This window comes from Miniopterus schreibersii, assembly GCF_964146895.1.
Source record: "Miniopterus schreibersii genome assembly, chromosome: 16".
Taxonomy (NCBI): Eukaryota; Metazoa; Chordata; class Mammalia; order Chiroptera; family Miniopteridae; genus Miniopterus; species Miniopterus schreibersii.
Window position 1 is genome coordinate 12,304,473 of NC_138116.1, and position 68,433 is coordinate 12,372,905.

At 39.5% G+C, this 68,433-nt stretch overlaps 2 protein-coding genes across 11 annotated transcripts in view; both read right to left on the reverse strand.

Annotated features, from left to right (window-relative positions):
- The window catches only part of BCAS3 (BCAS3 microtubule associated cell migration factor), a 421,342-nt gene extending 416,983 nt beyond the window's left edge, over nt 1-4,359 (reverse strand). For 7 of the 10 annotated variants that reach the window (XM_081160916.1, XM_081160912.1, XM_081160914.1 and 4 more), the window contains exons 1-2: nt 3,920-4,010; nt 2,420-2,507 (exon numbers count right to left, since the gene is read on the reverse strand). In XM_081160916.1, coding sequence (XP_081017042.1) covers nt 2,420-2,490 — 71 coding nt within the window. In that variant the 5' untranslated portion in view covers nt 2,491-2,507; nt 3,920-4,010. Of the gene's footprint in view, nt 1-2,419; nt 2,508-3,919; nt 4,011-4,318 lie in introns of those variants that run through there. The other 3 variants (XM_081160910.1, XM_081160913.1, XM_081160909.1) reach the window with 1 other exon arrangement.
- Nucleotides 4,360-8,687: 4,328 nt separating this feature from the next.
- PPM1D (protein phosphatase, Mg2+/Mn2+ dependent 1D) lies at nt 8,688-40,084 on the reverse strand. Its single transcript, XM_081162738.1, has 6 exons — nt 39,413-40,084; nt 32,273-32,501; nt 26,475-26,599; nt 18,810-19,000; nt 15,680-15,925; nt 8,688-11,381 (listed from the first exon to the last, which is right to left on the reverse strand). The coding sequence occupies exons 1-6, from the start codon at nt 39,882-39,884 to the stop codon at nt 10,824-10,826; spliced, it is 1,821 nt and encodes a 606-aa protein (XP_081018864.1). The 5' UTR covers nt 39,885-40,084; the 3' UTR covers nt 8,688-10,823.
- Between the last annotated feature and the right edge of the window lie 28,349 nt (nt 40,085-68,433).

The window sequence follows — 68,433 nt, forward strand, 5'->3', positions numbered from 1 at the left end:
AGGTAACTTCTAACTCATACTTGAAGGAGTGAAGACAGAAGACTTGGCTAAGGCAAGCTCTTCCTCTTGAGTCAGAGCAGAATGCCCTAGTTAGAGCAAGAAAAACTGTGGCTGATGACTCGGTATTTAGTGGCCTTCTCTTTAAAGTGGTTATGAACCTAGTCCCTTACATGTATAGAGAAAATTGAATCTGTATTTTTCTACAGGTAACTTTTGCCATAGGCAAGACATGGGAAAGTATTAAAATGCACAAGGACACTAAGATATTTAAAAGAGGAAGTATATAGATATCGGCAAGTAGAGAAATAAAATTCTTCAAAATGTCAAATCAAATTCATTCCAGAGAGATGTGGAAAATTACACTTAATAATGAGTTATCCTAAATTCTCTTTTAAAATATACCTTACATACCTATAAAACTAAGCCTAAAAAAAAATTTTTTTTTATTAGACCTGTCTCCCCAAACTAATTTTTCCACCACTCCCTTAATTTACTCTGCTTCAGTCAGATGCAACTTCAATTCCTAGATTACACCAAGCTCTTGTTTAATCAAGACCTTTAAACCAGCTTTCTGCCTAAATTCCTTCCCATACTCTGCCCTCCCTTTCATATCTCCAGCTAAAGTGTTGCCTCCTCAGAGCAGCCTTCCCTGATAGCCTTATCTTACTCCCATTGTCATTCTCTACCATGGCGCGCTGCACTGATCAGAGCCCTAAGGACTTTACCTATGTGCAGTTTCCCCCACTAGAATGTAAACTCCACTAAAGAAAGGAATCCATCTCTCATATTTACCTTGTACCTCCAGAATCTATAAGCCTGTACTTAGGCCTGGGTAGATGCTCAGGCACTGTTAAAAGAATGCTGAATGAACTGAAGCGTTTTTTTAAACCACAAAAAGTATGTATTGCGTAACAAAAAGCAATAAATGTTGAACATGGTGAGGCCACATAGACAAACTGCCTGGATATGATCCAGGTTCCCCTTCTTGGCTGTTACTAAGAACGATTTACTTAATTTCTCTCTGCTCTGGTCTCCTCACCTGTAAGATGAAGAGTGAAACAGGACCTACCTCACAGCTAACAACATGCTTAACTTATTGCCATGGTCCATAGTTAGCAAAGACATATAGCCTTGGAAAATGCAGGAGGAGAAAAAAAGGAAGTTTTGCGGTAAAAATATCATATTCCACATGTACTTTTGTTACTCTGAGAAGACAATCTTTATGTAACATGCTAAACTTCCCACGGGAAATAATCTAAGATGCTACAATTTCCTTATGAACATTTTAAAAAGCAGAAAACAAATTTCACCTCCTTAGCCAGGTACTGTAGGGTCTTAGTTGCCCACCTCGACCTACTTCATATAAGTCAAATTTCCTATATTTCATTCATGGAAACAGTTTGCCTTTCCCACATCTGCTCACTCTATTCCATTTGCCTAAAATACACCCTTGATTCTAACTGCCCAAATACTATTCAATCTTTGAAGTACGCTATAAATGTTAGCTTCTTAATGAAAACTTTTCAGGTCTAAAATACTAAAATACTCCCACTAAATACAAAAAAATACTCTCTCTAAATTCGCATTTTGTTTGACTAGCATCTTTTTTACTGATTATAGGGATTTCAAGCATACATATCTTAAAAGCATATTAGATTATATGCTCCTAGAAAGTATACACATGCCTTGGCTGGGTGGCTCAGTTGGTTGGAGCACTGTCCCATACACTAAAAGGTTTCGGGTTCAATTCCTGATCAAGGCACATACCTAGGTAGTGGGTTCAATCCCTGGTCAGGGTGCATACGGGAGGCAACCGATTGATGTTTCTCTCTCACATCGATGTTTCTTTCTTTCTCTCCAACCCCCCTTCCTCAACACATCCTCGGGTAAGGATTAAAAAAAAATAAAATACATATGCTTGGTCAAGGAAGGCTTAAAATATAGAAATGTACCCTTTATGACGCTGACTTTGAAATTTTCTACCTGTGACCGCAGTGTAAGAAATATTTACATCACGTTCTAGTAAACATACATGAATATATCTACGTGTGACACAAAACAATGCTAACTCTCAACTATATTTTCTATTACATTCGTTTTCGTTTTTGAATAATGGTCCTGATCCAATAAATTGATTTAATAACCCACTAATTGTTAAACCTGGAGTATGAAAAAGACATCCCTCTTTAGGATTTAGCTTGGTGCTTTTCCTGTACTCTGTAAAAGTGCTGAATACATCAACTTGACCTTCCAATTATTCCTTTTATTTGAGCTTGGCAATGATATTTATCATCCTGTAAAGCCAAAATTAAATAGGTTCTACAAAAGTAATCACTGTTCAGAAAAGAAACCTGAATGTTAAGTCACTATTCTGAGTAATTTTGTCTTCAGTTATTAGGCTTATCTGAAATTTGCTTACGTGACAGCCTGGGGGCGAACCACAACTCCACCAGTACAACGACTGGGTCTTCTGGGGGAATCTGTAGCCATGGCTTCATGCACAAAACCTGTTTCCAAAGCAAAATTAGAAAAAATGGATCATTATTGTTGGGAGTAGGGAGTGAGGTTTACGGTTGCTCACTAGAGATCCCCTGTCAAAAGTGCCAAAATGTAGGAAACTTTCCCAGCAATTTCTATTACACCAGAAAAGAGGGAGGACAGGAGGTTTTAAAATTTTTAAATTACCAAGATTTTTTATTTGAACCAAACCTCAGAAACCACAAAACCAGTTAAGACTCTTGCTGGACCCTTTGATCTGTTAACATAAATTAGAAAGGTAAGGAGAACCAGATCATGGATGGGAAGTCTAGCACAGGATCACTTTATAAAAACAAATGTGCTGCCTTACTAGCCAAAATTTTAAAACCTACTGAAATCTTATGTTGAGACACTGAAAATACACACACTGTACAATATTTCAAGACCAAATAGGACAGTAGGGTAACACCATCCAACTAAGGCTGTTGGTAATCCGTGAGTAAGAAAGCATATTGTAACTGTGTGGTGATGGATCTTAACTAGACTTACTGTGGTGATCATTTCACAATATACACAAATATCAAAGCTTTATGTTGTACACTTGAAACTAATATAATGCTATGTGCCAATTATATCTTTTAAAAAAAAAGACAGCATGGTCATAATGTAGCAAGACTTTTTTCAATTAATTTTGTTAACCCCCTGCTATCGGAACTTAATCACCAGAGTCTAAATCAGTAATAAAAACTTATATTGCATTAGAAGCCCCTTATCCTTTCCTGTCACATCACTGAGTCCTGGCCCCTGAATGTCTAATAAGCATCTGAATCATTGGGGAGGTTTTAAGAGCATGGGGTATACTTGGTTCGGGTTTAGAGGAGGACTGACAGCAATATTAAATGTCTCTTACAAGGCTCGGGAGAGCCCACAGCCTGGCACGAATCTTGAAAGCCCCTAAACCCCTCACTTCTAAGCAGAGAGCATTCTATCACCTTATTTGACACCTGTGAAACTGAGGAGTCCCATCTGCTACAACCAAACACCCTCTGCCCCAGCTAGCCCAGGGACCCCTTCCTCAATGGGTACCTTCCCCTCCAGCCCCTCAGCCCTCTCATTTCCATACCACCCTTTATTTCCAAAACACAGCCTCCCAAGAACTGTCCTGTGAGGGCCCTGTCTCCTGAGGATGACCCTGGCCAGTCCCTCAGGCCCCACTCCCCTGAGACACACCAGCCCCGCGCTACCCACTTAACCTCCAACGCGGAGGCACCGCTGCCCCCGGCCGCCCTCTGGCCCCTTGCCCTTCCTTCCTCCCCTCCCCCTCCGATCTCCACAGCTCTCCCACGCCCAATTCCTGCCCGCCGAGCCCTCTCCCCTCACGCTGCTCGCCCCTCGTCCTCGCCAAGCCTCCCCAAAGCCACAGCCCCAGCAGCCCTCTCACCGGCCGCCCCGCCGGTAAACGCTGTTCTCCAGATCAAGCCTCACTGTTTGGAGTCTCCCCCTCGTGATTGACGGCTACCACTTCCTACCACGCCTCAGCGGAACTACCTTCCCAGCCAATCCCAGGAGCAAACTGGCTACGGCCGGGCACCGCCCCAAGAGGTCAGTTTGGCCAACCCGCAAGTAGAAAAGAGGCGGACCCGCCTCCTGAAATTAGCCAATCCGCTGGGGCTCGAGGAAAAACAAAACAGTATGTAAATTCGGGGAAAAGAGAGGTGTCAGGTTCGGTTGCAAAGGCTGGCCGGCGGGGAGGAATCCCGGACATGTCGAGCGCCCATGGCAGACAGCACCCTCGTGGCTCTGTCCCAAAGCATCGTGCCCCAGACTCCGTGCACCTCACCTGAGCGTCTGAGGCTGGGAATCCGAGGACCCGGGACGGGTGTGTTTACATGGAATTCTCGCGACATCTGGGTAGACGCTCAGAGCACGTGGACATGGCAGCTGCCAATCACTCTTAGCTGGCCACTCATCCATTCGGAACCCGCCTTCTGCCCCGCCCTGGTAGATGTGTTTACCTTCCGGGAACCTAGGCTGCCTGAGGGTGGTGGGCAGCCCGGGAGCCAAATTGGTTTTGGTCTGAATGGGGGGCGCGGCAAGTAATCTTGTCCATTTAATCTAGGTTTGTGGACCTCGCCTGACTCCTTCCTTCCCCGCTTCTACCTCTCCTAAGGAAGAGATCAAAATCTCGCCGTTGTTGTTTCGTCATTTACATTTCTGTAGAGTAGTGATAACGTTTATCGATTTCTTGAACAAACGCTCAGTAAGTACAAAGGCTCTAAGAAGGCAGGAAGAATGAGAAAAATACTATGGTTTAAGCAGAGTTAATTAAATATAGCAAACTAGTTAGGAAAGGTGAGCAGTAGCCAGATGGACTATGGTCTTGTACAGAATTATAAGGAGTTTCAATTTTATTCTAGGGTGAGAATCTATTGGAGGACTTTCAGCTAGCAAGTCTCATGATCGTATTTACATTTCTAAAAGATCATTCTATCTACGAAACAGAAAATAAGGAGGTGTGGTCTAGAACTGAGCCTAGAAGTGAAGCAGTAAAGGTGAAAAGTCGTGAATTTCAGCATATTTTGGAAGAGAGAATTGAAAGAACTTGCTAATGCTTTGGATGGGGGATAAAAGGAAAAGAGAAAATCAAGGAAGATGCCCCTGTTTTGAGCTTGAGCAGCTGTGCGATGACATTTACAGAAAGGATGAACACTGGTAAAGTTCCACATTTTGTTTTATATTTCAGATATTTTTTATTTCTTCAAATTTATTTATTAGGAGTGACTGAAATAAAAAATATAATGGAGTCCCATCATCATCATGAAAATGGCTTTAAGAGAAAATTAGTCAGATGAATATTATTGCTTCCCATTTTCAACCAGTAAATAGTGGCCATTGATATAGGGATGAATTTCTCTGCCTTGGTTTCATCCTTTGTAAATTGTAGAAAGAATATTATGAGCCTCATAGGATTTTTATAGGAGTAAATTTAAAATTCTTGGAACCAATTAGTAATTTCTCCAAATTAACTAATTACTAATTAACCAATGAACTAGTTCTAAGCCCTCCATTTTTTTCTCTACAGAGATGGTCTGTGATTCTCTCATGAGCCTTCAAACGGAGAGAAAATAAAATTTATGGTAATCATTTTTTTAATGGAAGTAACTTATGAGTGCTTTAGCACACATTGCCAGTTCATGAGTCATTTCAACAATCTGTTCTTGTGACGGAGCAATGCCAGCTAGCAAACGCATTTTCAATGTAATAGAGTGAGTTCAAGCCAGAGTTCTGTGTTATTCCAGTTGCTACAATGTCCATTATATTAAGTCACTAATGACTAAAATTGCGTCTTCTAAAGTCCCCAGGGAATTGTCAGGGCACTATCTGTATGCAAGCCAAATTTTAAGGTCACTTTATATTTTATTGTGTTTGTTTTGATAGGATTCAGATTCTTTTTTTAGCCTCAAGCAAACTATTAGCCTCACTTACCCTGACCACCAGAAACACGGATAATACACAATTTAAGCAGTGGTGAAATAATCTGATTTCACATACAACTATGGTGAACATTAATATTTTAACTTTCAATGACGTAAAAGGAAAAACAAAGAGGTTAAAAAGTCGCCATATGATTTATCATTCTACCCAGGAAACCTCCTTGAAACGAGCCTCAATAAATAATTAAACCAAAATTTTTTTAAAAGGTAAAGGTTTGTAAAGTAGGACTGTAACAGGCAAGTTATGAAGTGTGGTTGCCCTTTATCTCTCACATTAATACTACTTTGTAGCTGTTCTCTAGTTGATTAATGTGTAATCCTATTGTATATTTAGCTAAAATGTAAGCTCTTTAACAGAAGGGATTGTTTCATTTCTAGTCTCCATAATGCTCTATTCACTAACGGGAAAAATTACATGTCAGAACCCCAACAGCTTATCCTGAAATCTGGAGCTGGTATTTATGATTAAATATACCAGAAAGGAAAACTATTGGCAAAGACCAAAAATTAGTTACAACTCTTTTAATGACTCTCAGGACATAATTTACCTTCCCCATATGTTACCTTCCCCAGTTAACCCTGGATAAAACCTGCTTTAAAATCTGAAAAAAATTATGATGACAGAGGAGAGTTGGCTTCACAGTTGTGAGTACACAAAACACAGTTTATTCTTTATTATTATTTGTTAATTATTGTATTATTTCCCATATGAATAACTGTAAACATACTTTTGCCCACCCCTGCATTTAGAGGGAAAATACACTTAAAACACTTCACTCCATTAGGGCAATCTTCCGAATATCTGGAAGATGATGAAAATAACATTATTATTTGTTATTTTCAAACCTAAAAACCCTATATTCTTTATAGATGGTGATGGACTGCCTCCAAGATGATCAAAAATCACACCCACCCTTTAGTAGTATTCACGGCGTGTGGCTGCCCCATGCATTTATCAGATTCAGCAGGTGTGATTAATAAAATGCAGCCTAATTAACATGGCACTTCTGAGGTTACGCTACAAAAGACATTGTGGTTTATGCCTTGTTCTTCCTGATGTCGCCTGCTCTGGGGGGAAGCTAATGGATGTGTTGTGAGCAGCCCTGTGAAGGGGCACATAGAGCAAGGAACTGAGGCCTCCTACCAACAGGTACGTGTTGTGGGAAGCAGATCCTCCAGCCCTGGTGAAGCCTTCAGACGACTGCAGCCCCGTACGACTGATTCCGAACACCCAGAAACTGTGAGATGTTTATTGTTTTAAGCTGCTAAATTTTGAGGTATTTTTAAGCAGCAATATGTAACTAATATATTTTAATCTTGGAGGAGTAAGATAAATAGGTCAAGAACCTGTTCTACAAAATCTTGAAAAGAACCAGTATGTGAATGTGACATTTTGATATGAAATACGTATTTTGGTTTTTGTTCCAGGCTGCTGGCTAGAGCTCCTAAACCATTTGCCGTTTCCTAGGTATTTAAAGATGTTAGGAACATCTTTTGCCTTTGGTCATTGAACCTCTTCTGACACTGAGCTCCTAAACCCCTTGGAATTTTCTGATAGGAGCATCTTTTGTTCTTATGAGGTCACTCTCAGTGGACTCCTAGATAGCTTCAGGATGGGGGCTGGTCAGCAGAAAGAACAAGCCATGATTAAAAGTTGAATTTTCAGCCTCACCAGACCACTTCCTCCGAGGAGGGGAAGAGGCTGGAAAAATAGTAATTATGGCTACATGGTGAAGCCTCCATAAAAACCCCTCAACCATGGGATTCAGAGAGCTTTCAGGTTAGTGAACACTTACATGCCAGGTGGGTGGTACACCTCAAACCCATGGGGACAGAACCTCCTGCACTTGGGACCCTTCTGGACCTCACCTGATGTATCTCTTTATATCCTTTATTATATAATAAACCAGTAAACATGTTTCCCCGAGTTCTGTGTGTTCTAGCAAATTATCAAACCTGTGGAGGGGGTTGTAGAAACCCCAATTTATAGCCACTTGATCAAAAATATGTGACTTGTCCAGCCAATATAGCTCAGTGGTTGAGCATCGACCCATGAACCAAGAGGTCCCCAGTTCAGCTCCCAGTCAGGGCACATGTCCGGGTTGCAGGCTCGATCCCGGTAGGGGTGTGCAGGAGGCAGCCGGTCGATGGGTCTCTCACATTGATGTTCCTGTCTATCCCTCTCCTTTCCTCTAAAAAAAAATAAATAAAAAATAAAATATCAAAAGTATATGCGACTTGTAATTGGTATCTGAAGTTGGGGCAGTCTTGAGAGATTGAGCCCTTAATTTGTGGGATCTGATAACTCCAGGTAGGTAGTGTCAGAACTGAATTGTAAGACATCCAGTTAGTGTCTGCAGAAATTAGAGAACTGCCTGGTGTAGGAGAACCCATACATCTGGTGTCATAAGTATTGTGTGAATAAAGGAAGAAATCGTGTTTTCCTTTTAGTGGACATAGTTAAGAAATGGCAAAGTTATATGCCCCAGACTAGACAGAATACTAAAGAATGAGGAGACTCTGTGATGTACTGATACGGAAAGCGTCTTCAAGGGATAATTAAGAGATAAACGTGTATAGTTGCACGTCTATGCACAGGTTATCACTGAGAGAACACATAAAAAAGGGGGAAGATGTTGGCTGCCCTGGGGACTGCGGTGGGGGTTTTTCATTATGTACCATTTTATACATCATGAATTTTCCATCATGCAGATCTGTTACATAGGCAAATACAATTTAATAAAAATAGAAACATTAAAACACTTGTGATTACATAACATCTTCAATGCCTTAAAGAATAGGTCTGAACATAGCCCAAGGAACACATACAGAAGAGCTCATTTTAGCATTTGCAGTTAAGTGTGTCAAACCAATGTTTCCAGTATTAGATGGCTACTCGGATGGTATGTAATTGGGTTCTATTGCACTAAAAATGTAATCTATGAAAGAATTAATGTTGTGGCATTTTTGCATTAAAGAATACTTAATTCATTACTCGAGTCAAGTGGAAATTTTAATTTCATATAGACATAGGATTAGGTTATTGTCTTTAAAACTACTGACAAAAAAAGTGAAAAGTAGCTAAATGGATTTTCCTTTCTTTTAATACACATTCAGATTTGTTCAATTTCTACTTGGTGCAGCTAACCTGGTATCACAGGTCTAAAAGATGGGGAAACCCTTCACAATAAATTGACTCCAAAAGTGTCTTCTAGTTGCTATGTCTCTCTTGGAAAGATCTGAAAACAAACTATTATGCAAAAATCCTTTTCTCTTAAGATTTTTATATTTTTATTTTAGAGAGATGGAGAAAGAAACATCAATTTGATATTCTACTTATTCATGTATTCATTGGTTGCTTCTTGTATGTGCCGGGACCCAGAATCAAACCTACAATCTTGGGTATTAGGATGATGCTCTAACCAACTGACCTATCTGGCCAGGGCCCAAAAATCCTTTTTAAAAACTAGCCACAATTAAGATTTTACCCAGACCACTGGTTCTCAATTTTCTTATATAAAACTGGTATGCTTCCATTTGTGCAGTACCTAATATATTGTAGGTACATAATCAACTCTTCAATCTTTCAATGAGAGGTATTGTGCTAAGTTAATAAATTTTAAAAATTTCTCATTGTAGAACAATTCACCATACCAAAATGACATACTCTTAGTGTTTTAGTATTAGTTCCTCTTAGTTTTTCCTGTATTACCAAAGTGTAGTTTTATTCATACTTAATTACTACATGTCCTCAAATGCTTACAAACCATAACTGACTTAACATATTCTTACTGTTTAGACTGTTTTGATGTATTCTAAATTAAAATTAAAGTCAAGAGTACAAAAATGAACATTGCATTTAAGTTACTCTAAAAGCACGATCATGGCACAACAGAAAGTTAATATATATCATTAAAACCAAGAACAAAAATCCAGCAACATCACCAACAATTCACTGATTTATTAGATGAATAAACATATATCCATGTAATCAATGAAAACTGTACGATATATAAAATAATTTAAGAAATGTTGGGAATTAGCAGCACCATCCATTATTGAAATAGCAAGAAAAACTTCACATATTTTATGCAAACACTAGAAGAGGGTAACTACTTTAAGACCTAATAATGCCACTGAATGTCCTGGATAACTGAGATGGGCATCTTTTTAAGGAAGCACACCTCCTTCTATTCCAAATATTTAATGAGTATATCTGATAATTAATTTTTTAGAAAAATGCTACTGAAATAAGAGAAAATGCATAGTATTTTAATTAGGACAAGGAGACTAATACCCAGCTACTTCTGCTTCTATGAAAAATTTAGTTCTGAATTATGAAATTAGAAATAAAAAATAATTTTTAAAAGACAAGAGTTGTCTCTAAGAAACATTAAGTGGAACACAGGTCACTATGAAAATACATCACTTTTCCAGTTTGCTTAATAATTTACTTTAAAAAGTTGTATAGTTTCATCACAAGTGACTTAATAAGCATCTTTAAAAGTTTAAATGTATTTCTAAAATCTAATAGATTCTTTTGATTTTTTAAAAACCTTTAGCCCTGTTGTTATATTTACTGTGTATCAGAGTGAAAGACAGAGTTTCTGTGAAGGATACAAATTTATACACATTTTACAGCAACGTATATACCCTAACATCTACAAAATTCACATTTATAATACAAGCAAGTACAAGGCCAGGATTAAACTGTTGAATCCAAAAAAAAAAAATCAAACTGGGTACTATTTTTATTTTTATTTCGTTCCTTGAAAAAAAGTTCAACTTCGGCACCATCTTCAAAAAGCTTTATATCCTAAATTTGGAAAGAAGCCATTTTCCAGATACAATTCAGCAAACACAAACAGTTTTTCTGTGCTGGTGAAGTAAAGGATTTCCAATTTTCTTCTGGCCCCTAAGTCTGCGTCGCATGGTAAGTTTAACAGAGTTCTTTCGCTGCGAGGTTGTGGGGAGGCTTGCAGGCTGAGCACTGCTACTTCGACTTAAACCATTTCGTCTATGCTTCTTCATAAGAGGGCCAGAATTGGATTCTTCTAATGTCCTTTTAAAGTTTGCTGGAGGGGTTCTTTCAACTTCTTGGGCCTTCATTTGACCTGAAGTTGATATCTTTAAATTTTTTTGGTCCATGATGGTGTTTGTTGAATTGGTAGGCACAAGGCCAACGGACAGGCTATTATTCAAAGAATCGTGTATCCTTAACGTCAGGGCTTTAGTGCAATTTTCTTCAAGTGGCTCTGGATCTTTTGAGGGTATGACTGCAGCCTGGACATTCCCTCGAGCTATCTCAGCTGGGACTTCTAAGTAATTCTCTGAGAAGGCATTACTACGGACAAGGGCAGGTATATGGTCCTTAGAGTTCAGCCTTGACCAAGGGTCCTCCTCCAGTGACTGAAAAACAAGAAAGTTAACCAAATAAGAAACCATTTATCCTAGAACTCAGCCTGACCCTTGGGGAGATGAAGGGGTTTCATTAGTATAAGTGACAAATCTGGCTTTTTCCTACTTTCTATAATCTAATTTCTGAACATTTAGTAGTGTGGAAAATGTGAAGTGAAACATTAAAGCAACGTCATAAGGAAACTCACATTGTTGCTTTGCACCCATCTCCCAAACACAAGATACTGTTCTGTGATTTGAGAAAAGCAGGACTCATGGGACCCTACTAAGCATGGCTGGGGCAACTCTCAAAGAAATAAGTGAAGATCATATAGAAACTTTCAGGTATTGTTCTTTAGAAGCTTCACAGGTGACTCAGATATGCATCACTCCTTTAGCTTGTACTGCTCAGAATATCCTCCCATCTCCAGAGAGAGAACATTCTTCCTATCAAACCCAATCTTCCATTATAATAATACTTTATAAAGTCATTGTCTCATAGTTTCCCAAGAACAGAGATTAAGCATAAATACTCTCTCCCCCCCAAGTATATAACATTTTCCTCAACTGCTTCCTCTCTTCATCAAATAAGTTAAGACATTAATATATTTTTTTTTACCAGAAAACAAATCTTTTTTATTGAACACAACTAGGGGATTAATATATTAGGAAAGGCCAAATAAACACTTTTATAGAATGGTGAGAACATATTATCTGGTGTTCCTCTGATATAAAATCCCCTATGGATAAACACTTTTCAAGAAAGTGCTATATTTAAAAAGCATATTTATAGAAAGAATGTTCCCTTTAATGTTTCTATATAAAAAAAGGAGAAATTGAAGTCACCTAAAAGCATTTCAATTTAACCATATAACCATGAACATGCTTTACTGAAAAAAATATATTGACTTTAGGTCCAATGGAGACTGAAGATGAGAAACCCAAGTTCCTAATTTGGTACTGTCCCAAATAGATTGCTTCTTCTAAGAACATACTTTTGCTTTCTGGGGTCATTGGTTCATTTATTTATTTTATACTGCACAGTTTGTTGAAAGTTGAATTCTTCTTATCTGCTTTAAAACTGACTGGATGGTGGGCAGCAACCTTATTTCAAAGTACCACTGTGGAGAAAGGATAACAAGACAGTTTCTGTTCTAGAATAGTATACGGTCAAACTGTATACTCTCTGACTTTCAATAATATCAAAAACAAGAGATGTATGTGAGTTTATCCCTCTGAATTAGGTTGATTCCAATACCTACCCTGGTCACAAGCATGTTCTAGCTGAGCACAGAAAACTGTATCTAGTCATAAGTAATTGTTGACCAAGAGTTCATCCTGCTTAAATATAGAAAAAGGATTTGCAACAAGACAGGGCAGCAATAAATTCTATAGACAGAAGGCTTCCAACTACCAAATAATCACATCACTAATTTAGGCACAAGAAAAGGGTACTAATCAATGTACTTATAAAAATAAAACATACTGCTCTAGTTTGTATAACAATGTCAGATGTTAGATGAGATTACTTTATAAAAGAAAAAAACAAAAACAATGGGACGATTTCAGAGGTAACAATTTATTGTAATTTCTGTTGTGCTATGTCTTTTTAAATTCACAGATTATTATTCTGACTCTACAGGTGCGCTGGCTTTTCTTCCCCCCCTTTCTCATTGAGCTTTTCCTTTTCCTTCTCTTTTTATTGACATTCTGTGGTAGTAATACATTGTATCTGTTGGCACAGGCTTTACTACTTAGACTCATCCCAGATTAATTAATATCCCTAAGCCTTCTAACATGTTCATAAAGCATTTACAATATTGAGAGATTACCTCCTAACAACATATACTTTAAAAATTTCACTACTTCAGAGATCACTTTCTCACTCCATCTATCAATCCAGCATTAAACAACTAATTACAAGTTGTTCCTAGATAACAACTGAATCTAAGTGTTAATTTTCTGAAAGACTTCTCTTCCTCATTCTGAATGAGGAAGAAATGCATGCAATAGTAATATATCATTAACCAGAGATATTTCTTTTCTTTTTTTTAATATATCTTTATTGATTTCAGGGAGAGGAAAGAAGAGGGGGAGAGAGAGATAGAAACATCAATGATGAGAGAGTGATTGATCGAGCCCACAACCCAGGCATGTGCCCTGACCAGGAATTGAACCCTGATCGCCTGGATCCTAGGCCGACACAACCACAGAGCCACGCCCAGCCGGGCAACCAGAGATATTTCTACTAATCTGTCCCAAAACAAAGATCTGACTACTGATTTACCTTAGATTCAAACAGAAGTTGACATGTATATAGATCAGGGGTGGGGAATCTTTTTTCTGCCAAGGGCCATTTGGATATTTATAACATCATTCAAGGGCCATAAAAAATTATCAACTTAAAAATTAACTATGAAAAAAGCTCTTAGATTTATTGAATTTCAAGTCCCACCTGCGGTTGCCTTGACAGGGTCAGACCAAATGATTTTGCTGGCTGTATACAGCGGAAGCCCAGACATTCGACACCCCTGCTATAAATAGATAAACCTAGTCTCAAATGCCTAGTCTAAAGGTGGGTGTGTTTTAAAAACCATTCAAAACTAACCAAAATGTCATTATATTTATCTAGATGTTACCAAACATGGGATTATTATAACTGAAATAAATCAGAGGTACTAGTTAGCACTCACTGTTAAGTCAATTAAAGTTTTTTAAAAAGGGGAAACAAAACAAAACACAATTTCCTGTCTGACAGGTGTGGCTCAATGACTGAGTATTGACCTATGAATCAGGAAGTGACGGTTCAATTCCCAGTCAGGGCGCATGCTGGGGTTGTAGGCTCCATCCCCAGTAGGGGGCGGGCAGGAGGCAACCAATCAATGACTCATCACTGATGTTTCTATCTCTTTCTCCCTCTCCCTTCCTCTCTCTGAAATCAAGAAAAACATATTTTTTAAAAACCCACACAATTTCTTGGGCAGAAATTAATTAGCCTTTATTTACTTGTTAGATCAGAGCCAATAATACTAATTATTCTGAATGGCTATAAATATTTTCCCATATTTGGGTGGGGCCAATTGGTTCACAAAAAACCAGGCCTACATATAAGTTAGTAAATACACAAATCTCATCTTTACTTTGACTACTAAATCATTATTTCTCCAAACTTTAGAAATAATTTTAAAATATGTACAATCTATGTATAATTTTACTAACTCCAACCAGCAGACTGCAATCATTTTTACTTCAGATCAATATTAAGAATATTTATTCCGCCTGGCTGGGCATGGCTTAGCAGTTGAGCGTTGACCCAGGATCCAGGCGATCAGGGTTCGATTCCCAGTCAGGGCACATGCCCAGGTTGGGGGCTCGATCCCCAGTAGGGGGCATGAAGGAGGCAGCCAATCAATGACTCTCTCATCATCGATGTTTCTCTCTCTCTATCCCTCTCCTTTCCTCTCTATGAAATCAATAAAGATATATTTTAAAAAAGAATATTTATTCCTATCAAAATATCTTCTGTCCCCTCACCCCTTTTTCCACCCTAATGCCTCCTCCTCTATTCTGCTTAAAAGTCAGTAATTCAAATACAATACATTAGGGAACACAAAAGTGATTAATACATTCAAATTCAGAAATCGGCAAATAATCGAATGAACATAAGCTCCTTCACAACTCTCAAAAGATAATGAAGAGCCCGGCCAGGCATGGTTCAGTGGTTGAGCATCAACCTAGGATCCAGGAGATCGTGGTTCGATTCCCAGTCAGGGCACATGCATGGGTTGGGGGCTTGATCCCCAGTTGGGGGTGTGCAGGAGGCAGCTGATCAATGACAACTCTCTCATCATTGATGTTCCTATCTCTCTCTCCCTCCTCTCCATTCCTCTCTGAAATCGATAAAGACATATTTTTTTAAATTTTTTAAAAAATACAATGGAGAGACTTATTATTCAAGGCTTTTCAAAGAAAAGAAATTATTACAAATGTACATAGTGTTAGAAGAGGATCAATAAGTTCCAAATATTAATAGTTAATATTCTTTTAAAAATATTGTTAATATTCTTCAGGGGCCATACCTAACCAACTTTCTATTAGGTGCTGTATACACAGTTGGCATTCAGATTAGTAAGTAGGTATTGGTGTGAAGATGGCTCACTGACAAGAAATTATAAAACAAATATTCATCACCTTCTTGAACCTAGTTCAAATCCAAAGTCTTATTATATAAGAAATCTGAAAACTGTTTTCAGGCAACACTAACCAAAGAAACTCTATTAAAACAACTTAAATACTATAGAACTGTATACCTTGACTGGTGGTGTAGAACTTGGGGAAGGAGTCCTCAGGTTGGTTTCTTGACTATTATAGGAAGGGCTATCAGTCAGGTTCAGATAGAGCTCATCCTCATTGGTGAAATTTCCCTGACTGTCCACTCCTGGAGAGATGCAGATTACTATGGCACTGGTATTATCTGCTCGAAGCATACGTTGCCTCCAGCGGCCTAGCGCTCGATTCACAAGCATTTTGGCACAAGATTGTCCATGCTCGCCACCCTGTATTTAAAAGGAGAAGGAAGTCAACCACTCAAATTCAGTCACCACTACATATGTATCAAATTAAAAATTAGGTATTCAATATGACCTAAATTAATTAAATTTCCAAAATGTTAAACGTTATCCACAGATCCCAGAACTACGTTAAAGCAGTACTACTCTAAATTTTAGTAAGTAATAAAATAAGGCTTCATTCTGTGGTTAAATTTCACCTGTATTTTCATCTTTTTGGTAGCAAGAAATCTATCTTCACTGTAACATTAACTACATAGTTATTAAGGCAAAGTTATATAGAAGTTCTCTAAAAAGCAAAGTAAACATTAAGTTATTATAAACAATTCACAAATGAAATCATCAAGCATGGGGGGAAAAATAACTAATTACAGCTCCAGCATATTTCAGGGGATCTAAAAGGCTGTGTGTAAAGAATTTATATGCAGCCCGGCCGGGCGTGGCTCAGCGGTTGAGCATCGACCTAGGATCCAGGCGATCAAGGTTGGATTCCTGGTCAGGGCACATGCCCGGGTTGCGGGCTCGATCCCCAGTTGGGGGCGTGCAGGAGGCAGCTGATCAATGACTTTCTCGTCATTGATGTTTCTCTCTCTCTACCTCTCCTTTCCTCTCTCTGAAATCAATAAAGATATATTAAAAAAAAAAATTAAAAAAACAAACGTGAAGAGAGGTGGACATATAGACCTTATAACTATGACTGCCCCCCCCAAATTGAAATTCATCTTCTCTCAGGGATTCCTCACTAATCATTGTTGCCACACATTCTCTTTCATTGCCAACTTTGCATCAGTTTAATTTTATTAAGGGGCTTCTAATAAATAGAATCCTCACATCCATTTTCATCTACCCTCTGCTTAATATTCCACCCTGCAAATACGTAAGCTATCCAAAATGCAGCTTTTCAACAACTCACCACTACCAGACAATAAGACCTAACTTCATAACAGACTATTCAAAACCTTTTTACCTCCTATTCTCCAGTCACATCAAGCTACTTGTGAAACCTGAATATGTCATATTTGTCTCTCCTCTTTGACTTTCCACATCCTATTTCTTTGTCTGGAAAACTGCTCTCTCCTTCTCTAATCTATTACCAAGTAAATTCAACCTATCTTTAAGACTTGTTCAAATATCACTCTCACCCATGAAACTTCCTTATGCAGTCTTCCCCAGCTTCCTATCTTCTCCCTGTTTTCATAACACTTGTTCTAAATATTGTCGTATACATACTTCCTTCAATACTCATTCTAAAAACACGTTAACATTTATAAATAGATTCTTCCAATCCACTACAAACTGGCTTTTGGTCTCATCATGCCACTAAAATGTCTCTCTCTCATCATTAAAGAATTCTAAATCCAAAAGACAAAATGATCTTTATTTAATCTTTCTTTTATATCTGGTGTCACTGACCAAATGCAACATGCTAGCCCCAAGGTTGTAAAAATGAATCAAGACACAATTCTTATCTTTAAACAACTCATAATCAAATAGTATGGATAGCTATTTACATATCCTATTTGAAATAGGGTGGAAAATGCTCAGCAAGGGCCATATTCTATTTACCTTTGCCTTCCCTGTACTTAGTACCTAATACGTTAGCTGAGTAAATGAATGGAGGCAATTTAATACAAGTTCTTTTATTTTGCCTCCTTTTCATCCCAAAATATAGTTTTATCATTTCTCTCATCATAGAGAAAGATCATCTTTTTCAAGAATAGCCTATCCCCTTGAGACTTTGATTCCAGTTATTTCCATGTGCTCTGGACTTTTATCCAATCAATATCCCTTACTTCTCTTATCTGTCAATCTTTCTCTTAAGACTACATCTCTTTCAAGACCCTCACTATGTTTCAAGCTAACAATGGCACATTCCCTTGTCTTCTTGAACACTCATCACATCTATTTCCTAGGTTCACAAAGTACCTTTCATCACCATTTCAAATCTGTTAATGCCCTCATCACTTCAACTGGCACTTTTCATCCTGGAAGGTCACTAATAAAATATCCAAACTGTAAAACCCATTCATCTGCCTCTAGTTCTTTACAGAATTTGACACTGTTGACAACTACCTCCAAATTCTCCTTGCCATCAACAACACTGCATTCTTCCAATTCTCCTTACTTTGTTATTGCTCAGAATAAAGAAAAAATCAATTTTCAAACCAATCAGGAGGAAAAGAACTTTCTCGCTGATGGCTGTTTCTAGGTTTGCAATTGACTTAAAAAAGGATATTCCGGGGTATATACCTGAGAGAACTAAAAACACGCAAAAATTATTCAGCCATAAAAAGGAGTATAGATAGAAGCAACATGGGTGAAACCTTGAAAACATCCTTAAGTGAAAGAAGTCAGACACAAAAGACCATCTACTGTATGATCTCATTTATATGAAATATCCAAAACAGGCAAATACATAAAGACAGAAAGATCAGTGATTGCCAGGGGCAGAGGTTATGGGAGATAGTGAATGACTGCTAATAGTAATGGGCTTTGTTAGGGAGAGCACTGATGAAAATGTTCTGGGATTCGATAGTGGTAATGGTTACACAACTTTCTTATACTAAGAACCACTAAATTATACTCTTTAAAAGAGAAAATGTTATGGTGTGAATTGTGTCTCAGTTAAAAAAAAAAAAAATTGGTGAGGTTTCAAAGGCCAGTAAGTTGAGGGCTGTTCGCAATAAAGTGAGTGGTTATGTGTTTTGTTACCTAGTTTTATATATTTCCTATCTTGTTCCACTAAATGAGCTGCAAAATCTATGTTTTACTTACTTCTAGAGCCAGGCAAATGCAAAAATCTACTTACAGTGAACAAAAGCACAAGAACAATGAGTACACAATGATACCAAATTACTGTGTCACTTCTCACCATCATGTATTTTTTCTCCTCTTGGTCCTGGCACATTGAGATGGCATCTTGAGGTGGAATCATATTCCAAAGTCCATCACTCCCCAAGATAATATACTTGTGCTTCTGGGGATCAAGAGTGTGAACACTTGTGTCTGGTTCAGGTGACACCACAAATTCACCACTGAAGAAATCGTAGCTCCACAAATCACCTGTGGGACAGGGAGCAGAAGTAGCAAGATGTATTATTTCCAAACTAGTAGTATCACATCAACAGATTAAAGGAGAAAATCTACATGTTCAGATCAATAGGTGCAGAGAAGTGTTTAAAATTCAAAATCCATTCATGATATTTAAAAAAAGACTCCTAGCAAACTAGAGATTTAAGGTAACTCTCTTAACCTGATAAAATAATGCCTGTACCACTACTTGTCTTCCAGTATTATACTGGCGGTCCTTTCTAGCACAGTAAGATAATAAAAATAAATCAGATATATAAATCAGAAAAGGGAAAATAAAACCATCCTTATTTGCAGATAGTTTTATTTCTACATGGGAAACAAAAAAGAAATTAGATAAATTATCAGAATAGATACATGTATAAAGGTTGTTAAATACAAACCCAATATATAAAAGTCAACTCTATTTCTACACAATAGCAAGAAATAGAAAATATAAAATTATAAGCAATTCCATTTACAACAGTGAACCAAATATAAAGTACTTAGAAATAAATTTAACAAAAGGTGTGATAGTCTGTTATGGACAAGATTCTACAATTAGATTCCTTTTGGAACTAGAGAAATAAATGGAGAAATAAACTATATTCATAGGTAGGAAGACTTAACATTATAAAGATGTTAATTCTTCCAAAAATAACCTATAAAGTCAATGTAATTCAAACCAGAATCCCAAAAGGATTTTTTTAAAGATTTTTTTAAAACTGATTTTTAGAGAGAGGAAGGAAGAGGGAGAGAGAAACATACATGTGAGATCAAACAAATAAGAATCAGAATTGGGCCTTGAACTAAGTTTTTACACCAAAACAGGAACAGAATGCCATTCCCATACATACTTAAGGGAGGGGTCTTGGGCACTGTGGTATATATTGTTGGTTATTTGTTCAATGGCCACTTCCCTTTTGTCCTCAGTAGGGACAATGGGGGAAAACCAGAGGAGAAAGAGGCCTTTCTTCTGATTTCAGTTATGTTCTCTGCTTACTCCTGGGACACGTGGCCGCCAGCCAGTGCACAGGACACCCAGTGGTCCTTACCCCTAGTGAATTTCAGCACCCCACCCCTCTGTGGGTAGTCTCCCACAGAGAGCTTTCCAGCAATTGTTGCCTCACCAAATCCATTCCCAAAACTGCAACCAAAACCATCTCTTTAAAACACAAATTTAAGCCCCGCCTGCACAGCTCAGTGGTTGAGCGTGGACATATGAACCAGGAAGTCATGGTCCAATTCCCAGTCCAGGCACATGCCCAGGTTGGGGGCTCAATCCCTAGTGCAGAAGGCAGCCGATCAATGATTCTCTCTCATCATTGTTATTCCATTTCTCTCTCCCTCTCCCTTCCTCTCTTTGAAATCAATAAAAACATATTTTAAAAAACCACAAATTTAAAATGGATGGGGTAATGGCTATACAACAATGTAAATGTACTTCATACCACTAAACTGCACACTCAAAATGGTTAAGACAGTAAATGTTATGTTATATGTATTTTGCTATAATTTTAAAAACACACACAAATCTAGTTATATATTTCCCACTCCGACTCTGAAATAATTTACTTTTGTTTGTTTTGTGGTTACTGGGTTTTTTTTGTTAACCCTCACCTGAAGATATTTTTTCACTGATTTTTAGGGAGAGTGGAAGGGAGGGAGAAAGAGAGAGAGGGTGAGAGAGAAAGACTGATCTCACATCATTTGGTTGCCTCCCACACGCACCCCAACCCAGGACCTGGAATTGAACCTGTGACCCTTCAGTTCGCAGGCCAATACTCTAACCACTGAGCAGCACTGGCCAGGGCTACAGTAGTTTACTCTTGTTCCTAAGATATCCAGACTATAAAAATGCATTATTTTATCATTTTACCCATGCCTCTTATTCCCAATATCTCTGTTCCAGCTACACTGGCCTTCATCAGAGTCCTTTATATTCACCATGCTTCCCCCATCACAGAACTGTTCACAAATGCAGTTCCTATGCCTGGAGCAAACTTTCTTCCTCTCTTAACTTCTAGTAATTCTTCAGACCTCAGCTCAAACATCATTCCTCTGGCCTCTCCAGCTAGGTAAAATACCCCTATTTTAAGTTTTCTTTAGCACATATACAAGTACTTAGGAGTTGTAAGTTAAAGTTCTTTTTGTGATCATTTGATGAATGTCTCTACCCCTCTTTAAACTGTGAGTTTCCATGAGGGAAAAGACTATGTGCTTGGCACATACTGCCCTCAATAAATATCTGGAGGACATCTATAATAGTATCAACAATAAATAAAAAATAAAATAATATAATAAAAGTGTGTGTGTGTGTGTGTGTGTTCAAAGAATAAATGATTTGCATCCTGGCCAGGTAGTTCAGTTGGTTAGTGTGTCATTCCAATATGCCAAGGTTATGGGTTTGATCCCCGGTCAGGGTACCAGTGAATGCATAAATAAGTGGAACAACAAATCCACATTTCTCTCTCTGTGTCCCTTCCTCTCTCTCTCTCTCAAATCAATAAATTTTTTTTTTAAGTTAAAAAACAAATAAATGATTTGCAACACTCATGCAATTCCATCAGGCAGCCACTAGAAGGCAGCTTTGCTTCATTTGTATTCAAGTAATCATGTTAATTATCAGTGCCTAAATGGTACCCATTTTTATAAGCAAATTTCTTTCACACACAAAAAAGGGGGAAAAATGGCCATAAATCAAAAGAATATTGCTAAATACTGCCATTTAACTTACCATGGGCCAATAAATATTATCACGCAGCAAGTTAAACTTAAAGAAAACTAGAGCCATATTTCTTTAAAATATTTTTACCCCAAGTGCCAGAATAAGGACCGAGGAAGTAATGTAACAGATCATTTTTTAGCTTAAATGTTCAAGTATAAAAGGTATTCTTTTTTAGGAGAAAATGTGACAGTAAAATAAAGAAAAAAACAGAAGCCATTTTTTTCATAACTGAAACAATTTCATTGCTTCTACCCAAGTCCTTTCATATCAAGATTCATTCATTTCCATGTATTTGTTTACAAAGTTATGTTAAAATGTTGTAGGACATTACTATAGCATTAACCATTTACCTCCCACATGGAGTTTTCACTGTTCTAGTGGACCTTTCCTATCAACTGCTATTATTCCTTCCCTTTTTAAAATAACAAACCCTCTCTTGGCCCTATACTTTCTGCTCCAGCTAAAGCCTCATTTCTCTCCTTTAAAATAAAACAACTAGGAAGAGTGTCTAGACTTGCTATATCAAATTTTCCGCCTCTTGCTCCAACTCCAATAATGACTGAAGTCTCACTATCCTACCAAAAGATAGTTTGTCAAAATCACCAATGACCACCCCAGTTGGTTTTGCTCAGTGGTTAGAGAGTCAGCCCACAGACTGAAGGGTCGCAGGTTTGATTCGTTGCGGGAGGCAACCAGTCGATGTCTCTCTCTCACACTGATGTCTCTCCCCCTCCCTTCCACTCTCTCTAAAAAAAAATCAATGGGAAAAATATCCTCAGGTGAGGATTAAAAAATAAATAACCAATGACCTCCATGTTGCTACTAAACCCAATGGTCACTTCTCAGTCTCCCCTTACCTGAACTATCAACAGTACTTGAAATACTTACCTTTTTTTTAAATTGAGGTAAAACTGACATATAATGAAACACCTCCTTGAAACACTTTCTTACTTAGCTTTCAGGACATGCTCTCCTGAATTTCATTCTATTTTACTTGCAGATTTTTCAGTCTTGTTTTGCCTTGTTACTCCTTTTATACCCCCAACTTTTAACAGTGATAGTATCTCAGGGTTCAGTCATGGCCCTTTCCCCATTTCTACCTACACTCAATCTCTTGCTGACCTCATTAAGTCACAAGTCTTTGAACATCACATCACTATTCTACTGGCTCCCAACTGTTAATCTCCAGCCTAGACCTCATCTACAGTCAATTCCATAACCAGAAGCCAGTTGGACATCACCATTTTACAGCTGGTAAGCACCTCTAAGTTAACTTGTCAAAAACTGAATCCATTAAAACTGATGTTCCAGTCTTTGCTGTATCAGTTAATGGCAACTCCTGCCTTTCAAGCTGCTCACTTAAAAAAAAAAATCCTGCCCTGGCCGCTGTGGCTGAGTTGAGTGTCTTCCCATGCACCAACAGGTTGCAGGTTGGATTCACGGTCAGGGCACATGCCCAGGTTGCAGGCTCGATCCCTAGCAGGGGGCATACATAAGGCAACCCATCAATGGTTCTCTCTCATCAATGTTCCTATCTCTCCCTTCCTCTCTTTTTTTATTTATTTTTTTAATATATCTTTATTGATTTCAGAAAGAGGAAAGGAGATGGAGAGAGACAGAAACATCAATGATGAGAGAGTCATTGATTGGCCGCCTCCTGCACGCCCCTGACTGGGGATAGAGCCCACAACCCGGGAATGTGCCCTGACTAGGAATCTAACCCCGATCGTCTGGATCCTAGGTCGATGCTCAACCGCTCAGCCATGCCCGGCCAGGCTCCCTTCCTCTCTTAAAATCAATAAAAACCTTTTTTTTTTTTAATCCTAAGTCACTCCAATAAATTCAGTAATAAAAATAAATAAAAACTAGTAAGGTCATTTGCATTTGTTGTTCCTTCTGCCTAAATTCTCTTGCCCAAGACACTCCCAGGTCTCAACACCTCATCTCTTTATTCAAATGTCATCTTTTCAGACGCTCTCTGACCATCCCATTTAAAATTGCACCCCCAACCCCATGACATTGTTTTATTTTTCATGATAGCACTTTTCACTATATAACACAATATACATTCTTTTTATTTATTTTAGTGTATCATATGTTTCCCCATACTAAAAACAGAGTAAATTCTAAATTCCATAGGTCCAGGAATTTTTTACTGTTCTGTTCATTGTAGAATCCCCAGAACCTAGAACAGTACCTGGCACATAGCAGGAACTTAATAAATATTTAGTGAATGAACAATCATGAAGAGGTGGTAACTCTGTGTGTGGTTTTAAAATATGTGCACAAATTCTTTGATACTCTTTTTTTTTTTAAAGAGGTACACCTTAATTCCTCTCAACTTAAGGGCGGGCTAGACTTAGTGACACAGTGCTAACAAACAAAATATGGAGGAAGTGATGATGTGTCAATATGACACTAGATCGTAAAAACACATTGTAGCTACTACCTCGCTCTCTTTGGATCACTCATTCTGTGGAAGCCAGCTGCCATGTCCTGAAGACACATCATCAAACAGCCCTACTGAGAGGCCCACAGGGCAAGGAACTAAGGCTTCCTGCCAAGAGCCATGTGAGTAAGCCATCCTAGAAGTAAATGCCCAACCCCATTCAAGTTTTCAGATGATCACAGCCATAGCAGACATCTTGATTGCAACCACATGAAAGGCCCTGAGGCCAGAGCCACCTAGCTAAGCGACTCCTGGCTTCCTGAGCCATGTGAGATAATAGATGTTTTAAACTGCAAAGTTTACGAGTATTCTGTTCGATAGCAATAAGTAACTAGTACAGTGGGATTTTAATAACCTGATATAATCACTTTGGGGAGGAACTTAGCAATATCTAATAACGCTGAAGATGTACATATCTATAGATTACTGAGCTTTCCAACTGGTATGCCTTGGATGGGTTGAGTGAAACCTTGAGTCAGAAGGTTGGGACCCAGGTGGCTAGAGCCTTTAGGCTAGTTACCCCCAGCCTCAAGTAGCCTCCCCTGTTTATTGCAGAAATATTATCATATTGTATGTGTCCCTTAAAGACATCTCATACATGTATGCAAGGAGATATTTATTGCATCATTTTTTCATAATAGCAAATGCATGGATATAACCTAAAAGACCACCCATCAAGCTGTGGAAGAAAATATAGTTTCAGAATGAAACTGAATGTACAGCAATGGATTTGAACTAAAACTGCATTTATAAATATGGATAAATCTCAAAAACAATGCACAATGAAAATAGCAAGTTGAAAAAAGAGGTATTTTTGATTATGAAGAAAAACTAATCCAAAGATCAACAATTTTAACATTATTACCATGGACTCTGAGAACAATGAGACCCTCAAAGTCTTATATTCTCTAGCTTCCTACCCAATGTAGAAATCCATGCTAACCACAATGGGTAGCCATTTAGCCACTTGAACACTTCTTGTGAAGGAAAGACCCACTACAGTTCACAAAATAATGTTATTTACATTTTATCAACTGCAATAATTTGTTTTGCTGAGATAAAAAATCTGCTTCTCTTTTTTATAGCTCTTTACAGCTACTTCTTAAAAAAATCAGGCTAATCCCTCTTCTAAATGAGAGAACTTCACAAATATTAAGCCAGCTGTAAGTGTCCTCAGTATTTCTATTCCAGGCTACACCCTGCAAATTTATGCTGTGTAAGTTTAGGAGAATAGCAGCATCATATAGTGGGAAGAGCTTATATTCTTAAGTTAGACAAAGCTGTACTCAAAATGCCAACTATGTGTACTTGGTCAATTGACTAGATCTGCTAAGGCAGTTTTTTAACTGATGAACTGGAAATAATTTCTACCTTCCTGCCATTTTATAAAGTGTAAAAATGAAAGAACATATAAAGCGCTTCTACAGTACCTGAGACATTTTTAAAAACCCATCCAATTAAGTAGTTTTCTTTCTATTATAATATGATCTTAGAACCATCTCCAATGTGGTCACCCTCTGGATAAAGTATGTAGTGGCATAACCATTCCCTTATTCTAAATATTCTACTGTATTACTGCATTTTAAGACTGCATTATTTATTTTTTATGACTAAATTATACTTAACAGTGTTGTATTATCATAAACACGAGTAATCAACTATAAAAAATCCCTAGTTCTTTTTCATATGAAATGCTACTATGAAAATAGATGTCTCCCAAATAATGTTCTGAACTTAAGTCTAGTATTCCAGTGTCTGTTAGAGAAAAGAGGGCAAGAAGGGAAAAAAATGGTGTTTTCTAAGAATAAAAAATATTTTTTAGTAAAATTTCTTTAGAATAAAATTTAGCACATCCAAGGTAAGATTTTTATATTGGATATGCTAGTTAAAACCAGGTAGACCAGAAAGTATTTTTTTTTGTCATGGACAATTTACTTTTCTACCTAAAGATAAAAAGAGCTTTGAAGACCCTTAAGAGAAATAGAAGTGGTTGAAGTAAAAAAGGACATTTAAAAATAGTTTTAAAGGTAGTATCAAGCCTAGGCATACATTTACTTCCCTAAGTATAGATGGGAATTAGCAAAACACTGAACATAACTCATGATCAAAGAGCAACTGGCATTAAAATATAAACTTTAACCTTCCCCTCAATTAGGTTTAAAGCATTTAATATAATAATGTCATCACATTTCTACCCCCATTATGTACCGAGTAAGGATTTTGAATCTCTTTTTGTCACTGTATATTGTAGAAAATCCAGTATGATTTCACCAAATGTAAGCTGTACTTACCAAGTGCTCTTGCTACTGCCAGAAAAGGAATCTGGTCAATAACTGTACTCCTTCTAACAGGTCCATTATGAGTGAGCCGAGGTCGTTTCCAAACTACACGATTCACCCCAGACTTGTTCATCACACTAAAAGACAGAGTTCACATAAATACTCTAAATGATCAAAACATAACAACTACAGTAGTTCTATGTGTTAAATAACTAATAAAATTAGATTACATTATCACAAAACAATGACAATCTGTTTCAGATACAAAGACGCATAAGCCAAAGTTCCTGTTCAGAGAGGAAAGAAAATAGGGTAGATTACGATGAGGAGAATTTGAAGATTACTAAAGTAGGCTAAACAGAATGGAATGGAAGTAATGAAAAATGGGTAGATATTATGTTAAAAAAAAACAACAAGATAACCTGATAATGAAAAAAAATTGAGGAGAGGAAGAAGAAGAGGATAGAAATGAGAGGAATTAAATAGTGATAGAAGAAATTAAAAAGAAAGGGTTATATAATTTTTGAGGGATTTGAGAGTACTCAGACCTTTAGTTTTTATTTTTTTAACTATATCTTTATTGATTTGAGAGCGAGGAAAGGAGAGGGATAGAGAGATGAAACATCAATGATGAGAGAGTCATTGATCAGCCGCCTCCAGCACGCCCCCGACCTGAGATCGAGCCCGCAGCCCAGGCATGTGCCCTGACTGGGACTCGATCCCCAATCGCCTGGATCCTAGGTCGATGCTCAACCACTGAGCCACGCCCGGCCAGGCTAGTTTTTATATTTTTGATTTGAGGAATTAATAGGCAATACACCTCAATAGAAATACCTATGTGTTTAGATATTTCTGTAAGTAGAAGTATAAGATTACAGTGTGGAAACAGATTTGTAAAAATGTAGATTTAGGAATTACAGAATAAAAAAAAAAAAATCCTAGAAATTTGGCATAGGAGCAAAAGAAATCTATAATTAGCACCCTGAGGAGTTAGTATACTCTAAGTTGCCTAAAACATGGAAATATGGCCAAGTCTTGTAGCAAAAAAAGTTCTAATCCAAAACAATAGAGATGGGGGGGGGAAACCAATAGAGATTGGTCTCTCAACCTGTGCCTAGTATTATTGAAATGGGAAGCTGACCCTTAAATCAGTTTAATCATAATCTACCTGAATCTTTTTTAAAAATCAATAGACGAAAAATGTTCCTACGGAAAGCTAGAAAAGTTGGGTGTAGAGTAGCAAAGCGTATTTCAAGAAACAATATTAGGTCCATCTGACAGATACATGCATAAGACAGAATGAATCATTCCCAAGAGTCTCAAAGACAGATGACATTAAGATAATATAATTAATCTTCTTACTCAGTTCCCATGTGCACCCAGAAACCCTTTGATTATAATCTGAAATTTTATTTCACCTACAACAGGCCACCTGACAATATGTGGTCATCTTGTCAGTTATTTTTCTCACTAAGAAGTACTATGACATCCTGATGTATGAGTCTCTTATTAGTTTACTATGTTGCCTTTGAGTACTACGACTCTACTCCCCTAAACTGAATGAACAATGAATCTAAACTGGCTTCAAGATATGGAAAACTGATGACAAGGCAAATAATGATGACCACCTCCAAATGAATGTCACTATGAAATGCCTGCTGTACACCTCAGCAGCAGCCAGCTGGTTATCCTCCATCTATGACTTTTATATCTCTGCTCTAACTTCAAAGGAATAAAGATACTAGAGAGAGAAGAAATAACGAATGGGATAAAAATCCTAAGAGAAGTAAAAATAAAGGCATAAACCTTATAAATGAGAAAATAACAATCTTCCTCCGAGCAAAACAAACAAACAAACAAAAACCATGAATATGGCAGAAAAAGAATAGCCTCAGTCTTCTTTCTAAAGTAGAAAACAAGCTCATCTGATAAGGGCAGGCCAGGAGATTTGAGCAACTCTGTCTCATGAAACTTCCTGCAATGATGGAAATGTTTACCCTGCACTGTCCAAATATAGTAGTCACTAGCCCTGTGTGGCTATTGAGCACTGCAAATGTGGCTAGTGCAAATAAGAAACTGAATTCTATTTGATTTTAATTAATTTACACTTAAATTTAAACAGCCATATGTGGCTAGTGGACAGCACAAGGGAGGAATGAAGCAAGTATACGATGATCAGAAAATATTGTCAATGTTAACACAGAAGAAAAATTCAAGCCCAGCCGGGCATGGCTCAGCGGTTGAGCGTCGACCTAGGATCCAGGCAATCGGGGTTCGATTCCCGGTCAGGGCACATGCCCGGGTTGTGGGCTCGATCAATGGCTCTCTCATCATTGATGTTTCTATCTCTCTCTCTCCCTCTCCTTTCATCTCTCTGAAATCAATAAAGATATATTTAAAAAAAAAAAAAAAAATTTCAAGAGAGTTGCTCATTTACTATCCTTTTTGAGTTTAATTAGCAATTCTGAAAGCAACACTGTTCTAGGTCATAACAAGGGTAAGACTATCAAAGGCAGTCATTTTGTAATTTTATGCTCTCTTCCATGCTGATCCTCAAAAAGCAAATCAGAAAAAAAAACCCTTAAAAAGATAAAAAAAATAAAAAACACAAATCAGAGAATAACGACTAAATCCATCATTCAGAAAAATCTATGAAACATAAGAATTATAGAAGAGATACCAACATTCTGCCTTCCTAACACCTTAAGCCCTATTGGTCTTTCCTAAACCTGCTTCCTAAAAATAAGACCCAATACGTAAGTAATTATAGTAGCTACCCAAATTGCTTCCAATATAACTCTACTAGGAGCTCACTTAATATCTAATATTAAAAGATATTATGGTCTCTAGGTTTCTGAGGAACAAAAGACAAAATAATGGTACTGATTAAAGCTTTAAGTCAAGAATCAAAAAACCAAAACAATGTTATAAGAAATGCTGCTTTTATTTCTCTCCTCACTCCTCTGTATGGTTGGAAGGCATACACAAAAGAACAGCCTGATATGCAGAGAGGTGACTGAGCAGCAACAGAAGGCTGGAAAAACAGAGCACTGGCCAGTTGCCTAGGGTGAGACAGAGGGAAAGGAGGAAATAACTTATAATAAAACAGCTCAATTTATGCAAAAAGACACCTGCTCCCAAATAGCAAAGAGCATCTGTCCAATTATCCAGATGGTATTTTAAGAGATAACACAGAAAAACATAAACTCAAAAGGAAGTTAAGAAAATCAAAGAAAATATAATTTAAAAATTCATATAGAAAAATAAAGAAAGAATAGTCAAGAAAAAAATATTTTAAAGATTAATGAGAAGGGATCAGGCCTACCAGTGTTAAAAACTATAATATAGCCTCAATTTAAAAAGTATGGTACAGCCCAGCCGGGCATGGGTCAGCGGTTGAGCATTGACCTAGGATCCAGGAAATCGAGGTTCGATTCCAGGTCAGGGCACATGCCCGGGTTGCGGCGGGCTTGATCCCCAGTCTGGGGCATGCGGGAGGCAGCTGATCAATGACAACTCTCTTATCATTGATGTTTCTCTCTCTCTCTCCTTCTCCCTTCCTCTCTCCCCGAAATCAATAAAGATTTTTTTTTAAGTATGGTACTGGTACATGTACATACAGTATAAAAAAATTAAAAGCCCAGAAAGTCCCAAATATAAACAGGAATTCAGTTTATAATTACAAAGCCCACTTTGCATGACTACCAGCAGTGTCATGCAAACTGTCATACAGACTGACCTTCACACTCAAAGGATCAAATAGATTATAGCATGAAACCAGGCTCATTTAACTTTATGGGATATAGAACAGGAAACACAGGATGTGAGCAAGCAGCTTCAATCATGTTGTTTTCAGCAATGACCCTTAGGGAAATCCAGGAGCCATTCTGTAGCCTCCCACCTCCAAGTGAGCTTCATATGCCATAGGTGAGTCTCATATGCCTCAGGAATCAGTCTCTCCTTTTTTTTAATTTAGTATTTTTATTGATTTTTAATTCTTTAATTTTTTTAAAATATGTTTTCATTGATTTTTTTCAGAGATAGGGGACAGGAGTGGGAGACAGAGATAGAAACATCAAGAGAGAAATATAGATTGGCTGTCTCCTGCACACCCTCTACTGGGGATCGAGCCCGAAACCCAGGCATGTAACCCAACCAGGAATCGAACCAGTGACCTCTTGGTGCATGGCACAATGCTCAACCAACTAAGCCACACCTGCCAGGCTGTTTATTGATTTTTAGAGAGAGAGGAAGGAAGAGGGAGAAAGAAACAAACATTGATGAGAGAGAAACATCAATCAGCTGCCTCCTGCACACCCCTCACCAGGGAACAACCTGCAGTCCAGGCAAATGCGCTGACCGGGAATCAAACCAGTAACCCTTTGGTACATGGACAATGCCCAACCAATTGAGCCACACCGGCCAGGGCAAAAATCAGTGTCTTTTAATAGCCCAGGACTTCTTGGTCCCTGCACAAATGGAACTGCATGTACACAGGGCAGCTGAGGTCTGTGCTTCCCAACAGAACTTTTTGTCCATTCAAAATCTTCCCTAACTAGGTGCAATTCCATTCAAGGGTCATTCTACAATAAGCAATGTTGCCTTATACTAGAACTGACATTCCATATTTATCCTAACCAGAGAAACAGTCCTAGAAGAGGGTAAACTCGAGGTCAACTTCCCATTGAAGAAGGGTTGTATGCCTGGTAAACCTAATTTATAAGAAAAAGATGTATAATTGTTCAAGTGGTTACTAGTGACCATCGAGAAAACAATTAACTTGTTTCCATACTACACAGCTTAGGTTTTAAAATTCCAGAGAGTCCAGCCAGTGTGACTCAGTGGTTGAGTATCAACCTATGATCAGGAGATCACGATTCAATTCCCGGTCAGGGTACATGCCCAGGTTTCAGGCTCGACTCCCAGTATGGGGCCTGCGGGAGGCAGCCAATCAATCATTGATATTTCTATCTCTCTTGTCTCTCCATCTCCCCTCCTCTCTCTGAAATCAATAAAGGCATATTAAAAAACAAATAAAATAGAGTCCTTTAAAAAAAAAGAATGTTAATTCTTTTTCTTAGTTTATTATTGCTCTGAAAAAGACTATTTTGATTTACTAAAAGCAAGAGAGACAAGTAATATCATAAGTCTCTCATTAGAATGCTTATTTAGAAAACATTTAACCTGCCTTAGACCCTCGATTTTTACAAATAAGTATTGGAATAATTTTTTATTTTTCTCATGCTATTTATCCCTCTTATTATTTTAGAATAATCTTACATTTTAGTTTGTATCATAAAAATATCATATTGAAGTCAATTTCAGCTCATAGTTTATAAACTACATATTGAGACAGTAAGTTGAAACAGAAAAGAAAATAAGAAGAAAGGTTTGCAACACGCATGACTTAGAAATCAAAGAAAAAAGCTGAAGGTTAATCTCAACAAAATTCTATTCCTGAAGTCAGATTCAAACTGTTCTATTCTGGAACTCTAAGGGCTGCTCAGTTGAAATTGTGAAGGTCATGCTGACCATTACTCAGGTAAAAGGTTTTCAACAAATACTTGTATATGTTGTTACTTGAGTCCTACTAAAATATTATTTCCCTTTGGAGCCATTATCAGAAATAAAAGTCAATTCAAAGTAATGAGATAAATATGAATGCACATGGGTACTTTATCGGGCAAACTAAAAACCTGTAATACCGAGGAAGTAACTTCATCAAAAGGGAGAATCAGGGCAATCTGGTTAGTAAAGCAGAAAAGGACTAAATAGAACGAAGAGAGGAAGACAAAACAGCACATGATTACCTCCCACCAAGTCCTTCAATTCGTTCCCTTTCCTTGGGAAGTTCTGGCTTATGGTCCTGTGTTACTTCCACAGCTCTGACGAAATCATCCTTCGGGTCATCCTGAATTCCAAGAACCACACCTGAGTCACCCACGTGAGCTACATACATCTTCATACCCCGTATGATGACCACACTGGCTGTTGTCCCTGATGTGCTGGGAAGACCAGTCATAGTCTTTGGCCATTCTGCTGTAATAAGAAATAAAATATTTTACTCTTCCAGGCATAAACATTAATATGTGTTTTATTCTGATACATTTAATGTATCATATGCTGAATTAGCATGTTAAAATTTTAATTGGCATTGGAAATTTTTTTTTAATATTTTGAAAGCTATTAAAGGATTTGGGTTAATCCTTTCATCAATACAGGGTGGGGCAAAAGTAGGTGTACAGTCATGAATATGCAAAACAGAGTTTATTCTTATATTATTATTGAATAATTTTCCATACAAACAACTGTAAACCTACTTTTGCCCCACCCTGTATATCCAAGGAACAATGCTAACATATCCCTAACAAGACCTTTATGGAAAACTTTTAAACCAATGAACCAACAAAACAGAACAGTGAGCAGAGAAACAGACCCATGAATATTTAGAAACTTACAAAAAATGGGACAAGATAGAAAAGAAAACTTTGAGTCCCTGATGTCAAACACAAAAAATCTTTAGTACTTGACCTTCTTAATTCTTGACCAATGGACTGTGGTTGTGTTCTGTAGCCCCAGAATTATCTGAGCCATTCCTTCAGTAGTTATTCAATGTGGGTATCTCTTCCTTTGGTGTACAGCTACTTGTAGAATGGCCACATATCACTTAGAAGGTTAATAACTAAACTTGTATCCAAAAAAGAAAAAGCAAACCTGAAGAAACAGGTCTCAAATATCAGAAGCCTGGATACCTCCACAAATCTAGGTAGCAGTTTCATCAGGGCCCTGATGCTGGATGCATACCAGATAGCCAAGCCTGTATTTCTTTCAGTAAAGAGAATAAATCAGAAACAGCAGCTGCATTTGGAATCACCATTTGATTATAATCCACTGTCATTTCCCAAGGGCTATCAGACTTTTACAATGGTCAACTACAGAATGCAATATATAGGATCACTGTCCCTGATTTCATGTTTCAATGGTGACATCAATCTTCTCAATTCTTTGAGAGATGTGATAATGCTTTTAACTTACTATTTTGGAGATTATCTTTGGTGGGGTGCTTCAAAGTCTTGCACTTGGACTTTTCTACCATAATAGGCTTCCTAACCTGTCGATTAAGACCTATGAAGGGAAGCTATTAGTTATGGTGGTGATTTGGCAACTAAACAACCTGTTGGGGAAGTGAGGGATTTCATTGGGTTTGAAGTGGGTTGGATTCAAAATCCTATTTAGTACCTGACCTTCTTAACTCTTTACCAATGGACTATGGTTGTGTTCTGTTGCCCCAGAATTACCTGAGCCATTCCTTCAGCAGTTATTCAGTGTGGGTATCTCTTTCTTTGGTGTACAGCTACATGTGAAATGGTCACATATCACTTAGAAGGTTAATAATTAAACTTGTATGGTTTTTTGGGGTTTTGTTTTTTGTTTTTTGAATCAAATATATTCTTTTAGCCAAATAATTCAGCTTTTGAGATTTTTTTTCCCTTAGGAAATAATCCAAATGAAGGAAAAGCTATGTTGCTTTTATTTTGCTTTCCTGAAGGCTTTTACATCTTCGTACTACTGTGGCATTAGAATTCTGTAAGAACTCAGCACAGTGATTAGGAGTATGATATATTGGCTGGGTTTGAATCCCAGCATCTCCACTTATTACCTGTGCGCTCTTGGGTGAAACCTCTTTGTGCCATAGTATCCTCATCTCTAAAATGGAGTTAATGATAATACCTACCTCCTGAGAGTTAAATGACTGTATATATTAATTGGTACATGGTAAGTACACAAGTATGCCAAGTTTTAAATTTATCAGAGAACATTCTACAATGTTATGTTATAAAATTTTGTTATAAAATGTATTAGTCATTGTTCTAACGATTCATGCATATTTTCTTGTTTAACCTACTTTCCTTAAGTTGGAGTTCATATACTATCTGATACTGTCTTTTTAATGTTCCTAGATTTGTCATTTTTTAAAAATTAAAAGACTCGAATGTAAAGTGGAAAACAAGAAAGACTAATTAAGGAAGGCAAATTTTAAAAATGTCAATTCCTTAATGTATAAATAGTATACACTGCAGTTTCAATCAGAACCTCAACAAGGTTTGTTTTTTTAATTTTGCAAGATGCTTCTAAAGTTTATCTGGAAAAATACTTAATAATGAAAAAAAAGAATTGGGGGATACTTAAAATCCCTATTTAAGTACCATAAATAGATGAGTAGGATGAGTCTAGAAATAGAGCTGAGACAAAATGTAGCATATGATAAAAGGTGACATTTCAAATGAATAGGGAACACATTCAGTATTTTTAGATCATTGCAGCATATCTCTTTGTACATATTAGTGCCTTTGACCAAAAATGTGATTTGAATGTTAATATTGTGTCTTTAAATATCCTTTTATTTTTAGCTTTTTTTATCTTTTTCATTTTGTTTTAGGTGCTTTTTGCAAACAGTCGAAGTACTTGCATACTGCAGGTACTTGTTTTCTAAATGTGCTTAACCCTTCTTTCTGGGAGTTCACCTCATTTACCTTTATTGTGATAACAGATTTTTTTAAAATATGTTTTTTATTTTATTTATTTATTTTTAAATATGTCTTTATGGATTTCAGAGAGAGGAAGGGAGAGGAAAAGAGAGATTGAAACATCCATGATGAGAGAGTGTCATTGTTTGGCTGCCTCCTGCACGGCCCCTACTGGGGGTTGAGCCTGAAACCCAGGCATGTGCCCTGACTGGGAATCAAACCTTGACCTCCTGGTTCATAGGTCAACACTCAACCACTGAGACATGCTAGCTGGGCATAAGAGACTTTTTATTTTAGATTCTTAGCTGCAGAATCTGTTCTAGCTTGTTTTTAAAAAAAAAAAAAAAAAAGATTTAGCAAAAGCTATAGTTAACCCACAAAATAATTGAAAAGGGCTAAAGAAACATACAGTATATACTAGGCTGAGCTTCTAGAAATGATGCCTATAACCAAACTACAGAACTGGATGGGCTAGGGAGCCTATCTGCTGTGATCTATGCCTGCAAAACTGATGCCTTATTTGTTTCCTTTTAACTTAAAAAAACTGTGAAACATAACATAGCATACATATCGAAAAGGCCATAAAACATAAATGTGCACTTTACTGAATAATTATAAAATGAACACCACCTGGTTAAGAAAGACATAATATTGCCTATACTCCAGAAACCCCTGAATGTCCTTTCTGATCTCATATTTCTACCTTCAATAAATCAACAAACAACAAATGCTGGTGAGAAGGTAGAGAAAAGGGAACCCTCCCTTGTCCACTGTTGGTGGGAATGCAGACTGATGTAGCCACTATGAAAAACATGGAGATTTCTCAAAAAATTAAAATGAAACTGCCTTATGACCTAGCGATTCCACTTATGGGTGTGGGTGTGGGTGTGGGGGGGTGTGTGTGTGTATACACATATAAATATATATCCAGAAGAAACTCAAAACGGTAATTTGAGAAAATATATGCACCCCCATGTTCACTGCAGCATTATTTACAATAGCCAAGATATGGAAGCAACCCAAGTGCCCATCAATAGACAAGTGGATTAAAAAGTTGAGGTACATGTATACAATGGAATACTACTAGGCCATAAAACAGAATGAAATTTTAGTTTGCAACAGACAGCATGGACAAACCTATAAGGTATTATGCCCAGTGAAGTAAGTCAGCCATAGAAAGACAAATACCATATGATTTCACTTATATGTGGAATCTAAAGAACAAAATAAATGAACAAACAAAATTGAAACAGAGACAAAGAAAACAGACTGAGGGTTGCCAGAGGGGAGGTAGATTGGGGAACTGGGTGACAAAGGTGAAGGGATTAAGAAGTACAAATTGGTAATTACAAAATAGTTATGGGGATGTAAAGCACAGCATAGGGAATATATATAGTTAATAATACTGTAATAACTAGGTATGGTACCAGGTTGTGGGGAAAACCACTTTATAAAGAATATGACTGTGTAACCTCTATGGTGCATACCTGAAACTAATACAAAATAATATTGAATATGAACTGTAACTGAAAACTAAAAGAAAAATACTTCTCTAATGAAATCAGCGATATTAACAATTGTGACATTTTGCTATTGTATAATAAAATGCATGAATATTTAGAAGATCTGCATAATTCAGTAACCCAATATTTTCCAAATGACTAATACATCATGTCATAAAATCATACCTGGGTAAAAAATTTATTTTCAATCTTGCAAGAGAAACCAATGGATTTTAATGTAAAAATGACAAAAAGCTCATTCATAAGGTTTCAGATTCCACTTTGACTAACTTTAAGAAACTAGTAAACAATACCCACAATTATCTAAAAAGATTAATAAACTATTCCTCTTTTCCCTACTACATATATGTGTGAGGCTTCCTTTTCTTCATATGCTTCAACCAGACAAGACAGAAGCAGATATGAGAATATTTATTTCAACATTTATTTTGGGGGGGTGATTATTCTTTTAAAAATATATTAACGTAAGTTTATTTTTTAGAGTAATAATTTTTTTAATTTCTCAGTTTAAATCTCACATATAGTAGTAAATACAACAGATGTAGCCCACATAAAGGCTTTTTGTGGTTCTCAATCATTAAAGAGTACAAAGAGTTCTGAGAGCAAAAGTTTGAGAACCACTGCTATAACCCATTGAGTACTACAAAATTAGAAATAAAGGATGGATGTTTAATTCCAAAAGAAACAGAACTCTTCACAGAAAACATACTGACTTAGAGACTTAGGAGTATATTTTTCAGTTACCTTTTTTGGAAAGAGGGAGGGAATTCAAGAAAATGGAATATTTCACTGTATCCTGGGATAAAAAGCAAGTAGATTGTGATAAAAATGTGTACAACAGATAAAACTGAATAGGGAGTCTGAAGTTGGACTGGGAAGGGCTTGGCCTACAGATTATAAATATAGTTAGTTTGTTCTACAGAAAATAAGGACCCATCCATGAATTTGGGACTGAAGTACCATTTTTTTAAAAACCTGAATCTCCTGTGTCAAGACTTCCATTTACTCAGCATATTCTTTTTTTATTCAAGTTTTAAGGATGGAGTACAAAGTTTAGCTGTGGAATGAGGCAAACTTTAACATCTGACAGGTACATAAGGCTCTCAAAGCTTGATTCAAAAGGTAAATGTACATCAAAAAACATACACATTCACATTTGTCATGATCCCTGTTTTATTAAAAAATTCTCAAGTAACTGGGTTTATACTTTATCCTTTCAGTTAAAAACATATGGCAAATTCATGTTGCTTCAAATCTACTGCTATATAAACAGGACTCAAAATAGTTTTGTGTCTAATCTTCCTCTATCTTGTCTTGCTGTCCACTCCTAGTTGCACTGCAGACAGCATAATGACATATTTCTGGAATATACTGCAGTGCTTTCAGCACTGCTCTGCCTGCACAAAAACAAAACAAATCCATAATAGGGGCCTCTGGGATTGGATGGGAAACGCCTCCAATAGGCAGACTGGTTGTTCTATGAGTCAATCAAATTATTCTTGGCAGAAAGCCAGGTAAATAGAACACGGACTGAAAAAAGCTAGTCTACAATTCTATGGCAATACCTTTCTTAAAATACTCTGTGTTTGACCAATCTTTACACCCTTCTCTGTGTCTCTATCCCTCTGCTAAAAAGAAAGTAAATTATGCTACCATAAACCAGAGGATTTTTTAAATGACATAAGTATTTTCTCTAAAAGAGATTCATGCCAGCCACAGCGGCGTGGCTCAAAGGTTGAGCACTGACCTATAATCCAGGAGATAGAGGTTCGATTCCCGGTCAGGGCACATGCCGGGGGTTGCAGGATCCATCCCCATCAGGGGGCTTGCTGGAGGCAGCCGATCAATGACTCTCATCATTGATGTTTCTATCTCTCTCTCTCTGAAATCAATAAAGACATGTTTTTTAAAAAAGAAAAGATTCATGCCACCATTCACAGCAATGGAAAAGCAACTATAACTCTGTATGATATAATTCGTTGGCTACAGAGACACTGGCTGCTTTAGAAAACATTTAAAGCTTAGGTAAAACTACAACTAGACCGAATTTTTAGCTATTAAGGTCTCTATTTCCTTTTAGCATACCAGTAAATTCCCCTTACCTCTTGCTACTTTGACAGGCTGTTACAATTTACAAGTACTTTTAAAAGTAGGAACTGCTGAGAACTATCTGACAGCATACAGCTAAGGCCAACTACCCCGAAAACGGGTACTGTACTTTCTAAAAGCCTGGCAGAATTTAATGTGGGGACAGTTTAAGATGTAACGATGCATTTGGCGCTTTTGTTTTTCATAAGCAGTCCAAGCATAAAGATCCTAAAAACATTGTACAGTCAACAAAACCGAATTCCTTTCAAGACTTGAAGCCGCTGGATGATTACATTTTAGCCTTCCTAAAATAGCCAACAGTTTACTCCAACTATGGGCGACCTGGGGTCAATCTGGAGAACTGACACCACGATAGGAGGCAACCGATAGGGACAAGTCCTTCATGAGCAAAAGGATGACAGGTCCTAAAGGAAGACTAATTTTTGCCATCTCCCGCACAGACCAGACCACAACCTGTCTTCAGTTCATCTTTTGGGCAAAATCTGGCGCCAGGCTTCAAACACATTTTCGCCGGCTGCCACCAAAGTGAAGCCGCGGAGGGACAGGCCGGCTTCCCATTGATCCCTGGAGGGTGGAAAGAAGGCGAGGAGTGGTTGCAGGGAGGCAGGAATCCTTTCCCAACGCCACTATTTGCCTGGACCTCCACCCCGGAAAGTGCTGTTAGACCAAGAGTCTTCATTTCCAGCGATGTGCACTTTGATGGGGTTCGGGGCCCACGCGGTGTTGGCGCTATACAAGCCCCCCAACTGCCTGAAAAAGAAGCGGGCGCCAAACAAGCCAGGGAACTTACCCAGTTTCTTCCACATGGCGAGGTGACAGGCGAGGAAGCCCTTGCGGATGGCAGCGCAAACCTTCGCGGGCTCGGATGAGGTAAATCCCTTTTGCTTCTTGATGAAACCCCATAAATGCTCCCGGGCAAACTGTGCCGCCTCCCGCCCGCCGTGCCCGTCACACACGGCAAAAAATGCCACAGAGGAGCGGCGGCGGCAGCAGCGGCCGGGAGCCGGCGAGGCCCCGGCGTCCGGGGCAGGGTCGCGAGCCTCTCGGGCTGCCACCGCTGGGCCTTTCCTCGAGACTTCGCCGCCGGGAAGAGCCGGCGGTGACGGCTGCGAAGGCGACGGCTGAGAGAGCGACCGCCGAGGTGAGGGTTTTTCTTCAGCAGTCGGCTCGGGCTCCACCACGATTTGAGTAACGTCCTCCATGTACTTCCTCCCGCCCTGGTCGGAGAAGACGCTCACTCCCAGCGAGTACAGCCCCGCCATGGCCGGCTGGCCGGGATCCCGCCGGTCCCACGCAGCCCGCCGAATCCGGCGGCGGGAGACACTCTCCGCGGTCGCCGGCCAACTATTGTTTATCTTCGACGCCGCCGAAAGGGGGAGGGGGCGGTCCCGGCGCGGGAGGCGGGGGGGCGCGCGCTGTCGGGACTTGTCCGCGAGCGCTGGGCCGGAGCGCTAGGGCAAGAGGAGCGGAGCAGCTGCGCCTGCGCGATACGCTTCCTCCGCCTACCCGCGCCCACCGCACAAATCAGACGTTCTCCTGGGCGGTCGTCACTCGGCTTTCAGGGCCCGACCAATCAGGGCTCGAGTTGGAGCGAACCCGGCCTCCGCCCCCAACCCTTGCTCCTCCCGTCAACGGTCGCTCTCGGTACTCGGCGCCGGCGCCAGGCCCGCTCGCGAGCCGGTTCGCTCTCGTGGGCGTTCTCGCCGTCCGAGTTATCGGCGCGGGCCGAGCACCTATCAGGGAACTTGCTCTGTCACCTTCTGCTCTGTCCCCGGGGTCGTCACGCAGCCTACTGGCCTCGGCGTTCCGCTGCTCGCCTTGCGGGGAAAGCGCTGTAGGCTCGGGCCTCCCACGAATCTAGGGGAAACCTTCCATTCCTTTTAAGTGAAATGGCGGGAAATCTCGCTTCGGTCGTTTGCGAACAGGCTGGAAAAAGCGTTTCACTGTAACCTTGGCTGGGGTGGGTCAGTCGCTCGGGCGTCCTCCCAGGCGCCAGGAAACTGCCGGCTCCATTCCGGTCAAGGGCACGTTGCCACGGTGGTGGCCTCGGCGGGGCGCGTGCGGGAGGCAGCCCTCTCCCTCTCCTTTTCTCTCTCTGAAATCAATAGACATATTTAAAAAAATAAAAAAGAAAAGAAAAAGAGTACCGTGGCCGGTTTGGCTCAGTGGTTAGAGCGTTGGCCGTCTGACTGACGGGTCCCTGGTTGGATTCTGGCCAAGGACACGGACCTCGGTTGCGGGCTCGGAGGGGGCGCGTGCGGGAGGCAACCAATGGATCACATCGACGTCTCTCTCTGCCTTGCACTCTGAAAAAAGCAATGGGAAAACGGTATCCTCAGGTGAGGATTAAAAACAACAAAAATGTGTGTGCCTCTTGAACTCGATTTGGGTGAGGTGTATCCAGCTGGGAGTGGAGGGAGGCAACGTGCTGTGGAGAAAACGGTATTTCCACCGTCAGCGGCTCGGTCCTGTTTCACATAACTAGGGATGTAGGAGACTTAAAAGGGTTTTATTTTCATTATTCACAGATCTTTTCAGCTGCTATTAAACGGACTACTTTTTCTAACAAGCCCCGCGTACAGCATTTGACTCCTTTGGCAGCATCACTTCACGTTATCACTCAGTCGCTTACAAAACCCGCCAAGCGCTCCAGCTCTAACGGTCGTTTCCTCGCCGTCGCCCAGCAGGTTACGATCGAAGCGCTAAAACCGCTGCACGGATTTCCACAGAATTAAACTAAGCCTCAGAGTGGGCAGGGTCGCATGTGCCCCGCAGCAGGCGTGCCTGTGGTGAGTCCGTTTTAAAGTTCACTTTTTCAGCTTATGGCCACGTCGCCGTCAGCTCCCCTGGGGGCACTTCACTGCTCAGCCTCGGAGATTTTCAAATGGAATGATACAGAAATGGGAATGGGAAGGATGTTTATACCAACAATTCACACAAGACATGGAAAAAGGAAAAAGCCAATAAAAATAAAATATAAATAAATATAAATACCAATAAAAACATAAATAAGCAGCGGGCGGGTGTGGCTGAGCTGGTGGAGAGCCGCCCGCTAGACTGGGGCGGGGCCCGTGCCGGGTGCTCACCCCCAGGAGGGGCGGGCGGGAGGCGGCCAGTGGGTGTTTCTCATTGATGTTTCTCTCCCCCTCTCCCTCTCTAAAAAATCAATAAAAACAGCGCTGGCTTCTGCAGCACATAGACTAAAATTGGAACATACAGAGAAGATTAGCATGGCCCCTGGGCAAGGATGACACCCAAAGTCGTGAAGCTTTCCATATATTTTTAAAATCAATAAAAACATATATATATATATATATATATATATATATGCAAAATCAGCTCAAAATGTAGAAAATCTGAATAGATCACATAAATAAAAAATGTACTCAAGGATATCTCCTACACCAAAATGAACTAGACCAGATGGTTCCCGAGTGTTAACATATTTGGAAAAGCGAGAGAGTGAGGTGTCAATCAAAGAACTTACATGCGTATATGCATAACCTATGGACACAATAGTGTGGAGAAGAGGAGGGGGAATGGATGCCGGGTGGAGGGGATCAATAAGTAGAAAAAAGGGAGTATCTGTAATACTTTTAATAATAAAGATAAATTGTTAAAAAGAAAGAAAGGGATATGTGGAACGGTATGCCTCTTCCCCAGCACAGCATAACCACGTTATAACTAGACAAAGTGCTCAATTGGGTGCCCTGGCTAATTAACGGTGCCCCCCCCCTTTAAAAAGAGAGAACAAAAAAGAAAACTTGGAAAAAATCCCAGCTTGTTTTGAAATATGATCATAATCCTGTTATCAAAACCTAACAATTGTAGCACTAGAAGGAAATCTTTAGACCATTTTTTATAACTATAAATACAAAAAGTCTAAACGAAATATTAGCAGTGTTATCCAGTAGCCTCCATACCACAAGGCCTGCAAGGGAGAACAGTTTGCGTTGCTCTATATTATGCATCTTAAACAACTTATCCACCTTCCCTCCCCCTCCAGAGGTCACAGGAAGATAGTCTCATCATTATAATCCTTTTCACTCAATTGCAACCAGTAGCTCCAGGTCATCCATCATTTCCCTGATTAGCATCTCCATGCCACCCTCTACTTCCATTAATCTGATTCATGACCCCAACCATCCTAACCACTTCATTCTGCACTTTAGATTTCAACATCTGTTATCAGCCATTTCCCCTTTATTCTCACCTCTAAATGTTCTCATCAACTTCCTGTTCCAACTGAAAGCGGGTGTATCATCTAGCAAAACCACCTCCCTTGCAACTTGTCAAGTACAGATCGTTCTTCCTCTCACAGGTCTTCTTATCCTTGCCCCTCATGTTGCCTCCAAATCATTTTTCTTCCTCCTTCAAAAATACAAGCTCTTTTAAAGATAATGCCAACTGCTACTGCAGGAGGCAACTGATCCTTGGTAATGCCCTCTTCATTTGTTCATGGCCCACTGTCTTCACTTCTTCCACTATTCTTGTCACTTCTCAGCCATTTTATTTTTCAAAATGTTATCCACATTTTCCATCCACGCCCACCCTGGCTTCTCAGGTCCTCATCGTTCTCTTCATGGTGAAGTGGCCCTCTATACACTATTAAAGACAATCCCTCCGTTGGTATTCTAGATCCTTTCTCCTCTCTCCTCCTTGTGAGCTTTGCTCAACCAATTATCCTTTCTTGCTCCTATTTCGTCAATTTCTTTTTTTCTACCGGGTCATTTCCTTCTGTGTACAATACATTCAAGTTTCTATTTTAACAACAACAACAAAAAGACTACCTTAACCCGTATACTACCCCATTTCTCTGCTCCCCTTGACGGGAAAACTTTAGAAAGAGTTGACTCTGTGAACAACAAGGGGCTACATGCTAACATGACTAGCTCGGGGAAGACCTGAGTTTTCAGGTCCCTAAAGTAACCACAAAGGATAGTCAGAAATTAAATATTTTTAACTAAAAGCAGTTTATGGTGGGTAGTCATGTTCTAGGCTGGTATCTTCCCTGACAAAGGTCAATCTTCACCTTATCTGAGCCTGTCTATTGTCTTTGTGCATCTACGATAACGTATCTTTGGAATGTTAAAGTAATTTTCCTCTTTCCTGAAGCCTCAAAGTATTGGCACCGCTCAGCGGAGACCACAAATCCCCTCACGGTTACTGAGTTAATTGTTGACTATTAACTATCCTGCACCCGCCTAAGTAAAAGAAGCATGTGTCTATCATTTTACTTTTTATCCAATCCCAGAGGTTTCCCTGCTTTGCTTTCTCCCGCCTCTCCAAACTATCACCAATGGATTTCATGTAACCCACTTACGTCTCCTCGTTTCATTGTAACATATAAAATAAGGTGCAAAACTGCCATTCTCGGGAGTATTATCTCAATCCATTGAGATTTTGCTTCCCGACAATTGTTGACAGTTTTCACTCAAATAAACTCACAAAAATTCTTCACAGGTTTGAATGTTTCTCAGTGTTGACAACTATCTAAATTCTCCTTCCAATTCCTACCTCATAACTTCTCCTTAACCCAATCCAATAAAGCAGCCACCCCCATCATGCCACTAAGACTGGTTTTGTGATAAACCAGACTTCTCTGTTTCCAAATCTAATGACGACTTTTCTGTTCTTACTGACTTCTGTCCCAACCGAAGCAGAAAGTGGAACCACTGTTTCCTTCTTGAAACTTAAGAGCAAGTTAAAGTATTACTTCTTTCTTAAAACTCTCCCCTTGGTTTAGGAGACCACACTACGCTGGTTTTCTCCCTACTTCATTGACTGATCCCTCCCCTTCTCATTTTCCTTTGCTGACTTCTCCTCTGCTTAACTTCTCATGGGCTCTTTTCTCTACCTACACACTCTCTCTAGGTAACATCATCCAGAACCATAGCTCTAAAAACTACCTGGGGATGGCTCCCAAATTTACATCTCCAGTCCTAAACTTTACCCTGAATCCCAGATTCCATATACAACTGCATGACTTGACAGTTCCACATTGATGTTTGATGGGCCTTTCATCTTAACATGGTCAAAACAAACTCTTGATTTTGTAACCGTAGAAGCAGCTCAAAATGTCCTATCCTATTTAACAAGATGCCAAGTTACTTTTCAGAGACAACAGACCAAAAACACATGTCTTGCAGCTGAAGCATGCCCAGAGGAGAGAATTTTGACCTCCAGCTGCACCTGGAAGCAAGCTCTTGCTCCCCCACCACACACAGGGAACCAGAGGCCTGGGACACAACCTGAGCTTGAACACTGCAACCCTTTCAGAAGCAAAGGGTCTACTGTTCAGGAATATCTGGTGTTGGTGCCCCTTACCACAAATGGCCAAGTTCCAAGGTCCTCCCATTAAAACTTGCCCCACCAGCACTGCTGCATACCTGTTCCCCTAACCCCTTAAAAACCCTTAACGTAGTCCACTGAGCAAGATAGATTTGAGGCACTATTAGCTCTCCTATCTTCTTGGTTGGTGCCTTCTCGATCAATAAACCTTTCCTTACTCCAAACTCTGATGTTTTGAGTTTTGGCTTTTCTAAGCATCAGGCACACAAACTTGGGGTGAGTAACAATGTCTTTTTCACATCTCCTCCCTCAGTTTTACCCATATCAGTAGCCATCACCATCCACATACTGTTCAAGACAAAAAACATGGGAGTTTATTCCTTTTTCCTCCACCCTCCTCCCTTCCTCCCCCAACCCATTTCCAATACTTCTATATTCATCAGCAAGTCCTAACAAACTCTTCAAAATAACACTGAACCCACCACTTCTCAAACCTCCAGCACTACTGCCCCAGTCCAAGTCGTTGTTACCTCTCACTGGGACCGCTACATTAGCCTTCTCACAAGTCTACTTCCTTTCACTCTTGACTCCCTGCAATCTTTTCCACTAGACACTATTGTGCTCTTCCAAAATCATAAATCAGATCAAGTCATTTCCCTACTCAATACACTCCATGAGTGCCCATCACATTTAAAGTAATATGCAAACTCTTTATGAAGGCCTACATGATCTATTTGACCCCTAAATGTTTGTCTAACATCATTTTATAACAGTTTCCACATTCTCCACTCACTCCAGCTTCACTGGCCTCCTTTCTGTCCCTTGAACAAGCCAAGCTTCTAGGAGACAGGGCTTTTTGCTATTACCACTCCTTAGACTTCTCCCTCCACCTCCAGCAGCTTTACAAGGGTGGATTATTTTTGCTATCAGATCTCAATTTAATTATTAAGGGACTTCCTAACCACCTAGTCTAAAGTAGCCACCCAATATCTGTGGTAGATCCCTGTTTTAATTCAGGGTTAACTGTTTTCACCCACTGGTTTGTTGATTTGGGAGTCATATCTTGCTTTTAATTATCAAATTGAAAATCTTCAAACATCCACTATGAGAATTAATTTTAGAAGCAAAATAAGAATCTAATTAACTTGCTATTGTTTCTTCCCTAGCTAGAAAATATCAGTAACATCTACTAAGAGGTAGTCCATTGTTCGTCTATTAGGAGGAAACCTATGTATTTAGAACTTTGAGATAATGTGTCTCAAGAGGTTAAATTCTGTAACTCTGCCTTCACTCTGACCCTGTTGTTTTTTCCAACTCAGTGAGTATTTAACAAAATAAGCAGTCTAATCTGGCTACCTCCTTCACATTCATTGTGCTCAAACGTAAATTGGTAAGAGACACAAAATTGCTGCCAGAGTCCCAAAGGTGCCAAACCTGTATGTGTTCTTAATTAGCCATGGAAATTCAATCTGTCATGCTTTCAGCAGATAACTGGTTTTGGAGTCACTAATGTAGAAAGAATATTTATACCTTTTCTCTTCGGATACTTGTACACTTAGCTTAGCCTTTTTTTCCAAAGAGATGTGGCCTACTCTTGAATTTATTGCTTTTCCTTGATGAAAAGTTTCATTTTTCTCATCCTCTGAAAATTTAAACAGCAGTTACTTGTTTAAATAATTGGGGAAAAAGTGTTGTTGTTTAAATAATTGGGGAAAAAGTGTTGTTGTTTTTCTTGAATTTATTGCTTTTCCTTGATGAAAAGTTTCATTTTTCTCATCCTCTGAAAATTTAAACAGCAGTTACTTGTTTAAATAATTGGGGGAAAAGTGTTGTTGTTTTTCCCTTGAATTACAGTGTACTTTAGTTTTCCTCAGCACTACTGTTTGCTACGCTTATGCTGGAGAAGACTTTAAGCCCCAGATAGTGTGCCCTTCAGAAGTAGACAAAATCAGAGAAGACCACCTTTAAGAAAGAATCTAGTATAATTTAAACACTGCATTTTCCCGGCCGAGCATGGCTCAGTGGTTGAGCATCGACCTATGATCCAGGAGATCGTAGTTTGATTCCCAGCTGGGACACATGCCCTGGCTATGGGCTCGATCCCTAGTGGGGGGCTTGGGGGAGGCAGCCAATCAATGACTCTCTCTCATCATTGATGTTTCTATCTCTCTTTCCCTCTCCCTTCCTCTTTCTGAAATCAATAGATATATTAAAAAAAAAAAAAAAAAAAAAAGAGGAAGAAAATGTGGGAAACAGGTCCTGGTGGCATTATTTGAACTTTGAATAAAGTCATACATCTCTGGAAACTACCAAGTGTCTTTTCAGTTTCCTTTTCTAATGAGACCAGTTTGCCTTAGATTTTTCTTTCCTTGCAACACAAAGAATCTTTATTAACTATGTATGATGTCAGATGGGTGCTAGACTTAGTGGGGTGATCACGTCGTAAGTTATATAAATGTCTAAGCTATGTTGTACTCCTGAAACTAATATAATATTGTATGTCAACTGTAATTGTAATTTTTTTATAATTAATGGGGGAAAAGAATCTTAAAAAAAAAAAAGAAGCTTCATTGACAAAAATAGAAATCTTCTATTCTTTCTCAATAGGGAATTGGGAATGGCCTGTAACTAGTACAGTTGGTCTTGTTTGTTTGGGCTCTGAACTATTCTGCATTATTCTGTTTCAGTTGCTTTTCTAACTGTGGTACATTTACACAGTGGAATACTATGCAGCTGTAAAAAAGGATTTATTGCCCTTTGCAACAGTATAAGTGGACCTGGAGAATATTACACTGAGTAAAAGAAACCAGTCAGAGAAAGACAAATATCACATGATCTCACTTATAAGTGGAATCTAATGAACAATAAGCTGACAAAATAGGTCTAGAGGCATGGAGTCATGGAACAAACTGGCATATCTCAGAGGGGAGGGGAGGAGCAGGGGATAGGAAGAGATTAACCAAAGAACTTATATACATATATGCATAACCAATGGACACAGACAATAGCGTGGTGAAGGTTGGGGTGGGGCAGGGGCTGGGAGGAAGGGAGTAAAGTTGAGGGAGGGGAGAAACTGGGGACATCTGTAATACTGTCAACAATTAAAAAAAATTATCTGTGATATTTTATTTCTTTTATTTAAAATAGGTTAGCCCTGCTGGCGTGGCTCAGTGATTGAGCGTCGACCCATGAACCAGGAGATATAGTTCAATTCCCAGTCAGGGCACATGCCCAGGTTGTGGGCTCGATCCCCAGTAGGGGGCGTGCAGAAGGCATCCCATCAACGATTCTTATCATTGATGTTTCTATCTCTCCCTCTTCCTTCCTCTCTCTGAAATCAATAAAAAGATATACAATAGGTTTAAAAAGTATAGCAAAAATGTTAACAATCTTCAATCTTTGGCAGTGAGAACATAGATATTCATTTTATTATTCTCTATATTTTTCTGTATTTAAATTTTTTTTTTCCTCAAAGAGATAAAGCAAATGATTCCAAAGGTTGAATGAGGAGATCTAAAGGAGAAACTAAAGAGCTTGGACATTGGTATGTGCCTGACCCTCTCTGCAAGCTAAGCCTGGGAGGAATTGATTGAATTCCACCAGATGGCTTGAGGATCAGATGCAGCAGTGGGTGTGCCTCATTTTCTTGGGAAAGCAGTCACCAGCCTGTAAGTCTTACCTCCACTTTGCCCAGCATGGTGAGGCATCAGGAGAGTAGAATTAGTTGCTTTGGGGATTTGGAAAGATGCATCGAAGGAGCCTCGTGGTCACCATAGGACCCAGGGTGTCATGAGAAGCAGCAGAAAAAGCAATTTCAGTGGATGCCAGACCACATAAGTGATGACTTACGACCATTTGCCTCTTTCACTGCTCAAGTTAAGTAAAGCTCCACATATGGGAGACCCTGAATGGGATCAGCCCATTGGAATTATTTGAAAGAACATTCAACTTATTAAAATGAAATTTTCATTAACTTGAAGTGGAGAACTAAACATAAACTTAATTATAGAAAATATATTTACATTGCTTATGTACTCACAACATCTGGATGTCTTTATTCTCTCCAGAACATTTTTTTGCAAAATATTAAGTAAAGCTAATATGTACTATATGTACTATATAGTACACCTTAAGCATCTTTCGCTCTTATTTTTACATTTCTTTTAATAGGTGTCTTTCTTTTGATCCAATTGGAAAGAAATTTTTAAAACCCTTTTTGGGAATCACTATCTGAAAACAGGCGGCCAGCAAATTGTTTATCACTTTAATAAATCCACTACAGAGGTCTTCTTGCTTTGAGGGGATATCACACACATACAGAGAAAGAGAAAAGAAGCCAGGCACGATCTCCTACTCAGATATCATTTCCTTCTCTAAGGTCCTGTGAGAAACACACTAGGGTTGTGAGAAACACACTAGAGACGTATGATGTAGACACAACACAAAGCCTATTGTGGGGAAAGTTCCCCAAGCTCCCATTACCCCATGGAGAGGCAAGCTTGGGTCAGGCACAGCTGGACATTGTACAGCTAATGCTCCAGGAAAAGCCCTGCCCACAAGCTGCTCTACCTAATCACAGGGAAATGGAGGGAGTGGCGAACACTAATCAACCTGAGCGTCCTAGTTTGAAGAATGGCCATGAATACAAGAGGGACATTTTGTTTGACATTGTGTAAAGGAGTTCAAACACCAGTGCCGGTATCTGCTAGTAATGTTGTAGCCCTTCCTGCTCAACCAGCTCAGTCCTGCTGAGCCAGCTCTTTGCTAGGCTACTCACAGGGAGAGGGAATTGCTTTAGTAATCCAGCAGATAAAGAAAGGATTTGTCTCCTATCCTCCTTCTAAGGCAATGCTTAGAAGGGAATGAGACATTCATGGAGGCAGATGGCAATGAAAATTGATTGGCAATGACTGGTATAGTGGGGATTGGGTCAGGAAATAAAATATGCCACTAGGAGGACCATATCAGATCTATAAATGGGGCTATCTCTGTAATTTAAAATCCCTGGTATTCTAGAAATGTCTGGTTACCAATCTCTTCATCTGCTTGGATCCTGGGTTTCCCAGGTTAATCTTTGAGCTAGGCACAGGTATCCTAAGTATGGCCAAAAGCATCTGTGTCTTGTGGAACTGCCCCAGAACAAACAGGAGGAAACAAGATGAGTAAGCAAGGTTGGAAGGTATATTATTCAAGATTAAATCCAGAGGAAGGGCAAACATTAAGACTGGTTGATCCAGTGATTCAGTGATATCATGAGACCCATGTCTTTCTTCACCCAGAGTTTTAGGATGCCTGCCTGTAGCAATAAACATTGCATGTTTCCCACAGGTGGTAAGGGAAAAAAGAATGCCTTTCCATAGTTCTTTCTCAAATGAAGAACTTTCCTAGAAACCTTCAGCAAACGTCTCTTAGTAGTTATCAGAACTAGGTCACATGGGATTACTTTCAGACCAGTGGTTCTCAATCATAGGCAACCCCCCCTCCCCAAGGAGACACTGGCAATATCTGGAGACATTTTTGGTTGTCACAACTGGGGAAGGGGGCTGCTACTGACATCTGGTAGGTAGAGGTCAGGGATGCTACTAAACATCCTACATTGCACAAGACAGCCCCCACAACAAAGAATTATCCAGCCCAAAATGTAAAGAGTCCGGAGACTGGGAAACCCTCTTTTAGAACTAGCAGTCCCACTCCTCTGAAGCACCCTGGGTAGGTGTAGGAGAGGTAAATACCAGAGAAAAACTGATTATGAATGGTCAGGGAGGTAGGAGGGGATGGAAAAAATGTCCTGTTCAAAATCCAAAGGAGAAATATTTTAAGAAATCAAACCTGGTCAGTAGTCTCAAATGATATAGAGAGGTTAAGTGATTTTGTGACTGAAAATCATCCTTTGGATTTATCCATAAAGGGGTTAGTCGTTACCATCGCCCAAGGAGTTCTAGTAGAGTGACTAGAACCACAAGAAACCTTGATTATAGTGTAGGCAAGTCATTTAAGAAGCTTGTCTGTGAATGGAAGGGGAGAAACAAGGAAAATGGAAGAATAGAAAAAGCCAGAGTCAAGGGAATCATTTGTTTTTAAATAATGAAGAGACAGGATCATTTTTAAAAAGCTGACAGGAAAGATCCAAAGGAGAGAGGGAAAAATGAGATGGTCCTTGAGAAGAGAATTCGATGTAGGGCAGTGTTTCTCAAACTTTAACATGCATGTGAATCACCTGTGGAACTCTATTGAACACACACTCTGATTCAGTAAGTCGGGGTGGGGCCTACAACTCTCAAACTTAAGTGTGCATCAGAATCATCCTGTGGGCTTGTCAAAACAGAGTTTTCTGGGCCCCACTCCTAGAGTTTCTGATTCTGGATGGAGCACAAGAATTTGTATTTCTAACAGGCTCCCAGATGCTGCTGATGCTGCTAATCCACTTATCACACTCTGAGAACCACTGATTTAGCGTTTAAATGGAGAAAATCACCTTAGAAGAGAGAGAGCTTCACCACTGAGAAAATAGGAAAAGGAAAAGACAGACAGGATTGCAGATACGTTTGTAGGTTCGGGGCCAGGTAGAATGAGAATGTACTGCCCAGTGGCCTATATCTTCCCTCTGAAGTAGGAGCAAAATCATCAGATGAGAGGAAGGGAGGGGTGTTGGAATAAGGGACTATAAATATTAGGTGAAGGCTTATTACCCTCCATAACACCATACAGAAAGTCAATTTGTTTTGTTGTTTATTAAAGGAAAATTTTGCAATTAATTCATCCAGAGCAGTTGACCAGGAAGTTATGTGGTACAATGGAAGAATTAAGTTTTCCTTTGGTTGTTAACTAGAAACACCTGCTTTGGAATTTTCCAAGCCTGACTCTTGTTGACTATGTGCTTTGATGTAGATATTTAGAAATTCAATTGTTTTTAAAAGGCAGAATGGCAGAATTTATGAGTGGGTGGACTCTAGAATGAGATGCTTTGGTTTCTAATCCTGCCTCGCCACAAACCACTGTGAAGAAAACCTTTAGTTTCTCACCTGTAAGAGGCGGACAATAGAGTTGTTAGGAGAGATAAATGAGGTAATGTAGTAAGCACTTAGCACAATGTAAGTCCTTCACTTGTGAGAGTATCGGATTAAATAGACTCTAAAGCCACACCCTTTCAATCATAATTCTAGGTGACCATTCATGTGAATTGCAAAAATATACATGTACTGTTATTGCTGTGATATACATATATTGTTATTACCTATCAGCCCCATCGCTGCCTCACTCTCTTCACTCTTTAGTTTGACCTCCATGGTTTATCACCTCAGCCACTCTCTCCCAAACACTCTCACCTCCCTCACACACCTTCTATCTACCTGGACATTAAAGCCCCATCTCTAGAATAAATGGGGGGGCCTTCTCTGCCCCTATATCAAGGAGAATGAGGAATGCTGTGAGGATAAGCTGCAAACATTTGGACCTGCAGGCCCAGATAATACGCAAGAGCCTTATTCCCTGGTTTTGGTCCATTCCCTTTCCCTTGCCTTCTGCTCTGCCACCATTCCAAGCTTCCCCCAGTCGCTTCAAGCCACCTTAAATCCAGAGCTACTCACTCTGCTGCTCACTTTTTATATATATATATATATCTTTATTGATTTCAGAGAGAGGTGGGAAGAGGAAGGGAGAGAGTTGAAACATCAATGATGAGAAAGTCGTCATGGATCAGCGGCCTCTCGCACCCCCCCTACTGGGGATGGAGCCCGCAACCCGGGCATGTGCCCTGACCGGGAATTGAACGGCGATCTCCCAGATCCTGGCTTGATGCTCAACCGCTGAGCCACACCCGGCTGGGCTGAAGCTCACCCTTGACTAGTTTTTAAATCACTTTCATGTTATGTGTCTGTACAGATCTTCTTCCTTGGTCAGTTTTGGTCATTTTTATTTCTCCCAAATCTTTCACTTAATCCTTCCAAATAATACATATTTCTTTTCATTTGTATCTGCAAAATGAATATGACTGAATCATAGAGAAGAGCTGAGATAAGGGACAGAAGGAAAAGACCACATAGTTCTCCACTTTGATGCACCTGCCCATCCTCAGTTATCCGGGCTGACAATCCTTTTTTACTTAAGCTAGTTTGAATTGGATTTCTGTCATCACCAAAAATATTATATATATCTGTCTCTTGTGTGTACTGTGTTTACCTTTTTCTTCTACGTTTCATAAAAGTCACAACGTTTTCCCTCGTTCACATTTCAGTAGGGGTAAGTCTAGGTCAGCAAACTACAGTCTATCGGTTATATCTGGACAGCCACCTGTTTTGCTTTTATAGCCCACAAGCTAAGAATGGTTTTTATATTTTTAAATGATGGTTCTATAAGTACCTGCATAATAGCCTTGATTGTGTCTCTTGGCCCACAAAGCCTAAAATGTTTCCCTTCTTGCCCTTTAAGGAAAACCTTGCCAACCCCTTATTTAAATAGATGTGATAACTGACTAAAAATATTGTGCATTTATTTTCCTTGAGCCCCTCACTATTTACTTAGCTGCTGTTGGAGTCCCTCATTGTGTGGGTTTAAATAATCAGTCGGGCATTTCGGCATCCTGCACGGGGCTGAGAGGAAGTCAGAGTCATGGGCCAGCTTCTCCAGAAGTTTGTCTTGGTAGATTTTTTCCCACTGTTTGTTCATATTGCTGCCATAGGTAACAGTTTTTTAATCTGATTTTCTGTTCAGCCTGGCTACTGCTTTTGGTGTATGGCTTCCTTCCTCACTTTTATAAGTTGAGTTGAGGGTAGCTGCCTCATGGGGTCAGCTGCCCCTAAAAATAAGGAAAGTTCTCCCAGCGTTGAGGTGAGCTACCCGCTCTAACGAGACGTATGGTCAGGAAAAGATTCCTCCGCAGGCCTGTTTTCATAGCCTCTTTTTCTTTCTTAAACTCTGTGCAGCTGCCTTCATGTACTATTGATCTGTAGCATCAAAGAGATTCCAAGTAGTAATGGTGCCATTCCTCCAAAAAACAGTGTTTTCTAGGGGATTTTATTTCTCTGATTAGTAGGTAGTAGTAGGGTTCTGCCAGGATTTCCTCTACTTAATTTTCATGATACAGCATGATCCTCTTAGAAATGATACATACATGGGTTTTAGTCTTACATTGAGCCCCAAATGACCCTTATCTAGCAGAAATTCTTCTATGACCGTGGTATGTATCTGTCTTCCATCATTTCATTACTGATATATATTTCATTAGTGATGTTAATTTCCCTTTGATTATTTAAATCAGTTGCATGGAGATAGAGGAGTAGGTATATATTTCTTTCACCTACACTAAATCATTGGAGGATAACAAAAAACTCATTAAAGGGGAGGGGAGTTGGGGAACTGGGTGAAAAAGATGAAAGGATTAAGAAGCATACGTTGGGCCCGGCCGGGCGTGGCTCAGCGGTTGAGCGTTGACCTAGGATCCAGGCGATCGGGGTTCGATTCCCGGTCAGGGCACATGCTCGGGTTGTGGGCTCAATCAATGACTCTCTCATCATTGATGTTTCTATCTCTTTCTCTCCTTCTCCTTTCATCTCTCTGAAATCAATAAAGATATATTTAAAATATATATATATATATATACACACACACATTGGTAGTTACCAAATAGTCATGGAGGTGTAAAGTATAGCATAAGGAATACGGTCAATAATATTGTGATAACTATGTAAGTGGTTCCAGGTGGGTACTGGAAATATCAGGGGAACACTTTATAAAGTATATAATTGTCTAACCACTATGCTATATACCTGAAACTAATGCAAAATAATATTGAATGTAAACTGTAATTGAAAAAATTTAAAGATCTTTAGAAAAACCTATTATGTATAAAGCAATGTGCCAGGTACTGTTTTTTATAACCTTCCAATGTTCAGCAATTGTTTTACATACAATTATTTAAAATAGCAACAGAAGTAACTATAAAAAGTATTTTGATAACTGCATAACAGTCTGAAGAATCCATGTTTATAAAAGACTTCAGTATTTTATTCAATATCTATTAAATACTAGTTTTTCTGTTAAAAATGCATTAAAGACAGAAAGCTTTTGTAAGAATACCATCTGGGGCCCCAAAGAGGCACAACAGTAAAGATATGAATGACTGAGAAGTCTGAAGAAAAGGAATTATTATTATTATTATTATTTAATCCTCACCAGAGGATATTTTTTCCATTGCTTTTCAGAGAGAGTAGAGGGGTGAGAGAGAGAGAAACGTCGATGTGAGAGCGCCTCATCGACTGGTTGCCTCCCGCACGAGCCCCAACCAGGACCCAGGATAGAGCCCGCAACCTAGGTAGGTGCTCTTGGCCAGATTCGAACCCCAGGACCCTTCAGGCCGCGGTCTGGTGCTCCAACCACTGAGCCAAACCGCCAGGGCAAGAAAAGGAATTATTGGTTGGCTCCACAAATGCCAGGTGAAAGATCCAGAGCTAAGTAGGAAGGATTAGCAACTCATTCCAAATAACTCATGATGCTTTTCCCATTTCCACAGGTAGCAATGATGGATAAAAAACAGAACCAGAAGAATCTATTAGGATTTGTTCCAGCCAGGGCACTTGTCTAAAGAACTCGACAGTACTCACGTTATCACCTTCTGTCCAGGGTGCTGCTATCAGTAAGCAGTCTTGTATTGCACAGCAAGCTAGTGGGTGCTCTTGATGAAATATGTTCCAGTGACCTCTGGAACATTCATTTAAGAGACCCATACGCCTTAAGGATAACTGGAGCATTCCACATCAGAATAAGTTAAAATCACAGTGTGATGAAGGCTCACAGTCTGACCTTGAGTTTGACAGAAGCAGGACAAACTTTAAATACCCTGCTGCAGAGATGCAGGATATGTGAGAAGAACCATGTTTCCAAACGAGCTTGCTTGCCTAGGGATCAATTTCCAGAATGGCGCAGTGAGGACCACAGTGAACTCGCTTTCCCACAAAAACATGAAAATACTGGCAAAACAATGAAAATCAACCATTTTAGAGCTGTGGAAATTAACCAAAGCCACAGAACAAACTGAAAATCTATCCAAGAGAAACCACTGAACTTTGGTTAGAAAGTGGGATCTGTGATATTCTTACTTGATGAGATGCTATTCCCGTCCACCCTCTCTCCCCAGCTCAGTTTCGTGGTAGCCACAAAAAGCCAGCAGTTTCATGGCCAATGGAGAGGACTGACCTCTTGTGGAGCTTCTAAAAGCAACATCTCCAGAGCACAGTCAATATTTTGTCCAAATCTGTATTTCCCTGGAAAAAATCTATTCTTAGGAAGTAGTGGCTATTTGATTTGACTCAGAATTCAGCTCAGCGGGGGGAGAGAGGGGGAACCAAAACCCTACTCCTAGCACATTTTCAGAGCAATAGTCATCTACTGACAATATTGCAGCTACCAAAGGCTGTGCTTCCAGTTGAGGTTAGCCAGAGACGAGCTGGGAATTTGAGTACCTCTTGAAGAACAAGATAGCCATAAGGAACTTTGAGCAGCTCCAGCATATTTCAGGGGATCTAAAAGGCTGTGTGTAAAGAATTTATATGCATATATGCACAACCCAAGGAGACGGATAATGGTGGGGAGAGGGACTGGGGAGGGGGAAGGGATGGGGTGGAACGGGTTATTGGGGAGAAAAAGGGACATCTGTAATATTTTAATAATAATAAAAATTTTTAAAAAATAAATAAATAATAAAATAAAATAAATAAAAAATAAAAAAATAAAAGGCTGTGTGGAATGCAGGAGGCTGTGCACATGCCCCGGAGAGACCTGGGAATGGAAAAGGTCCTAGTCACTAATTTCTGGCTAACTTTAAAGCTCTTTGCAAGCAGAAAGTGAAAGCTAAGGTTGTCTTGAAAACTGGCTGAAGCTTGAAGGAACATCTCCCCACACAGATTCCCGTCCCAAATGGTGGAGGGCATAAAGACATCAATAGGAAAGGATATCCTCTATTCCTAACGGACTTTAATTTTTCTTCATAAATGAGTAACAGGATCGACAACCCCATTCATTCCCAGGAAGTGTGAGAAGAGGGCAATTACTCCTCTGAACAAATGGGGAGAGTGACATAATAGTGTCATCTTTAAGGGTACTAAAGTATCTCTGGCATTGAGGCTGGACCATGAATCCTGAACTTGAGAATAAAATATACAGGGAAAAGTGAAGAGCTCAGTGGTCTTTGCTTTCCCCTAATCTATCGTGCAAGTCTACCATAGAGCCAGCTGGGGTATCAAGAAAAGTAGGGAGACGGGGGCTAAGAAAGGGTAGGATTGAACTAGGGATCCTTGGGGACAGGGCCTGAACCATGTACTCCCTTCTGTCCTCGGAGTTTTTATATTTGTCATATGTCACCCCTGGGATGAAGACAATGCCCATGACTGCATGCTCCTGCAGAACAAGAGGATATAATGTGGGAATCCCTTACCCTGGTTTTTAGAACTCACTCATCAGAAACCATTATTGATGACTTATCTTGTAATGGCTGTTTATTTGTGTCCCTTCCTCTAGCTGAAATTCCAATGTGAAATTCCTGGTTGACAGAGAGGGAGAAATTTCACTAAATTTAGGGTAGAGCAATAGGAGGGAAGAAAGAGAAAAGGGCTGTCATGTGACTCAATAAAGGTGGGGTTGCAGATAAGTTTTAAGTGCTTGCATACTTTTCAGGTTATTTTTCTGTCTAAACCCAGACATTGGATTTCAGTTTTACTCTGACATTTCTCAAGAGAAGCTTCCAAGGATATTGTCTATAAGTGTTCTACATCTGAGGTCAAGGAATCCTTCTTACCTTTGTTTAAAAGATTTTCAGATATTTTAATTGCTACTCTTATGGATGGGGAGAAATGGTCAAGTTATTACACTTTTTGCGAATAATAAGGAACCTACTGAATTCTCACGATATATAGGATTTTCGGTTTAGCGGTTTTCCTGTTGGGCATGAATATTCTATGCTGTTGGAAAATAGACATACTAATTACCAATTTCACATCATTGTCTTTCTCTGAACCTTTACTCCATGTACTTTCCCAAAATTTTTTGCTATCACAATAGCTAACAACTTGCACAGCATGATAACACAAATCGGAACAACAAATATTTTCCTCTTAATGATTGTATTGTGATTTATTTAAAGGGAAGCAGGAGCCCAGCCGGGCGTGGCTCAGCAGTTGAGCATCGGCCTAGGACCCAGGAGATCATGGTTTGATTCCCAGTCAGGGCACATGCCAGGTTGCAGGCTTGATCCCCAGTAGGGGGAATGCAGGAGGCAGCCCATCAGTGACTCTCTCATCATTGAAGTTTCTCTCTCTCCCTCTCCCTTCCTCTCTCTGAAATCAATAAAAATATATTTTAAAATAAATAAATAAAAATAAAGGGAAGCAGGAAATACAAGATAAAAGACAAAATAACTTTGGAGTCATTAATGGCCATTTTAGCTGGTTGGCGTGGTAAGTGGAACCAAGTGGAGGGTTTCTGTACACCCTGGGCTCACTCTATTATCCCCAATGAATTTCTTATAACTAGTTGCTGTAATGGAAACCATACTAGCTCTGTCCACGAGGGGGCATTTTCACACTAGAGTGTAGAAAATTATGTTGCAAGATTTGCTCTTGCCTAATTGGGGAGTGATCCAAAATTGGCATCCAGTTTGGGAGAGGGTATGCCCTTTCTGAAAAAACCAGGCCGTTTAAGGATACTTGTTAGTAGAAAACAAAGATATTGCATATTGTCAGGATGTAAGAGAGATTTCTGTGAAACTCCACAGTGAAACTTGGGTGTCATCAGGGTTCCAGGTCTTAGTACAGGATAGACTTGATGATCCTGATTTTTCTGAGGATAGCAGGCAGGTTTTATTTGGTTAGGAGTACCTGAGCTTCCAATTCTCTCATGGTCATTAGGTTGATTGCTTTGATCCAAAACAGAGAATTTGCTTATTGCTTCCTAGAAATCCTCACCTACCCTGTATGGACAGAAAAGTACCAATACTGAACTTTTACTTATCTCTAGCAAATCAAGAAAACAGACCCACAGATCAACCTTATGTAGACTAGATGGGTAGTTCATTTGTCGGATCATCAAGTTCTGAAGTACTTACTGCTTTTACCTGGTGGCACCTCTGCCATCACTTTCTTCAGGTAGCAGACTCACCCTCTGGCAAAGAGAAGGCATATGGCAATGCTAAGCTAATCCTAACACCTCACCCCAGGGAGCAGGGCACCAGTGATCATGGGAATGTGCAGATTCTATTCCCCAAGAATTGCAATATTGAATGGAGACATGTAGCAACAGTTTAGAATGAAGACACCTTATTAAAACATTCTAAAGAGAAGTTCTGTGAGGTGCCTGGGCTGTTCTAGTATCTATTCTTTCCATCTAAGGAGAGCAATTAGGCAAGAAAAAGAAATAAAAGGTACCAAAATTGGAAAGGAAGAAGTAAAACTTTCTCTATTTGCAGATGATATGATCTTATATGTAGAACATCCTAAACAATCCACAAGAAAACTATTAAAGCTAATAAATGGCTTTAGTAAAATTGCAGGATACAAAATAAACATGCAGTCTTAGCCAGTTTGGCTGAGTGGTTAGAGCATTAGCCTGATGACTGAAGAGTCCCGGGTTTGATTCAGACCAAGGGCACATACCTTGGTTACAGGCTCATTCTCCGGCCTCATTCGAGGGTGGGTGTGGGAGACAACCAATCAAGGTGTCTCTCTCACATCAATGTTTCTCTCTCTCCCTTCCTCTCTCTCTCTAAAAAAAAAAAAATCAATAAAAAACATTTAAAAAAGGAATGAAGTTCTGATACATGCTGCAACATAGATGGGCCTTGCTAAGGGAAGTAAGCTAGACACAAGAGGAAAAACATTGTATGATTCCACATATATGAGGTACCTAAAGTAGTCAAATTTTTAGAAACAGAAAGTAGAACAGAAGTTACCAGGGGTTGGGAGCATGAAAGAATAGGGAGCTGTTGCTTAATGAGTGCAGATTTCTGTTTGGGATTACGAAAAGTTTTGGAAATAAATAGTGGTGATCGTTGCACAATATGTTGATTGTAATTAGTGCCACTGAATTGTATGCTTAAAAATGGTTAAAATGGGGAAAGAAAGACTATTTTTCCCAAGATTTGTGAGCTACTTCAACATCTGATTTCTCTTTTTCCCCTTATCATGAAGCATTTTCTATGTTTAAATCCAAAGGAATTTAACTCAATACACCACCACCACTTTCCCATTAAAGAATGGAAAGGAATCGTGAGTGGTCATTATATAAGCCCTTATATTTGTGGATTTCAGAGATCCACAATGTCGATTCAGCAGTTTTTATAAGGAATTGGCAGAGGGCAGACTAGGGGTTACCAAAATGTAAGGGAGGACAGGGACCCGTTAAAAAGAAAGGCTGTGCTCTTACAAGTAAAAGGACCATATGAAAAAAATTTTACTCATATATAACAGTCCTGGAAAATGGGCAGCCCATCAATTATTATTTCAGGGAGGATATCTAGGACCCCAAAAGATTTAACAAAGGAGGAGTCAAATTGTAATCTTAGAAGTAGCTGGATCTCCCCTGAAAAAGCCAAAGTACAGGAAATTGGTAAAAGGTACCCTCTGGCCCGGGCTGGGTAGCTCAGTTGGTTAGAGCATCGCCCCAGTATGCCAAGGTTGGGGGTTCCATCTTCGGTCAGGGCACATACAAGAAGCAACCAATAATGCATAAATAATTGGAACAACAAATTGATCTCTCTCTCTCTCTCTTTAAAATCAATCAATAAAATTTAAAAAGGTACCCTGTGAAAGAAACAAAAAACAGCAGGCTCTTCCTACAGCGAGGTAAGTGAGGGACCTATTACGCACAAGTAAGGAGGCGCTCAGTCTTCTGCAAGGGCAGGGTGTGTATAAAACAGAACTCTTTTCTACAATTCAATCATAATTTCTGACCTTGAATCCCCATCCTGCCTGAGGCAGAAACAATCTTGCCAATGTAAGACAAGCAGTCAAATTCAATTATATCTCCATTAAGGTTTAAAACGCCGTATGTTTAGGTTTGTGTCTACTTGGTCCTTCCCTTCGGGTTAAACCTGCTCCAGCTGTAATGGGAAGGTGACGATGGGGGTGAGAACAGGTTGTCAGATCCTCAGTTTACATCTGGCTGTTTTTAATATACTTTAATATTTTTTTGTTTTGTTAATCCTCACTCAAGGATATTTTTTCCATTGATTTTTAGAGGGAATGGAAGGGAGCAGGAAAGAGAGAGAGTGTTGGTTGCCCGGCATTGAACCCGAGGCCCTTCAGTGCACCAGTAGACGCCCTAACCACTGAGTAAACGCTGGCCAGGGCCCAATTGAGTTTTTTGGGGTTTTTTTTGTTTTTAATATATCTTTATTGATTTCAGACAGAGGAAGGGAGAGGGAGAGGAAGAAAAAAAACACATCAATGATGAGTCATTGATCGGCTGCCTCCTGCACGCCCCCAATTGGGGATTGAGCCAGCAACCCGGGCTTGTGCCCTGACCGGGAATCGAACCACCATCTCCTGGATCCTAGGTCAATGCTCAACTGCTGAGCCACACCTGGCCAGGCCCAGTTGAGTTTTAACTCCACAGGTGGTGTGCTCTGAATATCTGGAATGGACTGATAAGACTCATAGCAAATCTAAAGCAAGGAAGCCCTTTCTTGATGTCTCTCCTATTTGGCTCCAACAAATGCACATTCTGCCAAATTGGTACCTAGCCTATAGATTTAGATTGCTTTAGATATGGAAAATCACTATTGCTTAGGAAATGAAGTTTTGTGGACAAGGGGCTTATGCTGAAATACTTTCTGTGTGTCCTTCTAGAACTCAGGAAAAGTACAGAATTGGATCGGAACAGTCAGGGAGGAGCTGGAAAATCCACAGTGGGTCTAGTGGAAGATGAATAGAGCTGCAGTTGTCAAATAAACAACCCTGACAATAAATTGGCACCAGAATGAGACCTCTCCAGCTAGAGACTGAATAAGAATTAGGAAAGGGGAAATTTGGGGATTTTAATTCTTCTTTGGAAGAAAGGGGAGATTTATTTTGGAAATATCAATTTCTCTTAAAATATAAGGAAAAGGGATCATCCTGTTAAATTTCAAATGTTATGATTTTAAAAAAATAGCTGGTATAATATTACTTGTGTGGTGGCATCCAGTAAACTAGATTTGAAAATATAATTGAGCAGGAAATAAGGTGTGAATTCTCATGTAGTGTTTAATGTGGCTGTTGGATAAAAAGTGTATGTTCTGCCTTAAACCATTTCAAAAGCTTCAGAGGCCAGCGTCAAAGAGGCATTCATAAAGACCTTGAGGAGCTAGACTGCCTGTCTTAGTTGCTTTAGACCAGTGTCTGGGAGGCTGGCCCAGGATGTGTGGGCAGGACTTGTCTGATACTACCTTGATCTCCTTTCCTGGAACATCCGAAGGGTACACTGTGTTCCAGGAAAAAAATGATACAAAATGGTCAGCACAGAACAAATTCTGAAAAACTTGCCTACAGGACTGCAAATCTGACAAGATACTAGAAAAACATTAAAAACACAAAACTGAACACATAAAAATTTAAGCTACTTATTCGTAAGGTGAAAAATCACCATAAATACAAACTCCAAATGACAGATCAGGAAAAATATTTTGCATCACTTGATAAAGAGTTGGTATTCTCATTTCCTGGGTGGAGGTAGGGGAGGAAAAAAATGTAAATAGGCAACTCACAAAACAATAAACGAATGGCTAATACCATGAAAAGCTTTTCAACTTCACTAATGATTTAAAAGTACAAATGAATGGCCCTAGCTGGTTTGTCTCAGTGGTTAGGGGGTCAGCCTGCGGACTGAAGGGTTCGGGTTCAATTCTGGCCGAGGGCACATACCTTGGTTGCAGGCTCAATCCCTGGCCCCGGTGGGAAAGCGTGGGTACTGGAGGCAACCAATCAATGTGTCTCTCTCACATCGATGTTTCTTTCTTTCCCTCTCTCCCACTCTCTCTGAAAAGCAATGGAAGAAATATCCTCAGGTAAGGGTTTTAAAAATTAATTAATTAATTAATTAATTAAAGTGGAACTACAGAACAGCTATTGTAAAGGCTTTTAAGTTACCACTTCATGAATGTCATGTTCTTTAAAGCGAATCAAAGGAATTCATTGAATCCTTACACTAGTAAACATTTTCTTAACATTTTAATTAAATAATTTACTAGGTACTTAATCAAGTAGGAAAATGAGCTTTTAATTTACGTATAAAAATAATAATTAGCCAGCTAATTTAGTCATTATAAGTTAATTTTTAATACAGTACCCCAAATAGAATTATATAAACTATTTTGTAATTAGTTTTTCCAAAGTTGTACATTCACATAATTCAAAGAGTCAAATAGTTCTACAACTTTTATTATGTAAAACAGCAGTTCCTCTTTTGCCCTCATTGTTTTAGATTGGAAATAAGTTTTCTTTCAAGGTCACTTACAGAGTCTATACACTAATTATGACTTTCCCAACAACAACTTTCCTATTAAGAGTTTGATTCCTGCCTGGCCGGAGTGGCTCAGCGGTTGAGCATCGACCTAGGATCCAGGAGATGGTGGTTTGATTCCTGGTCAGGACACATGCCTGGGTTTTGGGCTCAATCCCCAGTGTGGGGTGTGCAGGAGACAGCCAATCAATGACTCTCTCATCATTGATGTTTCTATCTCTCTCTCCCTCTCCCTTCCTCTCTCTGAAATCAATAATGATATATTTTTTAAAAAGGGTTGATCCCTTTATTGTTTACCCCTTTCATGAAATATTTTCCCAAGATGCAACCAATTTTGCAGTCACAGGTGATTCTTTGGGAATTTACCTCCCTATCTCTAAAATAACATGCGCCACTAACTTCCTATTTTTCAAATTCAGGCACTATGTATCGTCTTCATTTAATACAAGATGAGGGTTTAACTCTTTTGCCATCCCCTACTATGTCAGATATGCATTCTTCCCATTTCCTTATCCTTCCCACATATTAACATTATCATTTCGAATGAGTAACATCAAAATGATACTGCAACAGCATTTGATACTATAACATCGAAAAGCAACAGCTTTACTTTATATCTATGTAAATACTATTCTTATTCAAGTGAGTATTATACTATGATTACTTTTTCCTTTCACATTTTGCCTTTTGTGGAGCTATCTTGCATTTTCATTTAGTTTTTTTTAAAAATCCTCACCTGAGGATATTTTTTCCATTGCTTGGGGGGGGGGACATCCATGTGAGAGAGACACATTGATTGGTTGCCTCCCGCATGAGCTAATCAGACATACTCTCCATCCCTGGAATTTGAATTTCCAGTCATGTGGTCCAAGGACCAAAATTGGTCCATGCGTTGGGGGCAGAAATATTAATCACGCTCTGTTAATCATGATTGTTAGCTATAGTTATGAGAAATATTAATCATGCTCTGTTAACTGTGATTGTTCTGTTCTAATTAGGAAAAGCACTTTCTAACCTGACCGGGAGTTGTCCGCCCCGGGACATGGGAATTACCCTTGGAATCCGTCCATTTTCCTTACCCGAGAACTGCCCATCATCAAGGAAAGATTAACCACTTTGTTACCAAAACAATGAAGTCCCTGAGGCACACGCCTTTTTCAACCCCAGACCGCATTGCCTGTAGCCTGTGACCATTACACCTTGCCTACTTCCCCATACCTGTAATCCCTACTTCCTACTTTCCCATGTAATCTTTGTCCTTCTACCCAACATAAGCAGCTGGTTTATGGGGGGGGGGGGGGAAGCAGCAGAGCAGATTTCTGTGGATGACCCACCCTGCTCTCATATTGCTGGCAATATTGGAATAAACGCTCATATACGATTGAACTCTGTCTCTGCTTAATTGGCTCAAGTAGTGACAGGCAGCCCAGATCCATTGTTGTCTGCTTTCACATGCCCATCACTGCTGTGCTTTTCTCCTTTTGGACCTCAAAATGTTCTTAGCAGACAGATTTCTGTCTCCTCCCTCAAAGACACTCTCTGATGCATTGGAACTGTCAGCCCCTGTGACAGGCTGGCAGTAGCCATCTCTGGGAGGCTGTCTTAGGCTCTTGGGCACACAGAAATGACTGTTGTTCTGAGCAACTCCTGGGCTGCTCAAAGCCCTTCACAGATGCTTGTTACCTCCAGGTAATTAAAGACAGCCATTCTATTATTCCAGTATCATGCTGGGGGCCCTATGATGTTGTCAAAGGCCCACCTGCCTGGGCCTATCAGACAGCTGTTCCCACTGCTCATTCTTACTGCCTTTCTGGACTCTACTTATGAAAGTAAACCCTCTGCACTCAGATGCCCCCAAATCATTTTTTCATTTCTACTCTAGGACCCATCAGAGATGTGGGGGTGAGGGTAGTGGTAGTAAGGGGCAGACAGGGTGAGGGCACTTCCTCTCTTTCTGCTTTGGGCTTTTCCCTTTCTTCCTCTCTCCTTTCCAGGGGAGCTGTCTGGTGCAAGGGACGGAGAAGCTCTATTCCTCAGTCTACTTTACTGTCTGTGCGGGAGAGTTCTTTCTGTTTCCCTTTAGGGCCTAGGCTTTTGAAATGCAAAAGCAAAGAAAAGGCTCCTTGTTTCCTTCTTCTGTGTTCTCTCACTTAAAACAAATGGGCTTGGAACCATTCTATCTGCTGCCTCCGTGGGGGAAGGGTTGCTATTCACATTTTAAAAGTGGTCTCTTACCACATAAACAAGATGTATCAACATCTTTATACATTTGAACATGCGAGGAAATATCTATAAATTAAGTTGGAATTAGTATATTTTAAAGCTTTTAATATGTTTGCTTTTTAATCCTCACCAGAGGAAATGCTTTTATTGATTTTATAGAGGATAGGGAGAGGGAGGGGAAGGGAGGGGGAGGGAGAGGGAGAGGGAGGGAGAGAGAAACATCGAAGCAAGAGATAAACCTCAGTTGGTTGCCTCCCTTACATGCCTGACTGGGGATGGAACGCACAACTTAGGTATGTGCTCTGACCAGGAATTGAACCTGCAACCTTTTGGTGTACAGGATGACACTCCAACCAACTGAGCCACCCAGCTGGGGCACCTTGCCATATATTTTGTCTTCTAACTTAAAAAGCTGTGTCATTTGCATGGTTTAACTAAAATGATTGGCGAGGAGTTGAAGGTGGGTTGGATTTACTTGGGATAATTGTATCTATCAGATGGCTCAAGAGTTATTAATATATGACTATATCACTTTGCATATAGTTTACGTTGTCCCTACTTTCTATCTAATTGAAAAAGTTATAAGTTTTCGCTGTCACAAAAAAAGAACCACAACTTTACTTCACAATTTTTCATGTAGTTTTTACATTCTGATCATTAGAAAATTTCCCACAAGTTGGAGTGTCGTGTCAAGGTGAAATGAACCCACTTATAATTGTTCAAGGAAATCTTTTCAAGTGTTATTTTCCTATGAACTTCATTTGCAACTAAAAAAACTTTGAGAATTGACCTATATTGGGACAGTTATAGCATTATTACATCCAAAACCAACTCATTGTCTCCTCCTCACTACTCCCACAATATCTTGTGCAAACTCTACCACAGTATTTCACATACTGTACTGTTTTTATTGATTATATTCTGTCTTTCCAAGAATGAAACTTACACTTTTATTCCATACATTGAACAAGCATTAGAAACACTGATACAGTTGCAAATAACCTGGTTATTAATTAACGGAAGGAGCAAAGGGAAGGCAAATATTACAAGCATGCCCAGTGAAGTCTGGGTGATGTAGGGAAGGTACTTGCTTCTCAGTCACACCTGGGAACCGGTCATTGGCTAGAGTAGGCATGGCCACTGCAAGCACGGGAAGATAGGAAATACTTAAACTAAAAGGAGTTCTCTCTCTTGGTGCTCTTGTTCTCTTGAGACTCTGGTTGCAGGGGGTGTGCTCTCCTGGCTCCCCTGCATTCACCCACATGGCCATACTTCTGATTGTCAGTTAAGTAGGCAGACTGTGCAGGGTGGGTTCCAAGTGGGCTTCCTCAAAATAAGAACTGGCAAATGATAGGGTATACTGTCCATTGCTTCTAGGTGCAAATGAGGGTGTTATGCATGTTAATGAAAACAGTAGAGATCAAAAATAGGGGGAGCATACTAGCAGGTAGCTGTCTGGATTAACTTTGGAGACAGAATGCCATGTGTAGCAAGCAGAGTGACTTTAAAGGGGCCAAGACAAGATGGACAGTAACGATGAACTTATTCCAGGAAACTCTTGCGTTTTCTGCAAATAGGTGTAATGGTCCTGAGAGATGAGAATTGGGCCAGATTTTCTATCTGCATTGTTTCCCCAAGTGACAAGAACTTGCTGGCAAAGCTTTGCTCTGTTCTTTAGTGGTTTAAAGTTACAGAACCCAGTCATTTTGCCTACATGGTGTGTGGTGCCATAGGTGTACCTTAAAGACTCTGTTTGTGAGGTCCATGAGACTGATTGTTGGTCTGTGGTTGATAGGTGTTGAATATGTGGATTTAAACTCGGAGGGCCCTGAAAAAGACTTCAAATTTAGGACAGAAATCATTGTCCCCATTTTGATATTCTATAGTTAGGCAGTTCACTCTTATAAGTAGTGTAGCAGAAAGTTAAGAAAATTGTCCACTATAGGTTATGAATTGTATTATTTTCAAGAATGAATTCATACGCTTAGTAATATGTAACCCAGAGAGGCAATAGGTTCAAAATGGAGTCTAAAGTGACGGGTTCCTGAAAACTTTAGGGGATTGGAATGGGGTGCTCCAGTGACCAATTGTGGCATAACAAACCACCTCAACCTTAATGATATAAATGAACAATCATTTTATTATGCTCCTGTGGGTCAGGACTTCAGACAGAGCAGAGCAAGGATGCTTATCTCAGCTCCATGATACTTGGGCCCTCATCTTGGAACACTGAAGTGGTTGAGGGTGGCTCAAATGTCTTAGAGTTGGAATCACTGGAGGTTTCTTCACTGAAACAACTGGTACCTGAGCTAGGACTGTTGACCAGAGTGCATACATATAGCCTCTTCATGCGGCTTGGGCTTTCTGAGAGCATGGTGGTCTCAGGGTAATTCATCTTTTTACATGGTGGCTGAGGAATCCAAGAGTGAATATTCTAGAGGACACGGTGGATTCTGCATGTCCTTTTCTGACCTAGCATCACTTCTCCTATACTCTATTTGTTGAAGCAGACACAATCCAACCAGATTCAAGAGGAAGGTACTTAGACCCCACCTTGATGATGGGAGAAATTGCAATTTCAAAACGGTCACAATGTGCATCACCTCTTAGGATTCTCAGAATTCTTTTTGGCCCCACTTCATGTCTCATATAGCTCTTATAGTGTAAGGCCTCCTGCTAATTTTGTGGCGACCAGAAGTCAAGGCTTAAAGGGGATTTGATGGACCGTAGGGATAACTGTGATACCAAGGACCTCCGTCTGCCAAAATGCATAGGCAGCCATGACCGTTTCGCAGGCCTCTTCCTTACGCTACC

Excerpts from the sequence above, each read along its gene's own strand:
- PPM1D (XM_081162738.1), bottom strand. The coding sequence starts at position 39,884 with ATGGCGGGGCTGTACTCGCTGGGAGTGAGCGTCTTCTCCGACCAGGGC. Across the intron at positions 26,600-32,272 it reads ATTGAAGGACTTGGTGGGAG|TGTGATGAACAAGTCTGGGG; the intron begins GTAATCATGTGC and ends TCTGTCTTTTAG. Across the intron at positions 15,926-18,809 it reads AGGAGAAAAAATACATGATG|GGTGGCGAGCATGGACAATC; the intron begins GTGAGAAGTGAC and ends TTTTAAATACAG.